This window comes from Quercus lobata, unplaced genomic scaffold (genome assembly GCF_001633185.2).
Source record: "Quercus lobata isolate SW786 unplaced genomic scaffold, ValleyOak3.0 Primary Assembly Scq3eQI_100, whole genome shotgun sequence".
Taxonomy (NCBI): Eukaryota; Viridiplantae; Streptophyta; class Magnoliopsida; order Fagales; family Fagaceae; genus Quercus; species Quercus lobata.
The window spans coordinates 1-51,964 of NW_022154707.1; the positions used below are offsets into that span (position 1 = coordinate 1).

Sequence of the window (51,964 nt, forward strand, 5' to 3'; positions counted from 1 at the left end):
ATAACTGGCCCATTTCTTGTTTTCAATGTGAAATAATGTGCATCTCTTTGTTATTGACGAGAATATCTTGCTTTTTCTTCTTTACCCAAATTGAATAAACTTTCTTGGACCAATCTTACAAGCGGAAGATCACTACAAACTCCTTCAATATAAAAGTCAGAATTGAAGTATCGGTATGAAACAATTATGTGAGACAATGAATGACCTATGGATGAAATGACATTCCATGTGTCCCTACATTGAGGTAATTAGAAAACTTTATTTGTAGTTGGGAGACAATCTAGAAATTCTAAATTCTAGCCTCGTGAGAAATTTTTATATGCTACCAACATTAAAAAAAAAAAAGGAAAATGCTAAGCGATGTCCTTAGGACAATGGTTAATAATCTATTTAAAGAAAATTTTTATGAAAAAAGAAAAAAAAATTAATATTTTGATAGTTTTTTCTATTTTCCATAAAAGTAATATCAAAACTTTTCTAAAATGGATTGTTAACCATTGCCTTAAGGGCACTTGTTAACATAATCAATAGCAGAATTTTTTGAAAAAAATATTATAGTAGAAAATAATATATCTTTATGTGCTCCTGATTTCTATGTTCAAATTTATTCTCTCTTTTTTTTGTTCTCATTTATATTCACATTTATCACGCCCCTGTCCAGACTAGTTTTCTTATACACTCCACACTTGTTTATATATGATATACTGGTTGCCCGAGTCCATATCTTGGTATAGCTTTCATGAAGTCCATGGCTTCGCCTATTTTGTATCTTATACTCTCTTTAGCCTTTTCTTTCCCACTTTCATCTTCAACACTAGATGCTATGAGTAAAGGCACGTCCCTTTCCATAGAGAAACCAAAAGTTTTGATATCACCAAATGGTGTTTTCTCTGCTGGCTTTTACTCTGTGGGTGATCATGCTTTTTGCTTTGCCATTTGGTTTAGCAACTCACGCACCGTAGTTTGGATGGCAAACCGTGACCAACATGTAAATGGAAAGCACTCAAAGCTCTCCCTCCAAAAAAATGGCAATATACTTTTAACTGATGCTGGAAAGTTTACTATTTGGGCCACAAACACTATCTCACTCTCCTCAGTACAATTATCTCTCTACAACTCTGGTAATCTTGTTTTACGTAATTTGGAAGGTGTTATTTTGTGGGAAAGTTTTGACTTCCCTACAGATACCCTTCTTCCTCAACAACCACTCACTAGAAACACAAAGCTTGTCTCCTCAAAAGGCCACACCAACTATTCCTCTGGTTTCTATGAGCTTTTCTATGATAACGATAACCTTCTTCGCCTTCTTTTCAATGGTCCTGATGTTTCCAGTATTTACTGGCCTGACCCATGGGTTGTTAGTTGGGAGGCAGGAAGAACCTCGTATAACAATAGTAGAATTGCTGTCCTAAATTCCTTGGGGAACTTTAGTTCATCCGATGATTTTAATTTTATGTCAAATGACCATGGAGCAATGCTTCATAGAAGATTGACACTTGGTTACGATGGAAATATTCAATTGTATAGTTGGGAAGAGGAGAGGCAAACTTGGGTTGTTTCATGGCAAGCCATTCAAAAACCTTGCACAATTCATGGTGCTTGTGGGGTAAACAGTTTGTGTAGTTATGTTATTGGTTCTAGTAGGAAATGTTCTTGTCTTCCGGGATACAAGATGAAAAATAGTACTGATTGGAGTTATGGGTGTGAACCAGAATTTGATATCTCTTGCAACAAAAATGAGTCTGACTTTTTGCTGCTATCCCACGTTGAATTCTACGAGTATGATTTTGGGTTCTTTCCCAATTACACGTTTGATCAATGTACGAATGTATGCTTGCAAGCATGCGACTGCAGAGCATTCCAATACACCTTTCGCGGGGATACTGGCTCTTGGAATTGTTACCCTAAAACATTATTGTTGAATGGATATCATTCTTCAGATTTCATAGGAGACATCTATTTGAGACTGCCAAAAAGCAAATACGATTCATACGTCAATCATGTAGAAAAATTCAGTTTAGTTTGCTCAAATGAAGGTATGATAGAGTCGGCTAGAAAGTATGTAAAAAGCCGTGTAAATGGGACAGTGAAATTCATGCTCTGGTTTGCCTGTGGAGTGGGAGGACTTGAAGTTATATGTATCTTTGTGGTGTGGTGTCTTTTGATCAGAACCTGAAAAAGTTCAGCTGCAGACAAGCAAGGCTATGTTATTGCTGCCACGGGATTCAAAAAATTTACCTATACTGAGCTAAAAAAGGCTACAAAGGGTTTTATTGAAGAGACTGGAAGAGGTGCATGGGGAGTTGTACACAAAGGAGTATTGTCTGATAAGCAAGTTGCAGCAATCAAGGGTCTCAATGAAGCCAACCAAGGAGAAAGTGAATTTTTAGCCGAAGTAAGCATCATTGGAAGGATTAACCACATGAACTAAATAGAGATGTGGGGTTATCGTGTTGACAGAAAGCATAGGATTCTGGTGTATGAGTACATGGAGCATGGTTCTTTAACAGAAAACCTCTCGGCCGGCACCGCCTCAGCTGTCATAGCTAGAGACTCTGATGGTAAGGTTATGAAGGTTTGGGTTAAATTGCATGAAAAGTGCTCTCCTCTCCAAGCTGAAGCTACTGCACTCTTATGGGCGGTTCAGATTGCTGCTAGCAAGCAATGGAGCTAAGTCATTTTTTAGGGTGACTCTAAAGTTTGTTTTGAGCCCTTAATTTCTAGAGACCTCCCACCTGATTGGTCCATAAGTAACATCATTTGTAATATTATTAGTATCTCTAATTCTTGTCTTCATTTTAGTTTTCGTTGGGTTAAGCGGGTATGCAACTTTGTGGCTCATACAGCAGCAAAGCTTGCTATACGCTCCAACATGTCTTTTTATTTCAATAATTATAATCTGCCTGCAGATCTTGTCTCTGCTTGTAAGGTAGACTATCCTCTTGTTTCCCTTGTTTAATATTAATAGAATATTAAAAAAAAAAACCTATCATTCTGGATTCTACGAGCTTTTCTTCGACAATGATAAAGTTCTCCGCCTTCTCTATAATGGTCCTGAGATTTCCAGTATCTATTGGCCTGACCCATGGCTTGCAAGCTGGGAGGAACTCATATAACAATAATAGAATTGCTGTCCTTAATTCCTTGGGGAACTTTAGTTCATTTGATGGTTTTAATTTTATGTCAAGCGGTTGCCCGCGCGTTGGTGTCGCGTCTGAGTTTTTTTTTTTTTTTCCTCGGATTCATGCCGACTCAGCTCGATTTGCGCCGAATTGGACTGATTCGGCCAGAATCGAGTCATATTGGCCATATCGGGTCGTATCGGCTGGCGACCGAAATGGCCGATACGGCTGAAACAGGCCGAAATCGGCCTTGAATCTAGCCGGAAAAGCCGAAATTCTCACCTCAGTGGCATAGTAATGTGTTTCTTGCCTTCTTCTTTCTTTGTTTTGTGAATCAAGGCATAGTAATGTGTTTTTTAAGAATATTTTAATAATAAAAATATATAGAAAATATAAATAAAAATATTTTTAATAATTTTTTAATCACCGAGTCCTGCCGCACCCGCACCCTATTTTTTCAAAAATTGTCGAGTCCTGCATCCGCACCCGAGTTCTGAAACGCACCCGTGCTTCATAGATGTCAAGTGACTATGGAGCAGTGCTTCATAGAAGATTGACAATTGATTACGATGATAATATTCAATTGTACAGTTGGGAAGAAGAGAGGCAAACTTGGGTTGTCTCTTGGCAAGCCATTCAGACACGTTGCAATATTCATTGTGCTTGTGGGGCCAACAGTTTGTGCAGTTATGCTGTTAGTTCTGGCAGGAAATGTTCTTGTCTTCCAGGGTACAAAATGAAAAATCGTACTGATTGGGCTTATGGGTGTGAACCCGAATTTGATCTCTCTTGTGACAAAAATGAGTTTGGCTTTATGTTGCTATCCCATGTTGAATTTTACGGTTATGATTATGGGTTTCATCCCAATTACACACCTTTGATCAATGTTGGGATTTATGTTTGCAATTGCGCGATTGCAAAGCATTCCAATACTCCTTTAAGAAGGATACTGGTTTTTCAACTTGTTACCTTAAGACACTATTGTTGAATGGGTATCAATTGCCGAGTTTCTCTGGAGACCTTTTCTTGAAAGTGCCACAAAACAATATCTTGTCCTACGCCAAACCTATAGAAGAATTCAATTTAAACTGCTCGAGTAAGGTACAATGATAATGCCTTTTATTGTATTTATTTGTATTTGATAGAAGAAATTATCTTATGCATCCCTTCCAAAACACATCATCATGGATGGTGGAAGTAGAAGAGCTATTTAGGGTCTGTAATTTTTAGGAACATACTTTATGTTGCATCTGTACATTTAATATAATCATTTAAACTTTTGTAACAATAGATTACTGATTCAGAATTTCACAGTTTGTATATAGAACAAATGTGGAACGCTATGAAAATGGGACAATAAAATTTATGCTTTGGTTTGCCAGTGGAGTGGCTGGACTCGAAGTCATATGTATCTTTGTGGTGTGGTGTCTCTTGAACGAAACCCGAAAAATATCAGGTGCAGACAAGCAAGGCTATGCACTTTGTGCCAACAGATTCAAAAATTTTACTCATGCTGAACTAAAAAAGGCCACTAAGAGTTTTACTGAGGAAATTGGAAGAGCTGTAGGGGGAATTTTCTACAAAGGGGTACTAAATGACAATCGAGTTGCTATAATCAAGTGTCTCAATGAAGCCAACCAAGAAGAAGATGAATTTCTAGCTGAAGTAAGCATCGTTGGAAGGATTAACTACATGAACTTAATAGAGATGTGGGGGTATTGTGCAAAAGGAAAGCACAGACTTTTGGTCTTGGAGTACATGGAGCATGGTTCTTTAGCAGATAACCTCTCAGTCTCAGCCACTGCTCTTGACTGGGAGAAAATGTTCAAAATTGCGGTGGGCACTGCAAAAGGCCTAGCAACTAAATGAGGACTGCTTGGATTGGATTTTTCATTGCAATGTAAAGCCTCAAAACATACTTCTAAACTCAAATTATCAACCAAAGATGGCAGATTTTGGCCTGTCAAAGTTACAAAACAGAAGTGCCCTTAAGAGTTCAAGCTTCTCAAGGATAAGAGGAACCCAAGGTTATATGATTTCAGAGTGGGTTTGCAATCTCCCCATCACCTCGAAAGTTGATGTTTATAGTTATGGAATTGTTGTATTGGAAATGATAACCGGAAAGGGCCCATCAAGTAGTATCCATGCAATACATGATGGTGTGGAGGCAAAGCACAGGCTGCAAATACTTCCTCACTTGAAGAGATCATTGATCCAATGTTGGAAGGTAAATATGACATGGGCAAGATGGAAACTTTGGTTTGGGTTTCTCTACAATGTGTAAAAGAAGACAAAGATGAAAGACCTACCATGAGCCAAGTGGTTGAGATGCTTTTAAGCCATGAAAAGATTCAATGATGATGTTATACGTACAATGTGTGCCGTCAAGTGACATATCATATTTAGCATGCTAAATATGATATGTCAAGTCGCTACCTAATTTCTTTCCTAAAGCAAGCATAGTTGTGAACCAGTTATGAAACAATTTGATGTCTCTCTCCATGGCATTTTGGCTTTAGATTTCATTTTAAAGTCAATTAAGAATTTGCATTCCTTTTTCTTTTATTTTATTTTTTTTTTTTTTTCTTTTCTAAGAATTTAACTAGTACATCTTCCCTTTGAACTAGACATGTAGCAGCATAGTGCGTAGAGGGAGAGACCAAGATTAATGGGTGTTTACTGTTTAGTCCATCAAAATGACAAAATTCACTTAGTTCTTTGATATGGGGTAATACAAATAAGAGCAAAGTCCATAGACTCCATACCACAAGCTAACCTAAGTAATCGATATCAAAATAATCTCTCTTATTATTGGATCCTATAAGGTTGTAACCTTCATAGTATATATATAAATAAAAGCACGTTTTTTATATTTTGTATGTATGTGATAGAAAATGAATTGATTGGCACCAAACATATATACGAGTCTTATGAATAAATTACATTTTTTACTCTTAAAGTTTAGGGATGTTTTTATTTTAGTCCATCAACTTTGATTTTAATAAATGGTCATGACCGGTAAGTACCAAATAAAAAATGTCGTTTCTTTTAGAATATTTTAAATTGTCAATCAAGTTTTATGAAGTCTCTCTCTCTCTATGTAAAAGTTTTATGAAGCATTTTAATTAGTCTTAAAGTCGGTATTCTAAATTCTCTAAAGGATTTCGCTTATTTTCAAAGGGATTTTAGAGTAGTTCTTTATGTGAATTCAAATAAGGCATTGGATTAAGTTCCCGTGTGGTTACCATCTTTTGGGTAAAAAACCACGTTTGTGGTTCCAAAATATGATATGATGGATTTTGTAAAATTTACAAATTGTCCTTTTTGGGTCCAATAATGTAATTTTTCCACTTGTTTGCATTGTGCCAGATAAGTAGCAATGGCCAAAAAACTACTTTTTCAAAAATACTCAATTTCAAAAAGTTAAACCAAACTTGCCATAAAGTACTAGTTTTAAATAGATAAGTTCTATGAGAAAATTTTGAGACCACAACCCTTTGTACTACAACTTTGCCACAAGGCCCACAACTTTGATGTGGTAAATTATGAGTGGTGGAAAAATAGTGATAGATTCATGTGAATGTGACAAATGGCTAGTCATACTGTACCACATAGGATATTTGTGAGAAAGTGAGTGGTAAAAATTGTGGTCCTATAATAACTCAAGTTCTATTTCTTGTAACTATTCTACTATGTTCTGCCATTTGTGAATTTAGATTCAAAGTATATTTTTGGTCCTTCAAATTTAGGATTGTTTTCATTTATAGTCCATTACATTTCAAAATTTTGTATTGATCCTTCATGCTTAATTTTGTTTTCATATTGGCATTGCATCAATTTCCACTAGTAATCTAACTATCCATAGTATGGTTTTTAGCATACAACAATGAAATTCTTGCATTCCATAACATTTTAGAGTCAGTAGTTCATGAAATAGTTAAACATGAAGGCACTTAATGGTCAAATTATTATAAAAAATTGATGGCAGAACCAAATTGAAAATGAAAACATACATAAAGAGCCAAAATGAAAATTATGAAATATAAAAAATCACAAAAATAATCCTCAACTTTCCAAAAGTGAAGTTTAGTATAATTCTTTACATTAAAAGAAAAATAGTGAGAGAATAAATTAGAGGAGAGAGAAAATGGGATCCGATGAACCGGTTCTTCAACAAATGGATCTTGAGTTTGAAAGAGAGAAAATCATTTAGAGGAGAGTAATTAATTGTAGGGAGAAAACCATTTAGAGTAACATACTAACATCGATCCATATTCCTCTTTATGTCTAAGTTGTTTTCATTATTGTCAATTTGTCTCCATTGGGACCTAGAAATGTAAAACATGTTTTTTGAGCCCAAAACTATTGTGAAAATAACACTCTAGGACTCAAATCAATAATAATAAATAAGCATGATTAAATAACAAGCACATACAAATTAAGAACACAAGAATTTACATTGTTCGGCAAACTCCTTACCTCCACGGCGATAACGGAGAAATTTCACTATAAAAATAGGAAGATGCAATAATGCATAATAACACTCTCTAAAAAACTCAAATCCCAATTACACCCTAACTCTCTCTCACCCATAAGACAAGAAAGCTCTACTCTTCTTCTTATGCACTTGCTGCTAGGTTTTAGGAATTCTCAATTCACTTTTTAGTGCCACACATAACAATACACACACACACACACACACACACTAATCTATACTATTATTTAAGGAGTTTTCCCTGTTTTGATTCCTCATTTTTTCTAGTTAAAAAATGCTCATACTCTCCTATATTTAAGTAGAGATGAAACTAAAGGACAACCCATTAAAAATACAACTCTAACTCCCACTAAAACATTGACTAAAAAATAAGGCCACTCTTTTGTTGATTTTTAAATTACATTATTCACTTATAAATTAGATTCTCAAAATAAAAATTATATAAATAAAATAAAAACGCAGGTTTTTTTTTTATACAAAATAAACATGTAATATTTGTTCATTTTTTGAAGCTAGACTCATTACACTTTGGTTGTATTAGTAGTTCTAAATGCATAATATTAATAATAAAAAAACATGTAAACCTCAAATTAAAATGAATGAAAAATTATGACAATTAAAAAATAAGCCACATCGCACAAAGCACGACTGATGTATGTGTGTTACAACATTAACCAAGTCGGCAAAAGAGCACTCCTTTTACAATTTGGATTCGGTCCAATAAGATGACCAAATTTGGGCTTGGCAATTCAAGCCACACCGGCCCAATGTCAACATCGATCCATATCCCTCTTTATATCTAAGTTATTTTTATTACTGTCAATTTGTGCCTATTGGGACCTAGAAACGTAAAACACGTTTTTGAGCCCAAAAAGAAAAAAAAAAAACGTAAAACACGATTCAGTACTTTTCATTGAATAACAGTGCAAAGTCACGGCAGCAATAGCTTAGACCTTTCAAGTGAAATGATTAAATTAGAAAAAAATGTGGTAACTTTTTGACTTTCAGTCCCCTGACCACGGTAATGGTCACTGCCATGGGCTCCATCTTTCCTTTCGAGTTTCGACCAATTGCAGATGAAACATGGGACACATCTCTCAACTTATTTTCTTCCCCACTGCCACATTCAGAAATTTATGTATGAATGATCGTATGCGTTTGGATACGCGTTTCTCCGGCTGTCCATGGGACCTACTACTTTTTTGACCAGCAAAATAAACAGTGGACAGTACTTTTTTAGTGGGTTCCATGCATTGATCACAGGACCCATAAATCTCTTTTTTCAACAAAATTTTCATTAAAAATTGGTCTCATGATACTATTCACACATTTAAAAATTATTTTGTTACAGTGTTTTCAGTTTTCAGTTTTCAATTTTCAACAAAATAAGCGATATCCAAACGGACCCTAAACTATGAACATGGTCATTGGTGCCATTGTCATCAAGTCATGCCTATAAATTGTCTTAGATGCACATCTCTGCTGTATTTAAATATGAATGTCTTTTGGCCAACATTGAATTTGGCGAAGACCACTTTAAACTCTGTTGATGTAGGATAGATTATAGTGTTTAATTTTTGTTGTTTGTTAACTTTTAAAATTTTGATGTAATTTTTAGGATTTTTGTTTGTAGCTTACTATGTTTCTTCATTTTAGGTGTTTTTAATATTGTCTTAAGTAAATTAGGATCTTGTTATGGTATGGTGTAATCTCTTTTAGAGTATTTAAACTTGTGAATCAAGTTTTATTAAACTTTTTAATTGATCTCAAGTCTAAAAACGATTATTCTTTAATCAAAATTCTCTTTTAAGAGTTTCTCTTTCTCTAGAATTTAACTAACACGTTATGAGTCGAAAGAAGCATTCCCAAAATCCCATTTGTTTCCCAATAATAGGACAAAAGCACAATTTAGGTCCTGAGCATCCCCCCCCCCCCCCCCCCAAAAAAAAAAAAAAACAATATTGGCTTCCTTACACATCCCCTAAAATACAATTCTGCTATATGTAGTGTTTCTTACGATTGGGAGATCACAATTCGATTCCTATGATTGTTCTAAAATAGGTCAAGATACAATGTTGAAGGTTATAAAAGATTTGAGTGTGTATTCCATATTACCAATTGATTTTGAGTGTAGAAGGTGGGCTATCCATCTTTTCCTAAGCTGTAGAATTGTCGTCTCTTTTTAAAAAAGTTTTTTGTATCTTAAGAGTAACACGGTTACCCTAAGGCATGTTCTTAAAAATTGATTTACTAAAAAAAAAAAAAAAAAAACACTTCTTATATACTAAAATAGTAAGTAAATATGAATGCTCCTATATATGTTTAAAGCGCGTTATATTTCTCTATGAACTTTGACCGTTGTGCTCCAGTCTACAGTCTACACTTTTTTTGAACCAGCAATAAACGCGTCCAGCTGCGTCATTGCCCCAAGCCGCAAGGATTCCAGTCTACACTCTGTATAAGAATTTTTTCACAAAATTTTTCAGTATGAATTGTCTACGTCAGCTTTAAATACTATAAAATAACTATGGTCTTGCCTTGCCCAAATCCATCACTGGTTTTGAGCTTTCAATCATGGGTTCGCCAGTCTTGTTCCTTCTACTCTCTTTGGCATTTTCTTTCCCACTTTCATCTTCAGCAGTTATCATCAGTAAAGGCACATCCTTATCAGTAGAGAAACCAGATATTCTAACGTCGCCAAATGGCGACTTCTCTGCTGGCTTTTATTCCGTGGGTGATAATGCCTATTGCTTTGCCATATGGTTTAGCAACTCACGCACCGTAGTTTGGATGGCAAACCGTGACCAGCCAGTAAATGGAAAGCGCTCAAAGCTCTCCCTCCTCAATACTGGCAATCTCATCCTAACTGATGCCACTAAGTCAAATGTCACCGTTTGGGCCACAAACACTGTCTCACTCTCCTCAGTCCAATTATTTCTCAACGACACCGGTAATCTTGTTCTACGTAACAAGGAACGTGTTTTGTGGCAAAGCTTTGACGTCCCTACAGATACCCTTCTTCCTGAACAACGACTCACTAGAAACGCAAAACTTGTCTCCTCAAGAAGCCAGACCAACATTTCCTCTGGTTTCTATGAGCTTTCCTTCGACAACGGTAGCTATCTTGTCGTTGTTTATAATGGTCCTGATGTTTCCGGTAGTTATGGGTATTATTCAGGGCTTGGGTATTACAATAGTAGCACACTTGTCTTTAATTCCTTAGGGAATTTTAGTACATTCGATGATTTAATAATTATGTCAGCGGACTATGGAGCAGTGCTTCATAGAAGATTGACACTTGATTACGATGGTAATATTCGATTGTACAGTTGGGAAGAGAAGGGGCAAACTTGGGTTGTTACATGGCAAGCCGTGCAGAAACCTTGCGAGATTCCTGGTGCTTGTGGGGCCAACAGTTTGTGCAGTTATGTTATTGGTTCCGGCCGGAAATGTTCCTGCCCTCCAGGATATAAGATGAAAAGTCGTAGCGATTGGGCTTATGGCTGTGAACCCGAAGTTCATCTAATTTGCAACAGAAGTGAGCCAGAATTTTTGCGGTTATCCCAAGTTGACTTTTACGGGTATAATTTCACAATCTTCAATAATCACACCTTTTATCAATGTAGGGAAGTATGTTTGGCAGCATGTGATTGCAAAGGTTTCCAATACAACGATAACACTTGTTATCTGAAGACACGATTGATGAATGGATATCGTTCACCAGATTTATGGGGAGATATCTATTTGAAACTTTCAAAAAGCAAAATCTTGTCCGGCGACAATCCTCTACAAGAATTCAGTTTAAATTGCTCAAGTGTTGGTACGCTACAAAGCAGTAAAAATGGTGATAATGGTACAGTGAAATTCATGCTCTGGTTTGCTGGTGGAGTGGGTGGACTTGAAATCATCTGTATCTTTGTGGTGTGGTGTCTCTTGACTAGAACCCGAAAACGTTTAGGTGTTCATGACAAGCAAGGCCACGCTATTGCTGTCATTCGATTAAGAAAATTTACCTACGCTGAATTAAAAAAGGCCACAAAGGGTTTTGCTAAGGAGATTGGAAGAGGTGCAGGGGGAATTGTATACAAAGGGGTGTTGTCTGACAATCGAGTTGCAGCAATCAAGCGCCTCAATGAAGCCAACCAAGATGAAGGTCAATTTCTAGCAGAAGTAAGCATCATTGGAAAGGTTAACCACATGAACTTAATAGAGATGTGGGGGTATTGCGTTGAGGGAAAGTATAGGCTTTTGGTTTATGAGTACATGGAGCATGGCTCTTTAGCAGATAACCTCTCTGCCAATGTACTTGATTGGGAGAAAAGATTCGAAATTGCCAAGGGAACTGCGAAAGGCCTAGCCTATTTGCATGAGGATTGTTTAGATTGGATTTTACACTGTGATGTAAAGCCTCAAAATATACTTTTGGACTCGAATTATCGACCAAAGGTGGCAGATTTTGGCCTGTCAAAGCTACAAAACAGAAATGCCCTTAAGAATTCAAGTTTCTCAAGAATAAGAGGAACTCGAGGTTATATGGCTCCAGAGTGGGTTTTAAATTTGCCTATCACCTCCAAAGTAGATGTTTTTAGTTATGGGATTGTTGTGTTGGAAATGGTAACTGGAAAATGTCCATCAAGAAGTGTTTTGGTTGTAGATGATGGAGGGGAGGCAGAGCACAAAAGGCTGGTGACATGGGTGAGGGAAATAATGAACAAAGTGGCTGCAAATACTTCCTCACTTGAAGAGATCGTTGATCCAATGTTAGAAGGGAAATATGACATGGGCAAGATGGAAATTTTGGTTTGGGTAGCTCTACAATGCGTGAAAGAAGACAAAGATGAAAGACCTACCATGAGCCAAGTAGTTGATATGCTCTTACCTCAAGAACAAGATTCAGTGATAGTGACTACGAACTCATGGCCTACTATATATGATATGTCTAGTGGCAACCTAATTTCTCTCCTAAGGCAAGCATACTTCATACTTGTGAACCTGTTATTCAACAAATTGAAGTCTTTCCATGGAATTTAGGCTTTAGCTTGATTTTGATGTCAATTAAGAAGTAGACTTTTTTTTCTTTTTCTCCTTTTTTGTTAAACGATTAGGCTTCTTTTTTCTTTTTTATCTAACCTTTTCATTAGGGTGCATCTTATGATTCTTATTTCCTTTAAATTAGATATGTACCTGCATGATGCGCAGGATGAGAGACAAACTTTAATGGTGTCAGTTCAAATGAGTAAATGACAAAATCATAAAATAAAAGGTAAATTCATAAGTTGGCGAAAAATGCATTATGTTTTATAACAAAATGTGATAGCATTTTTTTTTACCTTTTATCACCTCAAATTAAGATGAAATTTAAGATCAAACAAACTAAAGAAGCCTAACAATCCCAACAAATCATAAATTCACAGCTATAGAGGGCATAATAATTATATAACTAAAATTTCGCATGGTTCTATGAGCAGTGACGGAGGCAGAATTTTAGTCTAGAGGGGGCAAAATTAAAAGATGATATTAAAAGTGAAATTAATCTAAAAAATATTAACCAACAATAATAACAAAATAAATAAACAATTGTAAGCAAATATGAATATATTTCATATTATTAAAATAAGTAAACAAAAATAACCAATTCATAGCTATTAAAAATTTATAAACTGATGGAGTAAGAATGTGACTAGTGTTACTTAAAAAATATAATGAATAAATGTTAGAAATTATTTTTTGTGATTGATGACATGCCAATTTGTAAAATATAAGTAGTAAAATTTGTAATATCTCTAGCATCATTCAAGAATAAAATGCTGTGAAAAGTATCATAAATATTAAAAATGGAGTAAATAATGATATAAAATAAAAAATAAAAAATAGTGAAATAGGTGCAAGTTGCATTGGGACAAGACAAAAGCAATGGTTTGGTGACTTTCAACCAAGTAGAAGTCCTTTTTTTTCAATTTTTTTTCCTCCATGTCAGAATGTAACTACTTTAGACTACTATTACTAAAAAATTTTAGGAGAAGTTAGGGGGCAGGTGCCCCCCCTCGCCCCCCTCTGGCTCCGCCAATGTCTATGATTTGGACTATTTATATGTAGCACAATAATACAACTAAGATGCAAGGTTCATGTGACAAGCTAACTATAATTAAAATAACTAACCCTTTTTTTTAACCATTGTTCTTTAAAAAAAAAGGGTTGTTGTTTAACCATTGTTACACTACAAAAAACGCGGGCTATAGCCGCGTTTTTTGTAGCCGCGTTTACAAAAAACGCAGCTATAAGGGATCTATAGCCCCGTTTCTTTGAAACGCGGCTAAAGCCACATGCTATAGCCGCGTTTTCTAAAAACGCCACTATAGCTAACTTAAAACGCAGCTAAAGATAAGATGTAGCCGCGTTTTAAAAAACGCCGCTATAGGTCCAACCGAATAATTTTTTAAGGTGGACTTATAGCCGCATTTTTGTGTTTTAAAAAGCGGCTAATGGTTACCTACAGCCGCGTTTTTCAGAAAACGCAGCTATAGGTCACCTTTAGCCGCGTTTTTAAAAAGAAAAAACACAGCTACAGGTTACCTATAGCCGCGTTTTTAGAAAACGCGGCTATAGGTCCCGTAAAAACGGTACTTAAGCGCTGACCTATAGCCGCGTTTTTTAAAAACGCGGCTATAGGTAGCGCTTAAAAAAAAAAAAAAAAATTTCTGAAGCTTCCCACGTACACTACCTTTCACACCTGCACCCCACTTTCCCACCTACCCCCACTTGCTCTCTTTTCTTCCTATTCCCTTTCTTTCTTCATTCCTCAGATGGTACGTTCTTTCTTCTTTTTTTTTTTCTTTTTCTTTCTTCCTTCTTCACATCTGGGTAAGTCTTCTTCTTCTTTTTTTTTTTTCTTTTTTTGTTTCCTTCTCCACATCCAGGTAACTCTTTTCTCTTTTCTTTTTTTTTTTTCCTTTTTCTTTCTTCCTTCACATCTGGGTACTGCGTTTTTTTTTTTTTTTTTTTTGTTCCTTTTTCTTTCTTCCTTCTTCACAGGTTTGTGTTCTTTTTTGATTCTGAGCTTGTGCTTTTGTTTTATTGAATGGAATTAGTGTTAGATTTGGTTGATTTTGTTGAATGAGAGGAGATTCATGGGTTTGTGTTATATTTTGGAACACGTTTTGTTTGATTTTGAATTTTTTCGTTGTGTTTGTATTGTGAGAATGTTGTGTTTGTATTGTGAGTATGTTGTGTTTGCTTTTAATTTTCCGGGTTTGTGTTTGATTTTGAATTTTCCGGGTTTATGTTTGATTTTTAATTTTTTGGGTGCATGTGTTTGTATTGTGAGTATATTGTGTTTAATTTAAAATTTTCTGGGTGCATGTGTTTGTATTGTGAGTATATTGTGTTTAATTTAAAATTTTCTGGGTGTGTTTGTATTGTGAGTATGTTGTATTTGATTTTGAATTTTCTGGATTTGTATTTTTTTTTGAATTTTTTGTATTTGTGTTTAATTTTGAATTTTTTATATTTGATTTTTCAATTTTGAATTTTCTGGGGAAAAAAAATTCCCAGAATTTTTTTTTTTTTTTGTTTTTTAAAAAACCTATAGCCGCGTTTCCAAAAACGAGGCTATAGGCCAATCCTATAGCCGCGGTTAGAAAACGCGGCTATAGGTCAGACCTTTAGCCGCGTTTTTCAAAAACGCGGCTATAGTCTTTGAGCTGCGGTCTTTAGGCCGCGTTATAAACGCGGCCATAGGAAACGCGGCTCAAAGCCTATAGCCGCGTTTTTGGGGTCTTAAGCTGCGTTTTTCAAACGCAGCTTTAGACCAGTTTTTTTGTAGTGTTAATAGGTTATATTAGAATTACGTTCTTCTTCTTCTTCTTTTTCTTTTTCTTTTCTATTTTTTTTTTTTTTGGCCAATCAGAATTATGTTCAATGGAGCTAAATCTTCCTTAATTTTTGCTTTTAAATCGGATATTAGAAAAGTTAGTTGGATATTCTTATCCTACCTTTTCACAAACAGTCCTCATAGAATTAGACTTTAGTTTCTTCCGCATTAAAATTTTGTGAACCATCAACCACACAGCTATATCAATTGGGCTTGGAGTTACACCGGCCATTGTATGTTCAAATTTGGACAGTGCAGGCTTTGAGCAAGGAGGGTGCCAGAATTTTAAGATTGGATTTTCTAGGACCACATAAGCTATGCATCTCTAGTTTGTAGCTCTAGGATTATTTTTTAGGGGTCAATAAAAAAATAAATTATACAAAATTTAAAACAAAAGAGAACTTGAATATATTGACATTACAAAAAACAAAAACTGAAATATATAAAGTTTTACAATTGCTTTTTATGATGCTTCATATTTTGAAATCATTACAAAATATTTTCATTATCAATCATATGAGTTACATCTCTTTCAATGTTCACAGTCAAGCAATCATTCATCTATTAATCTTTCATTTGATTGATATATTTCAAATTTTTTAAGATCTAAATGTGTCATTCATCTATTAATCTTTCATTTGATTGATATATTTCAAATTTTTTAAGATCTAAATGTGTTTTTTCTAAGATTTAAGATTAACAAATTTCTACTTTTGTTATTGGGCTTATCAATTTTTTTTTTCTAGAATTTAGATCAAATTGGTTTGTTATTGAGCTTTTTTTGTATTTAAAAATGTCAGGATATTGTTAAAATGATCATATTCAAATTTCTTTTAGCTGGGCTTAAAAAAAATCTAAAATTAAGGTATTCAAAATTTTATTTTAGAGAGGTCAAAACAAAAAAAAGATTAAAAAAAATATTATTCATAATTGATTTTGGGCCAATTCTGGGCTCCAAGTGGTGCCGCCCATGTGCATCTCCCCTATATTTAAACAGAACTATCTTCTTCCTCCTTTTTCTATTGACCCAAATTTAATAAAATATCATGAACTAATCCTATTGGGCGAAGACCACTTCAAACTCTGTTGATACAGGATAGAATTATAGTGTTTTTTTTTTTTTTTAATTAAACCAAGAGTCTATTGCAAACTAACCCACAAGGGAACGGGTATCAAAAGATACAGTAGTTTCAGGATTTACAGAAACATTAAGGGCGCTGTCACTAGCGCAATCAAAAGTTAATACATCCAACAAGAAAAAAGGAGGAGTAACATAATAAACAAAATCCTCGCGTTGTGAACTTCCTATTTTAGCAAGTAAGTCAGCAGCATGGTTGGTCTCCCTATAGCAGTGGCTGAGCTGGACTTGATGGAAAGCTTGGAGAATGTCCCTGCATTCAGCCACCAATGGCCAAGTTAGTCTATTAGAGGAAGATGAGGAGGAAAGGAGCTTGACAACATCAGAGGAATCAACATTAACTATAAGATAATATATATTAAGTTGTCCTGCCATGCGAAGCCCTTCTCTCAAAGCCCAAAGTTCAGCCATTAGGACCGTGGCAGTGCCTAATGGTTTAGAGAAACCTTGGACCCAAGTCCCATTCGAATCACGAAGAAGACCACCCGCACCAGCATGGCCATTGGTAATGGAAGTATCATAATTCAGCTTATACCAGCCCGGTGGGGGTTTGTCCCATTTGGCATTGAGCCGAGGCCTTGCACTAGGGACTTTAGATGAACTTGTGAGAAAATGATACTCTAAAGCTTTTGCAACACACTCTTTTAGAAGCTGCTGGTTCAAAGGTTTAGCTTGGTAAGTAGCATAATTTCTATTAGTCCATAAAGACCAAATACCAAAAATAAAAAGAGTGGACCATGGTATGCCATGGTGCCGAGAGGGCAGAATAGAGGAGCAGTTGTCATGCAACCAATTTGATAGAGGGAGACCGAATGAGTTGTATAGACCTATGGGAGGGCCAAGCCGGTTCCAAAAACTGACAAAGTAGGGACATTCTCTAAGCATGTGGCTAATGGACTCGGATTGTGATTTACAGATGGAGCATCCCTGGTCAAGGCTTAAACCTTGTGAACCCAAAACTTCTTTTACAGGTATGCTATTATAAGTACAAAGCCAAATAAAAAGGACGAGCTTCGAAGGAACTCTAAGCTTCCATATCCAAGTGAGAGAGGGAGTGTTCGGGTTCAAGGTATTTAAACCCTTTGCTGCAGTATAGGCAGTCCAAAGAGAGAAGACACCATCATTAGTGTCACGACCCAAACCCGATACCCGGATTTGTGACCATGACCGGCATGCTAATATCAAGCTTAAACCTGATATTAACAAGAACCCACTTAACTTTTTGAAAACTTTTACAAAAGCTTCCCTTTTAATTTTCTTTCTTGTTTCTTTACTTAAATGATATAACCTTTCACTTGACATTCAGAGCATCTACACTGTACTCATAATCCACCAATCATTTAATTTCCACACTTTCACATAATACATCTCTTAATACTTTAAGGTACACAACTTTCTTTAGATCCTAAAATACACAATACTACACAGCTAATCATCAAATTGCTAATATAGGATCTATACATATAAAACTAAAATCAGCTCCTTCCAAAACTCGACTAAGGCTCCCTCTGCTCCAAAATAAAACCTGCTAACTGAAAGAGTGGAAGGGGTGAGCTACACAGCTCAGTAAAGGTAAGATATATGAGAATTCAATAAGGATGCATGTAAATTAGATAATTTCATTCTATGAATATTCGAATAGGAGAACATCTTTCCATGCATAGTATTTAATACTATTCATAATAATAACTTCTACGCTCTTCATAGAAAACAATTTTTCTCCTTTTTCTTATTAGTTGAACATTACCAAACCTTTCGGATTAAACTTCTTTCATTTCCTACAAAGTCGCCATATATATATTCTCATTACAAAATAATTATTTTAAACTTAAATCAGATAATCGGCAACTTTGTATTAAACTAGAAACATCTTGACTGATAAGAAAACTTTTCTTTATAAACTTCTTCTCATAAAATACTATAACTTTCATGATTATAAAACTTAACGTTTCATAAAAAACAGATATCTGATAACTTTTAAACATAAACTTGTACTTTCATCAGAAACTTTATCTTTATAGCACAACAGAACTTCATAAACTTTTATCTTTAATGAACAGCTTTCTTTTCATCAGAAACTTCTTATTTTCATGAGAGCTTTTAACTTTTCATAATGCATTTAAACAAAATAATTCTCTCATGATTAATAACATAACATAGCTGTTCATATCATATTGGTTAGTCCATATCTGATAAGCTGTACAGAGAAGGCCTCATCACATTTGGGTGCCCCCGTGTGTATGATATTGTCCCCTTTGGGAGGCCTGATGGCACATCCCCTCCAGGTTTTGTTCCTCCCCGCCGTCCGTACACATTGGGGAGAAGGCCTTAATCAGATTAGAGTTACGGGCAACCCCATTTCCTCTACTTTAAATGGCCTAGAGTTACAGGCAACCCCATTTCCTCTACTTTAAATGGCCAAACAGATAACATTTTTCCATGGAAAGCCAATAATTAACCCCTAATGGCTGAGTTCAAATTATCAGAGGACATAACCCGAAAACATTTCATACTTTACATCATACTGAAATTTCTTCTTTTGCATGACATTTCATGATCATAACACTTCCATTCTTTTCATTAAACATCATGTTCGTGGAATCAATAATAGCATCAATATGCTTAAATCATATACATAAGTTTTTCGAAAGCTCACGAACATATCTTTGTCAGAATAATGATTACATGCCATATCTCTAATCAAAAACATTTTAATGCATAATATACTTTAAAATAACCTCATGACTTACCAAACGCCCATATAACTTATCCCTTACCTGAAAGCAGAGGAACCGAGAGCCTAAAGTCGAAGGAGCTTAAACTTGGATACTGGTAACACCTAAACCATAAATCAAAGCTTATTACTATCCATAATTCTTTACCATAAACTTCACATTCATCTCAAAGCCTATCTCTTAGAATCAAGGAAGTCCTAATCCCACCTCAAAGAGGTTCCCACAAACACAGAATGCATTCATCAAACAACATGATGTACTAAATCATAGAGAAACCAATTCATAAAATTTATATATGATTCTAACATACCAAAGGATGAGCATATTAAATTAGAGCATATTAAATTATAGCTCAAACTTGAGAATTAAATCCTCAAGTTAGGCATGTCCCTTACTGCTCACTGTTCTATTCCAGCAGCATATACCCCATTTGTAAAATACAAACGGGCTGTCTAAACACATCCAATTGTCATGGAATTTTACAGAACTATTCCCCTGTATGTTCGTTATAAACCATAAAATTTTCGGAGTCAAAGAATAAACCCATGATTTACTAAAAATCACACAAGACAGCATACTCAATTCTGCCCTGACAGAATTTCATGAAACTTATAAATTAAACCATTATTTTTATGTTAATCCAAATGCTGTGAGACCAATTCAATAATGACCACAAGTGTCTTAGGTTTCATAGGAATTTTCCCTAGCATCCAAATTCACTATATACAATTTAATACATAATTTAACATGCATGAACACAGAATCTGTCACAGTGACAGCTTCAGTACATATTCTTACAAAATCATCAACAAATAGCAATAGGCCTTTACTTCATTTGGGTATTTTCATACACTCATAAGACATGTTATATAACACTTACATATGGTCATTTAACCATTTAGAGCAAAATAAACACAACCAAAAATCCCAGCAGCAGCATCAAAATACTCATCCTAACTTTTTCTTACTTCCTTACTCCTATAAAATCATTAATTAGTAAAAACCCTAACCTACCTTCAACAAATCACCAACACAACTTCAAAGCTTCTTAAAACAGTATATATATATATATAGACTTACAAATACCATTACTAAAATTATTTAAAGGAAAACATGGATTCTAAGAGGAGAGTAGTTAGAGCCCTTACCAAGTTTATGTTTCTTGAGGGGAAAAATAGACATAGAACCACTCATGAAAGAATGGTAGAGAGCTTGAGAGAGTTTTCTGGTTCCTTAGAGAGAATATGAAGAAGAATTGAGTTTTCTTTTGGTGTGTGAACCCGTGGACTTGAGGGAAGACTCAAGAGAGCTTCCAAGCACTTTCCTTAAGACAAAAGAGAGAAAAGTGAAGTGAGAATTTTCTGATTTAATTGGACCCGTGGGAAAAGAGAGGGGGAGCTTCTTGAGTCTTCTTTCTTTGAGAAAGTCAAAGAAGAGATAAAGGTGCAACCAATAAGAAGAAAGAAGGAAGAAGACAAAGAAGTAAAGCAAGAATGACCAAGGGAATTTCTGGTGCAGCCAAGAAGTCCAGCAAAATATCTTGGGTGATTCACGTTTATTGCTAGGAAAGGAAGGATAACTTACTTTTTCAACTTTCTTGCATTCACACTCACTTTTCTACAAAATAATATCACTTTGTATATACACACACATATATATATATATATATGATATATATATATATATATATATATATATATATATATATATCCTTACCATTATACACTTAATTAAACACCAACAATTATATATCTAATAACTTAAACTACTTAATATAATTTTGTACATACTTAGTATATATTTAAAATATCGAGTGCAATTCAGTTATGTATAATCTTTACAATTCTCATTCCATGGCATTATAAAATAATATGCTTATTAAATACTCTTATATTAATTTTAAAAGGTAAGTGGCTTAAATAATAATTAACCACTTAAACACATAATTTAATTATAAAATTGGGTCGGGGTGTTACAATTAGTGAAGGCCCAAGCAATCAAGTCTTCCCCTTGAAAAGCTAAAATGGTGGGGATAGCTTGGATGATTTTCAAAATATTATCAGGGAGATCAAAAGAGAGCTGTATGTTCCAATTGCCATATGTGTCAAAGGCTTGGTTGACAAGTTGATTTTCCTCACCTAATTGAGAGGGCTAATTAATTGGGCTCTTAGAGGGCCGAGAGAAGTCCAGTTATCAAACCAAAAGGAAGTAGAGGCACCAGAGGTAATTACCTTCCGTATGTCGCTGTCCAGAAGGGGTTTGGCTGCTTTACAAGCTGCCCACGTGCGGGAGCAAGAGCCTTTAGAGATCCATGGGTTCCTGCTAGTATTGTTGGAGAGGTATTTAGCTTTTAGGACTTGAGCCCAAGGGGAGTGGTCCTCATACAGCAATTTCCAGTTCAGTTTAGCAATAAGAGTGAGATTCCGCAGTCTTGTTTCAAGAATACCCAATCCACCATGGTCTTTAGGCCAAGTGACAGTGTCCCAATTCACAAGGTGCATCTTCCTTTTTTCTGGAGTCGAGCCCCAAAGGAATTTTCTATTTGCACGGTCGATTTCTTTGCAAACTTTACTTGGCAACAAGGCACCTTGCATGACATAATCAAGAATTGCACCTGAAGATGACTTATTAAGGGTCCTCCTACTAGCAAGGGATAGTAGCCTAGCTTGCCATCCTGCTAGCTTTTCTTGCACCTTGTGGATAATGAAGTTAAAGTCCCTAGCACCACGATCAACAAATTTTAGCGGGAACCCAAGATACTTGTCAAATTTTCGGGTTTCGAGCATGCCCATAGAACCACAAATTACTCTTGTAGTTTCTTCAGGAGTGTTTTTTGAGAAAAGGACTCTAGATTTTTCCTTACTAACTTTCTACCCAGAGAGCTAACAAAAAGTAGTTAGCACTTCATCAATTGTCTCACTGTTCTTAAGACTAGCTTGGCCAAAAAGCATCAAGTCATCGGCAAAGAATAGATGGGAGAAGTTTGGCCCGGACCTAGAAGCTTTGATCGGTTTCCAAGAATTATTTGCAGTTTTATCATGAATAAGAAGCCCAAGATATTCAAGACACATAATAAAAATGTATGGTGATATCGGGTCTCCTTGCCGGATACTACGGGATGGACTGAAAGTAGGGAGCTTACCACCATTAAAAAGCACGGAAACAGAGGTTGACGAAATACAATCCATGATGATGGCAATGAGATTAGAGGGAAAATTAAAATGGACAAGAACTTCCCTGATAAAACTCCATTCAAGGCGATCAAAAGCCTTTTCAAGGTCGATCTTTAATGCCATAGTGCCAACCCTCCCTTTTTTCTTTTCCATATAGTAAAGAATCTCTTGGGCTATGATCATGTTGTCAAGCCCTTTTCTACCAGGGATGAAGGTAGCTTGAAGAGGAGAGACTAAGTGCTGCACATGGGGCCTTATTCTATTGACAATGATCTTTGAGACAATTTTATAAATAGTTGTGCAGAGGCTAATTGGCCTAAAATGGCCAAGGACTTCCGGGCCATTTCTCTTTGGAATGAGAGTCACCAAGGTATGGTTCAAATATGAGGGAATTCGCTTAGTTGCGAAGATAGTCAGAATTTCATCAATGACTGATGATCCAAGAATGTGCCAAAAATGTTGGAAGAAGCTAGCATGAAGACCGTCCACTCTTGGGGCTTTATAAGGTTTCAAAGAGGAGAAGGCTTTGAGAATTTCCGTATTCAAGGGTATGACAGAAAGCTTGCAGGAGTCCTCTTCAGAGAGAGCAACATCCCATTCAATTTCCAAGTCTACAGTGGAGATGGAGGTCAGGTGTTGGGTTTGACAAAGCTCTTTGTATCCACTAAGAATAATGTCCATCACCTGAACTTTGTCCTCAACCCATTCCCTAGATTGATTCATGATCCTCCGAATTCGATTGTGCTTCCTCTTGATAATTGTTTTTGTGTGGTAGAATGTTGTATTTCTATCACCAAAAAGTTGCTAGTCCACCTGAGATTTTAAAGCCCAAAAATCCTCTTCTTGATTTAGTAAAGAGGCATATTCCAAGGAGAGTTCTTGTTCCAAAGAAATAAGGAAAGCCAAGGGTCAAGTAGCTAAAACTTTCTGGAAACCCCCAATTCTAGCAAGGAGTTGCCTTTTCCTTGCAAAGATGTTCACAAAAATATCCTTGTTCCAGGTGGTTGCCAGATCTTTGAAGGTGGAGATGGCTAGACCCAGACTTGGCATAATCTCCCAGGCCTTTTCCATAATTTGCTGAAAACCTAGATGGCTGAGCCACATTTTTTCAAAATGAAAAGGCCGTTCCAGTCTCCTCTGACCATTCTCAAATAATCTCAGGAGAAGAGGGCAATGATCCGAACTCACCCTAGGAAGATAGGTGACATTGGCATTAGGAAAGAGTAAGGTCTAGTCAGGATTAGCCCAACATCTATCAATTCTTTGTTGGATTAATGCATTGATATCTCTATGATTGGTCCACATGAAAGAGGCACCAGAGAATCCCAGATCAATCATGTTACAAAAGTTCATGCAGTTCCTATAGGCTGTAGTGCGTCTAAGGCTAACTGGATTACCCCCTAGCTTTTCAGTGCTATCAATGACATCATTAAAATCACCCACAATGGTCCAGGGAAGGCCATGAAGGAGAGAGACTGAGCACAAATTATCAGACTTCCATATATAGAGGAAAGAAGCCAAGGAGAAGGAGAGGAGAATACACATGTATCTCTTGTTTCGTGGCAGTGAGCACGTCCATGTCCACCATATCCTTGCGCCATAAAAGCCAAATTCCTCCAGCATAGCCAATGGGATCAGTTGTGTGGATTCCATCATAAGGCAGGGCATGGAGGATTTCACCAGCTCTAGAGCCACTTATGCGAGTCTCCGTGACAACCACAATGCCAAGAGAATGAAAATTTGTCAGATCACGAATAGTGCTACGAAAAGAGGGCTTCATAGCCCCTCTACAATTCCAGACTAGTATATTCATTTTCGGGGATAGAAAGGAAGAAAAGGACTCACATGCCTGGGCAAAAGCCCTCCTGATTGTCATCCATTTCCATCCTACCTGCCTTAATTCCTCCTTGGGCATCACAGGGTTCTATGCTAGTGTAATGGCATGCTCTAGCAATTGCAACTGCGTCTGTCTCGTGACAGTCCCCAAGGTGAAGCTCTCCGTGAATGACAGAGCCTGAATGAGCTTAAGCTGTGGAAGAGTCCCTTGAATCAAAACTCCTGTTGTCTCACCCGTGAGAAACTTTCTCTGACAAATTTCCACTGGAGCTTACTCCCTTTCTAGCAGGTCCAGTGATATTTCTGAGAGGTCGGATTGCAAGCGATCCCCTGAGGTGCTCGATGTCCTTTAACCCAGAGGAAGGTCTAAGCTGAATCTCCACCATGGATTCGGAGTGTTGTGCCATGCTGGGTGCGTGAGAGGAAGGCACCCATCCCTCATGCTTTGCTCTGTCAGAGGGAAGATGAAACTCCAAGAGTTCAGCAGATCTTTGTCCGTCCATCCATAGATCATGAGCAGATCCCATCGTATGTTGTTGACCATGGAGCTGCTGAGCTCTACCACATGATTGTTGATCCAAATTGCCCACGGCATTGTTGGGTCTTTGCGAAGTAAGGGAGAAAGGAGCGTCTGTGGAGCTTGATGGTGCTCTGGCACTAAACTGGAAGGTTGTAGAACTTGAAGGATTTATGGCTTTATCTAAGGCTTTAAGGGAAGCAGTGGACTTTGTGGACTTTGAAAGGTGTCCGTTTCTTTGACTTCCTTTTTGGTTCAGGTTCTTTATGTTTTGAGATTATAGTATTTAGGCATATTACCATTTCAACAACACTTCTTATTATTTAAATATCACAACACGTATTTTTATATATATTTTCACAATATTTAAATAATATTATTAAAAATTTCTTACCACACACACTTAATTTTAATTTTTGTTGTTTGTTAATTTTTAAAATTTTGATTCAATTTTTAGAATTTTAATTTTTAGCACGATAAAGTTGTAGTTTCCAATGAACTTTGACCATTGTGCTCTACATCAGAAATTTTTAACATTTAATTCTTTGGTTGAGATAGCCATTTTCAACTTTAAATAGAAAATCATTATGGTCTTACTTTACCCAGTACCTCTCGAGCTTGAGCTTTCAAACATGGGTTCGCTAGTCTTGTTTCACTTCCTTCTACTCTCTGTCATTTTCTTTCCCACTTTCATTTGCAGCAGCCGCTATCAGTAGATTCAGTACAGGCACATCCCTATCTGTAGAGAATCCAGATATTCTAATATCACCAAATGGCGACTTCTCTGCTGGCTTTTATTCCGTGGGTGAAAATGCTTATTGTTTTGCCATTTGGTTTAGCAACTCAAGCACCGTAGTTTGGATGGCAAACCGTGATCAGCCAGTTAATGGGAAGCACTCAAAGCTCTCTCCTCGAAACTGGCAATCTCATCTTAACTGATGCCACTAAGTTAAAAGTCACCGTTTGGGCCACAAACACTGTCTCACTCCTCTTAGTCCAATTATTTCTCTCTGACACCGGTAATTTAGTTCTACGTAACATGGAAGGTGTTGTTTTGTGGCAAAGCTTTGACTCCCCTACAGATACCCTTCTTCCTCAACAACCACTCACTAGAAACACAAAGCTTGTCTCCTCGAGAAACAAGGCCAACTATTCCTCTGGTTTATATTAGCTTTCCTTCAACAAAAATGGCCTTCTTTGCCTTCTTTATCATGGTCATCTTTCCAGTATTTACTGGCCGCCAGACCCAGGGAGTGTGAGTCCGTATAACAACAGCAAAATTGCTGTCCTTGATGCCTTAGGGAACTTCAGCTCATCCGATAATTTTACTTTTATGTCAGCTGACTATGGAGCAGTGCTTCATAGGATATTGACACTTGATAAAGATGGTAATGTTCGATTGTACAGTTGGAAAGAGGAGGGGCAGACTTGGGTGGTTTCATGGCAAGTCATTCAGAAACCTTGCACGATTGATGGTGCTTGTGGAGTCAGCAGTGTATGCAGTTACGTTATTGGTTCTGGCAGGAAATGTTCCTGCCCTCCTGGATACAAGATGAAAAATTGAAGCGATTGGGCTGATGGCTGTGAAGCTGAAGTTGATCTCTCTTGTGAACAAAATGAGTCAGGCTTTGTGATGTTATCCCGTGTTGACTTTAACAGGTATGATTTTACAAACTTCAATAATTACACCTTTGATGAATGTAGGGATCTATGTTTGAAAGCATGTGATTGCATAGCGTTCCAATACAGCTTTAAAGATATTGGTTATTCAATTTGTTATCCTAAGACACGGTTGCTAAATGGATATCGTTCACCAAATTTTTGGGCCGATATCTATTTGAAACTGCCAAAAAGCAATATCTTGTCCGAGGCCAATCCTCTACAAGAATTCAGTTTAATTTGCTCAAGTGATCATACACTATCTTCTCAAAATAAAAAAAGTGACCGTACACTACAAAGCCGTAAAAACAGGACAGTGAAATTCATGCTCTGGTTTGCTAGTGGAGTGGGTGGACTTGAAATTTTCTTTATCTTTGTGGTGTGGTGTCTCTTCATCAGAACCCAGAAAAGTTTACGTGTTGACAAGCAAGCCTATGATCGGCTTGACATTGGGTTTAGAAAATTTATATATACTGAGCTTAAAAAGGCCACAAAGAGTTTTACTGAGAAGATTGGAAGAGGTGCAGGAGGAATTGTCTACAAAAGGGTGTTGTCTGACAATCGAGTTGTCGCAATCAAACGTCTCCATGAAGCCAACCAAGGAGAAGGTGAATTTCTAGCCGAAGTAAGCATCATTGGAAGGATTAACCACATGAACCTAATAGAGATGTGGGGGTATTGCGTAGAAGGTAAGCATAGGATTTTGGTGTAGCAGGGCCGGCTCAAGGCTTAGGCAAGTTAGGCCTAGGCCTAAGGCCCCACTAAAAAACAAAATTTTTCTTGAGAAAAAAGGCCCCATTTTTTATAGTTAAAGGCCCAAATTTTTATAAAATTATATATATTTTCTAAAGGTTGTACATTTTTTTTTATTAGTGATGTACAAATTTTACTATTAGCTTACAAATTGCCATGTTATTAATCACAAAAAATGTGATATAAACATTCATTAGTTAAATTGATGAAATTTATCAATGATAAACAATATCACTTTATATTTGGAACATTTTATAGTACTTTTAATTAGCGCATTTTTCTTTTTCATTTCTATTAAAACTCTCAAAGTACGAGACAACCTTAACTCAATTGAAACCCTAAAATATTTCAAAAAGATGTTGCAAATGTGTTAAATCATCAATTATAGATTAATCTCCCCTAATAGTTTGAGACTTTGATTTTTGTAAACTAATATCCTACAAAACCATACACCAAATAATATCTCTCTCTCTCTCTCTCTCTCTCTTAAAATCAAAATATAAAATTAAAAATTAGATTACAACTTTATTTAACTATGCATCGTCTTATATCCAAAATAAAGTATTGTGGGGCCTGAAAATTGGAATCCCGGCCCACTTCACATTAAGGGCCCAAAGTCCAGGCCGAGGAGCCCTATTGTCAGGGACACACAACAAAAGCTCCTTGAAGGCCCAAGGATGTGGCCGAGGACGACTTTATGCCCGACATATCGCAAAACACCCGAAGAAAAGGACAGATTCAGCACAGGAGCAGCACAGGGGAAAAGGCTGCCAGCACCTTACTGTGGAGCCCATCGCCTGACAAACCCATACTCATACCATGCTATCCAGCTCTTCCCCAACCACTCTGACGTGAGGGTTGATAAGACGAGTAACCACCCCAAATAAGGAGAAACTGACACGTATGTGAAGAACGGGAGAAAATACTAATATAAAAGGGGGAGGAGTATCATTGTGAAAGGGGGCGGATGCCCACAAGGGAAAACCCTTGCAGACACAGTTACCCACGGGGGAGGATGAGACGCTACTCGGACTAAGTCCGAGGAGACAGACCTTTTCAAACTCCATCCATGTAAGGTTTGGCTCTACAGGCCAAATTCACCTTCGCACGGGCTTCCATGAAAATCCGGATCAGACCTCTGCCCAGCACCCAATGGCAGGCCTTTTTCCAAACCCACTCTCTACAAATCATATTGTTTGGGCCGTTTACACACGAGCCCAACGTCATCCTTGGGTCGTAAAAATCGTGTCCCTACAAGTATCTTTTCCAATTGCAATATATTTTTATTTCTTTTTATTAATATTTATAATTCAACTATAATATTCAATTCTCTATATGAAACTAACATTAGTCTAGTTGGTATTATTTATGTATTTAATGTATCAAATTAACCTTAATTTGATTAGTATTAAATAATTTTGTTTAATTAATATTTATCTATTAAAGGCCCCGCATAAATTTTTCGCCTTAGGCCCCAAATTATGTTGGGCCGCCCTTGTGTATGAGTACATAGAGCATGGTTCTTTAGCAGAAAACCTCTCATCCAAGGCACTCGATTGGGAGAAAAGATTCAAAATTTTTGGGAGTACTGCAAAAGGCCTAGCCTATTTGCATGAGGAATGCTTAGACTAGATTTTGCATTGCGATGTAAAGTCTCAAAATATACTTTTGGAGTCAAATTATCAACCAAAAGTGGCAGATTTTGGCCTATCAAAGCTACAAAACAGAGGTGTCCTTATGAATTCAAGCTTCTCAAAGATAAGAAGAACTCGAGGATATATGGCTCCAGACTGGGTTTTCAATCTACCTATTACCTCCAAAGTGGATGTTTATAGCTATGGAATTGTTGTGCTAGAAATGGTGACCAGAATGGGTCCATTTGAGAGTGTCCATGCTATAGATGATGGGGGGAAGGTAGAGCACAAAAGGCTAGTTACGTGGGTGAGGGAAATAATGAATAGAGTGGGTGCAAATACTTCTCATCACTTGAAGAGATTATTGATCCACTGTTGGAAGGCAAATATGACATTGGCATGATGAAAACTTTGGTTGGGATTGCTTTACAATGTGTAGAAGAAGACAGAAATGAAAGACCTACCATGAACCAAGTAGTTGAGATGCTATTACGCCAGGAAAAAGATTCATAAAGCAAGCATTGTTGTGAACCAGTTATCCAATAAATTGGAGTATATCCTTTACATTGGGCTAGCATTTAGCATTCACATTTAAGTGAAATAATTGTGTGTATGTGTGTGTGTGTGTTTTTTTTTTTTTTTTTTTTAAATTATTTAATGTTTTCATTGGCTTGCAAGAGTTGTGCATCATTTATATAAATGTAATATGATAAATAGTAGCCAATTTTAACTTTACTGGTCAAAATAAAGGAGGACATTTATTATCATTAATTTATTAGGAAAATTTTTAGTTTACATTATACTAGTAATGTAAGATTTACATTGTAAACTAAATAAATGTGTACAATATTGTATATATTTGTTTTGTTTACAATGTAAGATTTACATTGATATTCAATGTAAACCTATAATAATAATAATTATTATTATTATATGACAAATGAGAGTGTCAGATAATATATTATTTTGCATTCGTTTAACACACAAAGAAAGCAAATTCAATTTCTCGTTTGTTATAGATAAATATTCACCATCCTTTCCAAAGAATAAAACTTAAATAATATGTTAAAAAATTTTGGTTAAAATATATTGTTGATCTCTAAATTTTAGCATATTAGTGATTTTAGTTCTTGAAATTTAAAGTGATCACTTTTGGTCCTTAACAAACTTAAAGCAATCACTTTTAGTACCTAAAAAAATTAAATGGTCAATCTTGGTGTCTAACATACTCTAAGTGATTACTTCTTGTTCTTGTGGAATGATAATGTGTCCACTTCTAATAATCCCATATCATGTAATAGATTAAATGCGTTCTGTAATACCCTTTTTTTTTTTTTAATGATCATCAACGTCATTGTCATTATTATTATGGAGTTAAGGTACTATATTTGTGCGCATAGTAAGATGAGAATAGACAATTTTGTAGTGCTACAAAATAGTTGATAAAATTAAAGTTTTAGTGCATATAATTTAGTACGGCAGTTAAAATAATAAATAAATAAATAAAAGAGGAAGATGTAACGTGGAGTGTTATTTTGTGGGATTGTTCACATAAAACTTTTGGTCTCCTAATCAATTAAGGAAAATTATTAGAGAATTAAAACCTATTTGGATTAAAAGTTTAAAAGTTATTGGGATCCTTTGGAATTCTAGCTTATCCAAACAAATAAACCTTACTTTGAGATTATTAAATTTTTCTTTTATATATAATTGATGGGTCATAAGTAATTTTTGTTAGTAACTTTAGTCCACTACCCCACCAAGCCCACATCTCTGATGTGTTAAATACAAGGTAGAGGAAGAGATAAATTAGGGTTTTCATAGGAAGGGTTTCATTACTAAGGAGGCTAAGAGGTGTATTTTTCCTTGGAGTTTAGAAGAAACACAATTGAAGAGGCAACCAAATTGTTCAAGGTATGATTTCTCACTGTTAAAAACAAAGAATTAAAGGGTTAGAATTTTATCATGGAAACATTAGTGGTGTGTAGATTGTTTAAAAGGGGTATTTTCCTAGAATATGATTTACACTAATGAGTTAGTTGCCTACGGTTTGTATTCAAGAACAAAATCATGGAATTACAATCTTAATCATGAATATGGCTTTAACGTTTGGGGTTATATATTAGGATGGTTTAACGTTTTCATTGATTATATATATTATGATGGCTTTAACTTTAACAAAAGCCAAGGTTATAAAGCTTAAATCATGTATAAGGTTTTACTTTTTCATTTAGGACATATATTAAACCCTAAAGTTTTAGCTACGTACTGCCTATGAGTTTTGATAAATTCAAGGAAACATATTTTTGGGTAGAGATGTCTTGCATCAATGTAATTATTTAGCTCAATAAAGTATAATCCTAGTGAGTTAGTTTGTATAATTCGATAAGCTTTGTATTTTGTGGAGGATATTAAATAATTTCCATGGTTGATTATAGGTCCTATTTAAGAGTGTTTTGAGACTTTTTGGAGGTTGTTTCGGCTGGACATTCAGAGTGATTCATGTGCTGTAAGTAATTTTGTATAATATGCACAAGTTTTGTTCATTAGGTTCCTAGAAGTCAAAGGTTTTCAAAGGGACCTATTTGGTAATGTTATTTGAACAACAGTTTTCATTGTTTAAACAATACAACACGTATTTCTACAACACTTTTTCACCCACATATATTTCCATAACACTTAAACAACACAACACTTTTCTACAACACGTATCTCTTACCAAACATGCATGTTTGTAAGCATACGTTTTCTAAAAGTTAATCAAAAGCATTTTTACATCATTGAAAGAGAAACTTCAACATTTAAATAATGTTTTAAAGAGGATCTTTGACTTTTAAATAATATTTTGAACATCTGAATCTCATTTAAAAGATGATTTCTAAACTAAACCATTTTCAGAAAAGAATAGAGTTTCAAAATAAGTTTTCTAAAAAGGTTCTTGTTCTTTAAATTTGTTTAAAACCAAGTGATTTCAGATTCATATTCTTATTTTTTTCCAAATGGTATCTAAAACGTTTCTTTTAGCAAATTAAGTTTTTTCAGACTTACTCACGAATGGTAAAAATATTTATATAAACTCCTCAATTCCTATTCATTCCCTGAATCAAGCATCCTTTGATTTATGTTTCAATTCGATATTGTGATCTTCGATATGCCTCTATATTTGGAATAATTATTAATATTAAGTAAATTATTCTATTTTGTATAAACTATGCTTTTGTGATATGTGACTCAAAATAAGTGTTTTTAAAATTGATCAGATATATGTGTAAGCCTGCTCACAGGGTTCTATGTGAGAATAAGTGTTGATCCCTCACCAGTAGGGGTTAGATGTTGGTATCTGCTTATAGGATTGTATGTGAGAATATGTTATATGTGTCTATGTGACACTGTGCTCTGATCAATTATCTGTATGTGTTTTTGAATTATTTTAAGATTTGATTACATATGTATTAAGTGGTTCATTATATGTTTTGGAATAATTACATTTGATATCATTGAATGAGTTTGTGAAAAATCAAAATACTTGTGCTATGCTTGACTCTATCCTATGGTGTATTGTGAATAATTGCGTTTTAAATGTGTGGCTCATTCCATCAATTACAATTTTCAGATTAAAGTTTAGTTGGGAAACAGAACCTTTGAATCACTTCGTAAGGTGCAAGATAGAACGTGGGAGTTTTTAGGCAACGTCAATAATGCTTGAAGCCTTAAAGGATTTTTAGTTATTTTTATTTCACTTTAGATTTTATAGTATTTGGAGATTATTTCTAAATTGTGGATTTTAGATATTGTAAGAGGTTTATTAAGAGCACTGTTTATTTGGAGTTGTATTTAAATTTGAAATTGATTATGTTTATTGAGTTATTTAAGATCACCGAGTTAGTCATGCATCTAAATTCATATTCCATGAATTTGGGCCATGACACGTTCACTTTAAACTATAGGACTAAATTCACTTAGGGCCTAATTGGTAGGAAGATTTTTGTGTATAAAAACAATTTTCAAAAAATTGAACTTGAAACTAGTTTTCAGATAATAATTTTTATATTATACGTGTTTGGTTCCCATTTTTAAGAACAATTTTCAAAATACTAAAAATAAAAAAATAATTGTTTGGGAGACCATTTCTATTTTTGAGATTTAAATATATATATATATATATTTACAAAAAGTAATATGTAAAATCTGCAGATTATTATTATTATTATTATTATTTTGTGGATAATGATATGAGAATAGAACTTATCATGTTTTTCTTTTAATGATAAATTTCAAATTTGAAGTATGAGAATTCTTTTTGTGATAAAGATAAATTCCTTAATTTAAGAGATAAAAGAGTTTGGACAAATATGTGGGGTCCACTATTTTCAATTTATTTACAATTATGTCATTAAAAAAAAAAAAAACCCGAAAACACTCCCTTACCCGTTTTCAAAATCATGTTCTAAATTAGGAAAATAGGATATAGTTTTTTGAAAACTGTATTTACAAAATATTAGCCAAACAATAAATTTAAGTATGAGACCCACTATTTTATGGATTGCAAAACAAAAAACTATATTTAAATACTCTTACCAAATAGGCCCTAATATGCTTAATTTTGGAGACCAACAATATATTTAAGCATAAATAATATCACTTATCTATACTATATATAAAAGGATTCTGCTCTTTCAACTGGACTTTTTTGTAGTTCAAAAATACCCTCATTAATGAATGATAACTTCATTTAAAAATAAGGTCATAAATGTCAAATAAAAAATTTCATTTTAAATTCAAAAAGATAACTCCTAAATTTAGAATTTTTTTCCCTTCACGTTCAAAAAAGAAATTACTGTTACTACTTATCTCTAAAGTTTATCCTTTTTATTTCTTTGAAAAATAAAAATTATATATTTCTAAATTATAATAGATGCAAATTATTAACCTTTATCTAAAAAAATACAAGAGCCAATGAGCACGCGCGTGAGCGCATGCTCAGAGGCTAGTAACTATCTAAGTTTGTAACTAATAATATGAAAGCATGTTTTTAAGTTTGTGTGCATGTTGCCGTGTGGAACGAGAATTCCCAAAGGATTTCGAAGCTCCTCTAGCCATATTTGTAGCCAAATAAACATAGGCTAATTTGAAGTTTGAACCCAAGCTAAGCACAATTATCAATTTGAAGTTTGAACCCAAGCTAAGCACAATTATCAATTATGGGGAGCATCACCTATAACACCTATTGCTCTTATGAATTTGTCACTTTATATTTTCCAAAACGCTTTGTATAATCTTAACCAAACAAATACCAAAACGATCAGTGGACCCAACAATTATGGAACACAAGTGGATTAATGAATGTTCCAAATTAAAATTTTTAAGCACCTGGATTTTAATTTCCATGCTTAAAATTATACATTGCGTAGAAGATGACAAAAATACAACCTACCATGAGCCAAATAGTTGAAATGCTCTAGTGCCAATAAAAAGATTTAGTGCCGTGAAGTGGCATACATAGTTGTGAACCCTGTTATCCAACAAATTGAAGTGTCTCCATGGCATTTAGCCTTTAGCTTGCACTTTTGAAGTCTATTAAGAATTTTATATATATATATATATATATCCATGGCATTTAGCCTTTAGCTTGCACTTTTGAAGTCTATTAAGAAATATATATATATATATATATATATATATATATATATATATATATATATATATATAGCCTTTTCATTAGTGTGCATCTTCCCTTTAAACTAGCTATGTAGCTGCACAATGCGCAAGAGAAAAAGATTGATGATGTTTAGTCAATCAAAATGACAAAACCATCATAAAATAAAAGTAAGGGAAATGTTAACCGATATCCTTACGACATTGGTTTAGGAGCTATTTTTTGAAATATTTTATTGGGAGAATGATAAAATAATAAATGTTGTTGATAGTTTTTTATATTTCCCAAGAAAGTGGTGTCAAAAATTTCCTATTATGGTTTATTAACGATTGCCTTAAGAGCATCTGTTAACATGATACTAAAAGTAAATAAATAAAAAAAAATACATTTTTCTTTCTAACTAAATGTGATGTTAGATAACTAAAATTCGCATGGTTATTCTCTTACAAGGACTATTTTTATCTAGCATAGTTATACAACTAAGATCAAAGTTCATACCACAAGCTAACCTAAGTAAACGATATTTAAAAATAAATAAATAAAACCAAACAAACCTAAGGTATGTTATTAGCATTTATTGTTTCCAACTTCCAATGCTTAGGAGTTAAATAAATAATCTCTCTTATTATTGGATTCTTTAAGGTTATAACTCAGTGGCAACTGTAGAGATTTTTTTCAGCATGGTCACTAAAAAACTTAAATTATACAAAATTTAATAGAAAGAGAACTTAATATATTGACAAAAAAACATGCAAATACATAAATTCTTACAATTTCCTTATACAAATTTGCTTATTTTGAAATAGTTGCATGATAGTCTCATTATCAATATTGCAAGCTACATCTCTTTCAAAATTTTAGTTACATAAAAATTTTTTAAGGCCTTTTCTTTTTATTTGTAAAGACCTAATATATTGTTAAAGGGACCAAAGTTTAAGGACAAAGTTTGGCAACAAACTTAATTGATACCTAAAGCTAAAACTCTCATTAAACAAATTAAAATGGCTACTGTGGGAGGACTTTCTTCTCGGCCTCCAATCAGTTATTGTTCGCTTTGGGATAGGCAAGGATTGACTTGCGTCCCACCCGCACGAATTTGCTCAATCCCACATCGGGGAGAGACGCCTCCTGCCCTTGCCTTATAAGCCTTTGGCCTAAGGAAGGGTGTATCGTAGTGTGTGTGATCAAGTCCTCCCACAACTACATATTTTGAAAATCTAATAATTGAATTGCATGTTCTATATGTTCTTAAAACACATGTCAAATTTTATGTCAATCAGATATTATTTATATTTGATCCATGAATTTATTTTGTATGTATAATTTTAGACTACAAAAACTTAAAATTTAAACATTTAATTGATGACATAGCTATTTATCTTTGATCTTTTTGAAATTTTACAAGCATGGAGAATATAAGAAAAAAGAAATGTAATTGATGTAGAATAGATCGCCATGGCCTTTTTTGGAGTCCCAAGTGCGCCTGAAATCGTGCAAGGCAAAAAGGCACTTGTAGAAATCATTTGGGCGACAGAATCGGAATTGCATGAAATTTGACAGGCTGAAACGAAACGGCCTTCTGAGCAATAGTCATCGCATTGCCATGAGGTACCTCTGAAAATGGCGAATTCCTCCATTTAGGCCCCTAAAATTGCAATTTTACTATTTATAGTAATTTTTTGTTTCCTTAATAACTTTTTACTCAAAAGTCAAAAGAAAATTTCATTTTTTTTTTTTAGACGACCCTTAAGGTCAGTAGTTTATAATTCTGCAATTTTCGGTAAATTTTGGTATTTTGTCACCTAATTGCGTAATTAGTGTGAATTAGGGTTTTAGATGTTTTTCTTAGTATTTATATGTTTTGTAGCTGTTAGATGCAAATTAGACTATTATCAATAAAATACAGACTTCTGTATAATTCTATCTCTGGTGGATTCCAGTTTTGTCACCTTGAAGATTTAAGAAACCCTTTGTGGATTCGAGGTTTGTTACCCAGAAATTAACAGATTAGTTTCTATCCATCATTTGAGATAGAATTCGAGATTTACTACCTAGAAACTAATAGTTTAATTTCATGCACATTTGTGATAGGATTTACATACATTGCATTATTTTCTTTATCCATCTTGCATTTTTGCAGTCATACGTCTCATTGCTTTCACACACAACATGCATACACTTTACTAAATTGGATACTTAACTTGATTTAAAAAATTGATTTATTAATTTTTTAATTCTATGCATTTTAGTATATGCTATTTTTTCTTGATGTGTGAACTACTGAAAAATGGAAATATTATTTTTTGAGATATGATGGATAATGAATGTGCAAGTATTTTTTGAGATCGATTTGAGTTTCCAAAACACCTTGACACATGAAAACACATTGCATGCTAGATATTTTTACTTCATTGAGATCTATATTGTATAGTCTTAACTGATTATGCTTGGAGTGTTTGCATGCATCTGTTTATGGGTCACATACTGTCAAGTTTTCATATATTGAAAGAGAGAATAATTGTATTCATATGTATCCTCAACTTATTTTTTAAGTTAGGTTTGTGTTGCTTTAGTTTTCTCCACCTCCTAAATGTTCCCTAAACTGTTTTTCTCAAAACTTGTTTTGTTTTTCCTATTTTTATAGGGGAAGAAAGTTTTTTTTTTTAAACCTATGCTCTTTATAGGGGGAGTTGTTGCTCTTCATATGTGGAGTTGTCTCTATTTTCTATAGAGCTTATGTTTTGTGTTCCCTTAATTCTCTATTTTCTCTTGTCCTCTGTTATGTATATTTCCTGTTTACCTTCTGATTAGGTTGTCTTTGTCAATACGTGACGAAAAGGGGGAGAAATAGATGAAATTTTAGAAAAGGGTTTTAACTATTTTTATTTAGGGGGAGATGAAATTGTTTTAAAGAGGGGAGAAAATAAAAGTTTTTTTTTTATGTATCTAACATAGGGGGAGAGTTAGTTTGCATATTTATTATTTGTTGTTTATCTGTCTTTATTTCCATACATGCATTGTTGTGTTCTTTTAAGTGTTTCAAGAAAGACAAGTATATTTCAATCAAGATCTTCTGCCTCTTCTTGCAACTTCTAGGTTAGGAGTCTTAGATTGGGATTTGTGATGCAATTGGGCATTTTATTATAAAAGGGTTGTTCTTGTATTTGAGCATTTCATTTTGTATGTAAGTTTTGTCACGGATTGCCAAAGGGGGAGATTGTTAGATTCTAAAACTTTAGAACAATTAGCAAACTATGAGGACGAACTTGTCTAGGTATAGATCTTAGAGTCTATAGGATTTATTAGATAATGTTCAAGGTGTTGCAAGTTAGAATACAAGAAAAAAGAAGTTGTAGGTTTAGTGAATTCGAAACATGCTAGGTTTTGTTGACACCCCATTTTGCAACTCGCATTTAACCTCACATGGAGGGTAAAAGGGTAATTTCACCTTGAAAATATGCATCTTAATTTTGGTCACTAGATCCTTAACCTCATTTCACCAAAATGATCTTGATGTTGTTACGATTAAATCGACTGGTCATAAGTCCTAATCGGACCATCAGATTGAAAGTTATCATCAAATCAAGTTCTAATGGCCGAGATGCATAATAAGAAATTGAGTCCAACTATATGTGATTATGAATAATTGGTTATAAACATAATCAATTTGAGAACGATGATGTGTCATAATTTGATTGGTTAGGACTACATTATATGGTAGGGTTGCACACACCTAATTAACTAGATAGTTAAACATTAATTTGGAATCATTTAAGTCTGAAATGGGAGTGATTGGAGCCATTTAGTGTTAATTGGGAGCTAATTTAGGACCTATTAATGTTAATTCTGCTGAAACCATTTTCTAACAAATGACCTCTACTCACTATTTCATCAATATCTCTCAGAATATTTTGAATCTGTGAATGAGGTTAATTTTCCCAGAAACTAGACATCCGGGGCTTCAATTTGAGCATAAGAATGAGACAATTCTGATCAGAATTAAGTCAGATATGATTTTTCGAAGTTGGTTCTACAGGCTGTTACAGCAGTTACAGGAAAACCGAACTTTGCTTGCTCCTCACTCTCATCTATCTCCACATTTAATGCACCAAATTTCCCTAAAAGCTGAAATGAGGTCTAGATTCATGATTCTTTGTCAACCCCTATTAAATGGTCTTCTATTCATATTTCCTCTACCACTACTATATAAACCCTTCCTCTTCTTCATTTCAAAGACACAAAAAACCCCCCTCTCTTCTCTTCTCTTGAGTTCTAGTGAAGTTAAGTAGTCTTGTCATATCTTGGTCTTCCTAAGACTCAAGGTATTGAGTGAGACTCACTCTCCCTCTCTTAATTCTTCTTTTCCCCCACCCTTAGGACCTCCATCAAGAGTCCCTTCCTTCACCATATGGATCTTGCATGAATGTATAATCTCTTTCCCTAACTGTTTGTTTATATTGTCATGATAAGAATTTAAGATTAAAGCATGATAATTCCCTTGAATATGTTTGAATGTTTTTAATTATTCTTATGTGTTCTTCACACGTTCTTGATTATTCATCACATGTTCATCCATATCACTAGATTTAATCTTAAATCCACATAAAAAAAATATGAAAAACATGTTTGTTTAATAATTCTTTCAAATCCTTAAATCTAGGTTATCACCATTCACACACATTCATTAGAATTTATTTTTCAATCCAAATGCAATGCTTAATAAATTCAATTAGGGTTTATCACATGCACACATATTAAATTCAACATGTAAATTAATTGACATATTGGATGATATGATATGAATGTTAGCAACCATAGTCTAGAAGACCGGTTTCACCGGGTAAGGTGGGTGCCTAACACCTTCCCACCTTGTAACATAGCCTCCGAACTTAGATCAAGGGTTAGTAAATCAAATGCTTATCCATGTAATTTTCGATTTTTAGATTGTAACTAGGAAACAAAGTCATGTACTTTTATCTTAGATTGTTTCCTATGATCAATGTAAATTGAATTACAGATTAATAAAATAAGGAATTTTTCAATTTTTGGTTTTCTTATTTATTCCAATAATTAAATAAGTGGCGACTTCATTGTAAAACTCTTAATCGAAAGGGGAAAATATAACTAGTCCAACCTCCATTTTGAGAGGCAATAACACGACTCTACCCATTCACGTGGGTTTGGCCCAACATTCCAAATGAAAACGGGCCGGGGGCGTGGTCTTTCATAGTGGCGACTCCACTAGGGAATATTAAGGGCTAAGCTTCAATTAGGTTATAGTGGCCAACCATATCATTGTTTGTTTATTGCTTTTTGTATATAATATGTCTAATATGTCATAATATTTGCATGTCATGCATCATTTGCTTGAATGAAATTTATTTTATTTGTGTGCTAGCCCGGAAGCCCGGTAGTATTAGCCATGGATTGTGGTCTTCCTGAGACTCACATACCTAGCGGTGAACCTACCACCCACCGCGACAAGGATCATCATGGTTATGCCATGGTGGTTCATAGGGATAAACTGTACTGTTTGGACCAACGCGGCACTCCTGGCGTCACAAGTTGGGAGGTACAACATCCTAGATTGTAGAGACCTTTAGCCTACCTTCTACCCATGTTGTAATGACCAATAGAACCTACCTTTAGGTCGGTTCCCGTAAATTGCATTGCATTATGCATGTGTTTGGCCGTTGTTTGAACTATGATAAGCCCAAGTCCAACGCTTAAGCCCATTATAATTGTTTTGAACCTTGCATGCTATGAATGAACTCAAACCCTAAAGCCTATGATTGAACTCTACTTGAAATGGAAGCCCAATTGTTTCTTGAATCATTCTAAGCCCACCACTTGAGCCCATCAAAGGTGTATATGGATGATCAACATCAAAGGGCAAAAGCTCACAAGATGCATCCCTTCCAAGTGCAAGCCCAAGCCATTTCATCATAATCAAGGTTCAAGCCCACCAAGCCTCAAGCATCCTAAATGGATCAAGAAAAAGCAAGTGGCCCAACTTTGCCTCATTCCACATTTAGTTTGCAACATTATGGTTAAGCTTAAAGTTTGTTTGTTTATTCCTTGTTTCTATTTTTTTTTTAATTCAAAAATTTCATGTAGCATTTAATGAGCTTTGTTTGTGTATATATATTTAAAAAAAAAAAAAAACCAAAAAATTCCAAAAAAAAAAAAAATGCAAGATTTCCAAATCTTTCCCAAAAAAAGAGAAAAATTTTCAAATGAAAAAAGTCTCTGGACTAGGGGCATTGAGCCCTTAAGTCATTTAAAACAAAAAAAATTCCTTGAACTATGGGCATTGGACCTCCTAGTGACTTTTTCAAAAAGACCATTTTTTTTTCTTTCAAAGATTTCAAGATTCTTTAAAGCCTTTTTTTCAAAATGGTACATGAGGATCCCTTGGACAAAACTTTTTCTAAATTGTGATGATTAAAGGCTTGAACAATCAAATTGTATTGAGAAAGGATTAATTTCATTTGATCCGTGTAAACACTTTTGCTAAATTACTTTGAATAAAAGAAGAAATGGTCTTAAAAGGCAATCAAAAAGAATCCATCCATCAAAAAATTCAAAAAGCTCATAAATTTATTCCAAATTTCTGAAAACTTTTGTGTCTCCAATAGAGCATTCATACTTTTTCTTTTAAGAGGAATTTATTAAAAGAGCGCAAGTCACTGTGCCTGTAAGCAAGCATTACTAGGGATAGGAGGCCGTCTTTGGTAAAATAAGATTATACCTTAACATCTAGAATGATCATTTTAGCCACTTTTTTTGCATGAACCCACTAAAATCTAAACCTAGGGTGGGAAAATTCAAAGTATGCATGCTTAAATCTCATGTTGAGGAGGAGTCGACCTTGTAGTTTTGAAGCTAATTGATAAAACTCTCCTAGAAGACATGAAAGACAAGTAGAGAATTCATTAAGCTAAGAGATCATCAAAGTAAAAGGAGTTTTCACTCAATCAAGGAAAGAGAAATGAAATTCCATCAATGTGAGAGAAAAAAAAGTGCATCAAGTTTGAAGAACCTGAAATTCATCATGCCAAGAAGAGTAGAAGGTTCATCCAAAAGAAAGTTCATAAATAAATAAATAATAAATAATAAATAAAAAAAGGGAAAAGTTTCATCAAGCACAGAAAGGTGCATTGAGGCAAGAAAGAAGTTTAGAAAGTGCATCAAAATTACTGAAAATCTTTAAGTTGAGAAATACAAGGAGGGAAAAAGGTCCCCAAAAGTTCATTCAATCAAGAGATTATAAAATTAAAAAAAATAATAAAAAAAAAAAGGAAGCCCACTAGGTTGAAAACCCAAAAGGGCAGTCTAGGCAAAAGCTAGCGCCAAAAAAAAAAAAAAAAAAAAGAAGCCCGCTAGGTTGAAAACCCGAAAGGGCGGCCTAGGCAAAAATTAGGGCCAAAGAAAAGAAAAAAAGTGGTAAATCCCCACCAAGTTGGAAACTTGAGGATGCAACCTAAAAAGAGAAGAATTTTACAAGATGAAAGTCTAGAGGTATGATTCAAGATGAATGAGCAAATGTTGATATAAGTGACCAATGAAGACTAGTGAGAAGATGACAATGAAGATATGAGAAAACTCCTCCAATACTTGATTTTTGAGTAATGTATACTTGGGGAAAGATCATAGCGAATTTTGAGCCTTTTATATCATTCATTTCATAACCTAAACCCGGCCTACATTACAACCCATGAGTAAAGACCTCCTTGAAGTCTTGCTAATTGTAGGCACATCTTAAACTCTTATAATATTTTCTCTTGAATTAAAAAGGAAAAATGCTTAAAATTGTCAAACCCCACATGATGACATGTCCAAAAAAAAATTTCTCAAATTCTCAAATCCTCAAAATGACTCAAAAGAACTTCCAAACCTGGAGCACTCTCCTTGTTTGCACCCAACAATGTGATTCATAAATATTATCACATTTCATTTCTTGATTGCCTTTGGAGACTTAATCTGACAATGTTCAAAAGGATGAAGCAAATTTGATTACATGAGTTTAATGATCTTGATCCTTCCTAATCAAAGAGATTTGTTCAATTCTTAAACACTTTGATTTGCCAAAATGGTTGTTCAAAGGATCACCTCTTGTTCCAAAAAACAAAAAAAAAACAAAAAAAACAAATTGGAAATTTGTTTTTTTTTTTCAAAAAAAAAAGGAAGTGAAATCTCGTTTCAAAAAAAAAAAAATCATTCTTTTCCAAAATCTAGTTCTCTTGAACTACGTCTTGACCTGATCCTCTATGACAGAGGTACGTAGGCAGCCTTGCAAAGGCCCAGTCCCATTCACCCAAACAACCTTGGAGAACAAAGTCAAAACAATGTGACAAAATTGTTTGGGTGCATGTTAGGTTAAGCCCATTTGTTTGCATTAAGCATGTTTAAACTTGGTGCGTTAGCCTATTTATATTGTGTGCAAGTTTTCACGATAATTGGTATCTAACAAGCTAGAGAAAGAAAGCCTTTTTGTAGGAACCAAGGATGGTGGACCATGATCTTCTTTCATGTTCGCCAATGGTTACAATATCAAATGAATTCAACTTCAATCTAAGCATGGAATATGCCCCAAACTAAGGGCATTGGGTAAGTACTTCCAATTCATTTCAATGAATAAATTCATTGCTAATTGAAATTATCTTTTTGCAGGAATTGAGCAAGGTTTATCCAACAATCCTCATCAACTTCCAGCCAAAGTTATTCTCATTCAAAGGATAGGTTTTTCAAAAATAATAATAATAATAATAATCATGAATAAATATTCATCACTTTTACTCCATCTTCATCTTCATCTTCTTCACTTTTTCAAAAAAAAAAGATTTCCATATCTTTCAAAAAAAAAAAAAGAGAGAGAGAGAAGAAAAGAAAAGAGAAAATTTTCAAAAGGCCTTGGAACTAGGGGCATTGGGCTCATACTTCTTAGGTTGCTTTCAAAAAAATCAAGCAAAATTTTCAATTCCTTGAAAAAATTCAAGATTTCCAAATTTTTCAAAAAATTAAAAAAAAAAAAGACAAAATTTTCAAAAAATAAAATTAAAAAATCAATTCTTTCTAAATCTTTCAAAAAAAAAAAAAAAAGGAAATTGCAAAAAGGCCTTGGGATTAGGGGCATTGGGCTCGTACTTCTTAGGTTGCTTTCAAAAAAAAAAAAAAAAATCAATCAAAATTTTCAATTCCTTGAAAAAATTCAAGATTTCCAAATTTTTTTTTTTAAAAAAAAATTCATCAATCAAAATTTTTAATTCCTTCAAAAAATTCAGGTTTTCCAAATTTTTCAAAAAAAAAAAATTCAAAAGCCAAAAAAAAAAAAAAAATCTTCATTAAATTCTTCTCCAGGAACAGAAAGCTATGATCTTCTTCCACATTTTCCAGTGGTGCAACATCAAGTTAACTGTCCACCCTCAGCATTCATCGAAGTATGGAATATGTCCAAAACTAGGGGCATTCGCCAGGTATGCCAACTTCTTTTCAATGAATAACTCCATTACTAATTGAAAACATTTATTTTGCAGGCACTAGTGTAAAAGGCCACACACATCAGCATGAGCCAAGATCCATAAATCCTAGGTCCTCTGAAAACATGAGCCAGGATCCAAAACCTTTGGTCCTCTGAAAACATGAGCCAAAGCCCAAAAAAACCTTTGGTCCTCTGAAAACATGAGCCAAGATCCAAAAATCCTAGGTCTCTGAAAACATGAGCCAGGATCTAGAACCTTTGGTCCTCTGAAAACATGAGCCAATGCCTAAAAAAACCCTTGGTCCTCTGAAAAACATGAGCCAAGATCTAAAAAACCTAGGCCTCTAAAAACATGAGCCAGGATCCAGAACCTTTGGTCCTCTGAAAACATGAGCCAAAGCCCAAAAAACCCTTGGTCCTCTGAAAACATGAGCCAAGATCCAAAAATCCTAGGTCTCTGAAAACATGAGCCAGGATCCGGAACCTTTGGTCCTCTGAAAACATGAGCAAAAGCCCAGAAAAACTCTTGGTCCTCTGAAAAACATAAGCCAAGATCTAAAAATCCTATGCCTCTGAAAACATGAGCTAGGATCCAGAACCTTTGGTCCTCTAAAAACATGAGCCAAAGCCCAAAAAACCCTTGGTCCTCTGAAAACATGAGCCAAGATCCAAAAATCTTAAGTCTCTGAAAACATGAGCCAAAGCCCAAAAAACCCTTAGTCCTCTGAAAACATGAGCCAAGATCAAAAAATCCTAGGCCTCTGAAAACATGAGCCAGGATCCAAAACCTTTGGTCCTCTGAAAACATGAGCCAAAGCCCAAAAAAACCCTTGGTCCTCTGAAAAACATGAGCCAAGATCCAAAAATCCTAGGCCTCTGAAAACATGAGCCAAGATCCAGAACCTTTGGTCCTCTAAAAACATGAGCCAAAGTCCAAAAAACCCTTGGTCCTCTGAAAAACATGAGCCAAGATCCAAAAATCCTAAGCCTCTGAAAACATGAGCTAGGGTCTAGAACCTTTGGTCATCTGAAAACATGAGCCAAAGCCCAAAAAACCCTTGGTCCTCTGAAAACATGAGCCAAGATCCAAAAATCCTAGGTCTCTGAAAACATGAGCCAGGATCTGGAACCTTTGGTCCTCTGAAAACATGAGCCAAAGCCCAAAAAACCTTTGGTTCTCTGAAAACATGAGCCAAGATCCAAAAATCCTAGGTCTCTAAAAACATGAGCCAGGATCCGGAACCTTTGGTCCTCTGAAAACATGAGCCAAAGCCCAAAAACCCTTGGTCCACTGAAAACATGAGCCAAGATCCAAAAATCCTAGGCCTCTGAAAATATGAGTCAGGATCCAGAGCCTTTGGTCCTCTGAAAACATGAGCCAAAACCCAAAAAACCCTTGGTCCTCTGAAAACGTGAGCCAAGGTCCAAAAATCCTAGGTCTCTGAAAACATAAGTCAGGATCCAGAACCTTTGGTCCTCTGAAAACATAAGCCAAGATCCAGAACCTTTGGTCATCTGAAAACATGAGCCAAAGCCCAAAAAACCCTTGGTCCTCTGAAAACATGAGTCAAGACCCGTCATCCTCCAGATAAGCATATCTTGTACTCATTCAAAAAAAAAAAATTTGCATGCATGAACTACGTTTGGACCTGATCCCCCCACCAAGAGGTACGTAGGCAATCTCCCTCGAGATTCGGTCCATATTTTGATCCACAACATGACCATCTGCATTTTTATCTACATACATTCACCACAGTTAAATACTGATTGCAAAGTTAGGTGTCTCTTTCATACATTGACATTCGCTTTCCAAGCTCTGCCAATGGGGGGCATTCTGTTGACACCCCATTTTACAACCCGCATTTAACCTCACATGGAAGGTAAAAGGGTAATTTCACCTTGAAAACATGCATCTTAATTTTGGTTACTAGATCCTTAACCTCATTTCACCAAAATGATCTTGATGTTGTAACGATCAAATCGAATGGTCATAAGCCCTAATCGGACCATCAGATTGAAATTTATCATCAAATCAAGTTCTAATGGCCGAGATGCATAATCACAAATTGAGTCGACTATATGTGATTATAAATAATTGATTTCAATTGGTTATAAGTATAATCAATTTAAGAAAGATGATGTGTCATAATTTGATTGGTTAGGACTACATTATATGGTAGGGTTGCACACACCTAATTAACTAGATAGTTAAACATTAATTATTCAATGAGTAATTTATACAATTATCTTTTAATTAGAGTAAATTTGGAATCATTTAAGTCTGAAATGGGAGTGATTGGAGCCATTTAATGTTAATTGGGAGCTAATTTGGGACCTATTAATGTTAATTGTGCTGAAACCATTTTCTAACAAATGACCTCTGCTCACTATTTCATCAATATCTCTCAGAATATTTTGAATCTGTGAATGAGGTTAATTTTCCTGGAAACTAGACATCCGGAGCTTCAATTTGAGCATAAGAATGAGACAATTCCAAATAGAATTGAGTCAGATATGATTTTTCGAATATGGTTCTACAGGCTGTTACAGCAGCTACAGGAAAACCGAACTTTTCTTGCTCCTCACTCTCATCTATCTCCACATTTAATGCACCAAATTTCCCCAAAAGCTGAAATGAGGTCTAGATTCATAATTCTTTGTCAACCCTCATTAAATGACTTTCCATTCATATTTCTTCTACCACTACTATATAAACCCTTCCTCTCCTTCATTTCAAAGACACAAAAAACTCCCCTCTGTTCTAGTGAAGTTGAGTAGTCTTGTCATATCTTGGTCTTCCTGAGACTCAAGGTATTGAGTGAGACTCACTCTCCTTCTCCTAACTTTTCTTTTCCCCCACCCTTAGGACCTCCATCAAGAGTCCCTTCCTTCACCATATGGATCTTGCATGAAGGTATAATCCCCTTCCCTAACTGTTTGTTTATGTTGCCATGATGAGAATTTAAGATTAAAGTATGATAATTCCCTTGAATATGTTTAAATGTTTTTTATTATTCTTATGTGTTCTTCACATGTTCTTGGTTATTCATCACATGTTCATGCATATCACTAGATTTAATCTTAAATCCACATAAAAATATGAAAAACATGTTTGTTTAATAATTCTTTCAAATCCTTAAATCTAGGTTATTACCATTCACACACATTCACTGGAATTTATTTTTCAATCCAAATGCAATACTTAATAAATTCAATTAGGGTTTATCACATGCACACACATTAAATTCAACATGTAAATTGATTGACATATTGGATGTTATGATATGAATGTTGGCTACTATAGTCTAAAAGATCGATTTCACTGGGCAAAGTGGGTGCCTAACACCTTCCCACCTTGTAACATAGCCTTCGAGCTTAGATCAAGGGTTAGTAGATCAAATGCTTATCCATGTAATTTTCGATTTTTAGATTGTAACTAGGAAACAAAGCCATGTACTTTATCTTAGATTGTATCTAGGACCAAAACCATGTAATTTTCCTATGATCAATGTAAATTGAATTACAGATTAATAAAATGAGAAATTTTTCAATTTTTGGTTTTCTTATTTATTCCAATAATTAAATAAGTGGCGACTCTATTGTAAAACCCTTAATCTAAAGGGGAAAATATAACTAGTCGAACCTCCATTTTGAGAGGCAATAACACGACTCCACCCATTCACGTGGGTTTGGCCCAACATTCCAAATGAAAATAGGCCGGGGGCGCGATCTCTCACAGGTTTGACCGATCAAGAACAAGGCTCAACCGATCGAGAATCACATCTATAGAATTTTAAGTTTGGCCCATTAACTCAAACTTGTTCATTTGAAGCCCAAATCGCGATCTGCTTGTTGCAGTATTTAAAGGACATTATAAGCTAACCCTAGTGATGGTTTTTAGAGTGAGAAGAGTGCATCTTGTGCATCTAATTGTAGATCTAGGATTTTTGCACCCAAAGCTCTCTAAAGTCTTCTATCGGCAATATTCCCTAAAGAATCTCAAGATCCGGTGTTATAGAAGTTGTTGCATACAAGATCAACTACTGATGGTGATCTAAAACCTTTGAGGTAGATCTCAAAGTCACAAATGTGGGTGTTTGTGTGCAACAGATTTAAGATAGAAGAGTCCATGGATTCAGAGCTACACGTGGTCGTGCAAGTAGGCCTGTCCATGGGTTGGGTCGGGTTGGTTTTGGACCCAACTCGGACATGACCCGCTGGCGTCAGATGGAGGGTGGAGGAACCCAAAATCGACCACTGAAATCAATCGGACAAGTCAATTTTGGGTGAGGGTGAGCATCAGTTGGTTTGGCTGGATCTGGCTAAATCCCACCATATCTAGTTAGATTTGGTCGAGATCTCGCCAGATCTACCTTGTTTTTGCAGGATTTGGCCGAATTTTTTATATAGCTCCAGTCAAGTTCGGGTTGCTCGGATTTTTTATATATCTCCGCCGATGTTAGTTCTTGAAAACAGAAACCCGCCGCTAACCCACTGGACCTTCGGTTTGGGCTAGAATCGGGTCGGCGTCGGGCAGTTTGGCTAAGTTGTCAGGCTCTGGTCGGGTCTGGATAGCCCTATAAGTAAGTACTACAAGAGGTAGCAATAGATTTAGGGTTATGTCTATTGTAAAAACTTTCATTCTATCATAGTGAATCTTTTACCTTAAGGATAGTTAAATCAAATCCTCCTCAGGTTTTTTAGCTTGAAACTATTGGTTTTATTGGTTTTCCTGGATAATCATATCATTGTCCTATTTATTTTTCGCACTGCATGCAATGATTTATTGTTGTTTAACCTAAGTGTCAACTTGGTTATTTAATTAGGTTAAACAATCTAGTTTTAAGGGGTCTAAACAAACAAACACACTTTATAATTTTCTTCTTCTTTTTTTGTTGATTTTCTATTTCAAAAAGAAAAACCAAACTAAACTAGGAGAAATTAAAGAGACCAACAAATTTCCACGTTTTTTTTTTTTTTTTTTTTTAAATTCCAAAAGGCAAAGCCAAACTAAACTAGAAGGCCAATTTCCACGTTCTGTCTCTTTTTGTTTTGGTTAATTTTATATTCCAAAAGGCAAGACCAAACTAAACTAGCAGAAACTAAAGAGACCAACATATTTCCACAATTTAAAAAAAAAAAAAAAAAAAATTTCTATCCCAAAAGGCAAAACCAAACTATACTAGAAGACCAATTTCCACGTTCTGATCTTCTTTTTTTTTTTTTGGTTAATTTTATATTCCGAAAAGCAAAACCAAACTACACTAGAAGAGACCAACATATTTCCACTTTTTAATTAAAAAAAAAAAAAAAAAAAAAAAAAATTCTATTCAAAGGCAAATCCAAACTATACTAGAAGGACAAATTTCCACATTCTGATCTTTTTTTTTTTTTTTTTTTTTGTTAATTTTCTATTCCAAAAAGCAAGACCAAACTAAATTAGCATAAACTAAAGAGACCAACAAGTTTCAACATCCTTTTCTTTTTCTATTCCAAAAGGCATAACCAAACTAAACTAGGACCAATTTCCACATTCTAATCTTTTTATTTTTGGTTAATTTTCTTTTCTATTCCAAAAAGCAAAACCAAACTAAACTAGAAAAATTTATTTGGTATTTATGGAATATACTCCCTCCCTCTTACATAAAGGTGAGCCCAATACCCAATAACAGCCCCTAAACTAGGACTATTTCCACTCTCTCTTTCCGTGTAAATTCTACATGCTTTATTTTATTTTATAGGCTAAATAATTTTCCAACTAAGATGAAAAGTTCATTTTGTGAACCACCCTACTATACCAATTGGGCTTCAAGTTACACCAGCCATTGTATGTTCAAATAGCCGGATAAATTTGGACAGTGCAGACCTTGAGCATGGAGGGAGCAAGAATTTTAAGATTGGATTTTCGGGGACCACATAAGCTGGCCGTAAGGAGTTAAGCAGCCCAGGCCTGAGTTACTTCTTTTTCTTCCTAATTTCTTATTTCCTTTCCAAGCAAAGAGGATACTGGGCTTTAACTTAGATTTTCCAACAAGTCTGGTAAGATGAAATCGGATGTGTTCAAGCATCTCAGCCCGTTAATAAGGTTTTTGGATTAAACTTATTGTTACTGAAACTTAAAACTGAAAATTGAAAACAGTGTAGCAAAATAATTTTTAAATATGTAAATAGTATTGTGGAACCCGTGAACAGTGTATAAACAGTACAAGAACAGTACGTGAACAGTGTTTTTTTCCTTGTACAGTAAAATCATGTGATTTTACTATTCATGCACAGGAAAAAAAATGCAAAACGTGGACGCCACTTTCAGTTGAAACCAAACAGGTACATAGTCTATTGTCTAGACTCTAGATCTTATGTACGTTCAATCATTAAACTCTAAGGCTATGTTTGGTAATTAAATGTTTTTGTTTTCTATTTTTAATTTCTTTTTCTTAAGGAAAAAAGCAATTTTCTTATGTTTTCAAACTGAAAAACATGTTTAGTTAGTAGAAAAGAAAAAATAATTTTTCAATTTTTTTTTTTTTTTTTGAATTACATGCTCTCATTACATTCCTTTGTCAACATTATTACGGAAGCACCTTGTTAAGAGCTTCATTTCATCGACAAGGTAAGCCTGAGAAAGCTGAACAACGACAAGCTGGTTCCACAAGAAGTTTCCAATAAATAAGAATCAACCAAATATAAATATGTATAAATCTACAAATTTTAGAGATTCATTGTTTGATAGATTGTAATCCAAAAATCGGTGCAAATAAAGAATTCAGTTAAGAAAAGATTTGATGCTTTAAGATTATATGCCTTTTCTACCACAAAATTTGACTTAGTGAAGATTGTTTCAAGGTGACTAGTCTATATCTTGACGTTCCAATCGTTCCCTTGCTTTCTCTACTATGTTGCTGTGTGGAACGAGAATTATGAATTTTGTAAAGATGAGCTCAAGACATCAGAAGGTAAAGTTGCAAAGAAGAAGTCAAGCAGCAGCAAATCTGCAGAAATTGGAGAGAAGAAGCAGCTGCAGAAGTAGTGAAAACTACAGGTCGTTTACATTAAAATTATGTATGTATACTACATGTAGTTTAGGTGAATAGTAGTTGACAGTTGTACCGTTAGCAGTTGGTTAGAGTTTTGAGTGGGAAAGTTAGTTACTTCCCATTCCTATTGTATAAATACTCTGTTTCTATTTTCTATGGAATGCAATTCAATCATTTTTCTCCAAATGAGTTTGTAATAAATTTGTCACTTCGTTTTTGAGTAATCACTAATGAGTTGTTTTTTGTTTTGTTGTTTTTTTTTTTAAGAATTCAAGTTTTTCAAGGATAAGAGGAACCCAAGGTTATATGGCTCCCAAGTGGGTTTTCAGTTTGCCTATCACCTCCAAAATGGATGTTTATAGTTATGGGATTGTTGTGTTGGAAATGGTCATTGGAAAGCGACTATCAAGAAGTATCCAAGATATGGATGATGGAGAGGAGGTAGAGCACAAAAGGCTAGGGATGTGGGTGAGGGAAATATTGAATAGAGTGGCTGCAAATACTTCTTTACTTAAAGTGATGTAAAACAGACAACATATACATCCCTAGAGCAGCAGGGGCTTAGGAAGTCACAACGCAAGATCAAAGAAGGGTGTCGATAGAAGCCATTAAGGTGACAGTGTCAGAATTGAATGAAATTTGGCAGGTTAAAAAGAAACGGTGTTCTAATCTAGAATTATGACTATGAACGTCGCCAAAATTTAGGCGAATTCCTTCATTAAGGTCCCGAAAACAATGTTTTTGCTATTTATACTAATATTTTTTTTCCTTAATAAATTTTAGTTTAAAAGTCAGAATAAGGTCTCATCAATTTTGGGACGACCCTTGAGGTCAGTAATTTATGATTCTACATTTAACTCA

At 34.8% G+C, this 51,964-nt stretch overlaps 1 protein-coding gene and 2 pseudogenes across 2 annotated transcripts; all 3 read left to right on the forward strand.

Annotated features, from left to right (window-relative positions):
* The first annotated feature begins 748 nt into the window (after positions 1-748).
* Positions 749-5,480, forward strand: LOC115972929 (annotated as a pseudogene). The gene is made up of 4 exons (XR_004087573.1): positions 749-2,404; positions 2,511-2,661; positions 3,714-4,074; positions 4,437-5,480. The product of XR_004087573.1 is annotated as a putative receptor protein kinase ZmPK1 (transcript).
* Positions 5,481-10,180: 4,700 nt separating this feature from the next.
* Positions 10,181-12,648, forward strand: LOC115972932 (putative receptor protein kinase ZmPK1). Its single transcript, XM_031093155.1, has one exon. It carries the CDS (start codon positions 10,192-10,194, stop codon positions 12,646-12,648), a length of 2,457 nt encoding a protein of 818 aa, XP_030949015.1. The 5' UTR covers positions 10,181-10,191.
* Positions 12,649-25,518: 12,870 nt separating this feature from the next.
* Positions 25,519-29,445, forward strand: LOC115972933 (annotated as a pseudogene).
* The last annotated feature ends 22,519 nt before the right edge of the window (positions 29,446-51,964 follow it).

What these genes read in the sequence shown, in the direction of transcription:
- LOC115972932 (XM_031093155.1), top strand. Translation starts at nt 10,192, where the DNA reads ATGGGTTCGCCAGTCTTGTTCCTTCTACTCTCTTTGGCATTTTCTTTC.